The sequence below is a fragment of the Malus domestica genome, chromosome 14, assembly GCF_042453785.1.
Source record: "Malus domestica chromosome 14, GDT2T_hap1".
NCBI classification, from domain to species: Eukaryota; Viridiplantae; Streptophyta; class Magnoliopsida; order Rosales; family Rosaceae; genus Malus; species Malus domestica.
Genome location: NC_091674.1, coordinates 6,179,475 through 6,251,563, shown reverse-complemented (window position 1 = coordinate 6,251,563; position 72,089 = coordinate 6,179,475). Strand labels below are relative to the sequence as shown.

General features: G+C 38.0%; 4 protein-coding genes and 1 long non-coding RNA gene across 6 annotated transcripts; 2 read left to right on the top strand and 3 right to left on the bottom strand.

The window, feature by feature from the left end:
- Positions 1-19,718: 19,718 nt before the first annotated feature.
- On the bottom strand, positions 19,719-20,811 carry LOC139191080 (uncharacterized). The gene is made up of 2 exons (XR_011575217.1): positions 20,305-20,811; positions 19,719-20,072 (listed from the first exon to the last, which is right to left on the bottom strand). It is a non-coding gene; the product is annotated as an uncharacterized lncRNA (long non-coding RNA).
- A 10,287-nt stretch (positions 20,812-31,098) lies between these two features.
- LOC139191123 (uncharacterized) lies at positions 31,099-34,955 on the bottom strand. The gene is made up of 4 exons (XM_070811674.1): positions 34,761-34,955; positions 34,123-34,540; positions 33,342-33,689; positions 31,099-32,155 (listed from the first exon to the last, which is right to left on the bottom strand). Exons 1-4 carry the CDS (start codon positions 34,822-34,824, stop codon positions 31,189-31,191), a joined length of 1,797 nt encoding a protein of 598 aa, XP_070667775.1. The 5' UTR covers positions 34,825-34,955; the 3' UTR covers positions 31,099-31,188.
- A 14,163-nt stretch (positions 34,956-49,118) lies between these two features.
- LOC139191122 (uncharacterized) lies at positions 49,119-55,285 on the top strand. The gene is made up of 10 exons (XM_070811673.1): positions 49,119-49,284; positions 49,397-49,459; positions 50,537-50,605; positions 50,982-51,037; positions 51,162-51,201; positions 51,312-51,371; positions 51,717-51,764; positions 52,688-53,400; positions 55,041-55,151; positions 55,219-55,285. Exons 1-5 carry the CDS (start codon positions 49,119-49,121, stop codon positions 51,186-51,188), a joined length of 381 nt encoding a protein of 126 aa, XP_070667774.1. The 3' UTR covers positions 51,189-51,201; positions 51,312-51,371; positions 51,717-51,764; positions 52,688-53,400; positions 55,041-55,151; positions 55,219-55,285.
- A 12,925-nt stretch (positions 55,286-68,210) lies between these two features.
- Positions 68,211-68,837, top strand: LOC103454322 (blue copper protein-like). Its single transcript, XM_008393922.3, has one exon. The coding sequence runs from the start codon at positions 68,211-68,213 to the stop codon at positions 68,835-68,837; it is 627 nt and encodes a 208-aa protein (XP_008392144.3).
- A 184-nt stretch (positions 68,838-69,021) lies between these two features.
- On the bottom strand, positions 69,022-71,677 carry LOC103424317 (actin). Of its 2 annotated transcripts, none has more exons than XM_008362405.4 (5): positions 71,555-71,677; positions 71,009-71,081; positions 70,505-70,898; positions 69,532-70,145; positions 69,022-69,364 (listed from the first exon to the last, which is right to left on the bottom strand). In XM_008362405.4, the coding sequence occupies exons 2-5, from the start codon at positions 71,066-71,068 to the stop codon at positions 69,299-69,301; spliced, it is 1,134 nt and encodes a 377-aa protein (XP_008360627.1). In that variant the 5' UTR covers positions 71,069-71,081; positions 71,555-71,677; the 3' UTR covers positions 69,022-69,298. The 2 variants fall into 2 exon arrangements, with proteins under 2 accessions (XP_008360627.1, XP_070668465.1); XM_070812364.1 differs by lacking the exon at positions 71,555-71,677 and adding an exon at positions 71,367-71,525.
- Positions 71,678-72,089: the final 412 nt, after the last annotated feature.

Sequence of the window (72,089 nt, the reverse complement as noted above, 5' to 3'; positions counted from 1 at the left end):
TGTAAAACCTATAGACTAAGGAGAAAAGTGAGAAGTATGCATAATGTCTAAAACAAATGTCATACAGGACGAAAGTAGTGAACTCAACGGAGTATGATCATCCCAGGATGGATGCCACATCAAAACCTCGTTAGGTAGCAAAAATCAGTGGGAAAAATGCTCCTAATCGTAGGAAAAAGAGTACATAAAGATCAAGTGAGTATGCTTTAGGATACTCCCCTTAAGTTAGACATAACTTCCAAATAAGAGAATTACAAGCAATTTAACTCAAATAATTTACGCATACCGATTTCTTGGACAAGCTTATGAAAAGTAGACTTGGGCAATGACTTGGTAAAGAGATCGGCCAGGTTGTCCTGGGAACGGATTTGCTTGACTTCAATGTTTTGATGCTCTTGTTGCTTATGAGAATAAAAGAACTTCGGCGCTATGTGCTTCGTGTTGTCTCCCTTGATATATCATTTCTTTAACTGCTCGATACATGCTGCATTGTCTTCAAAGATCATCGTAGGAAGGTCAACGACGGTAGTAAGACCATTAGTGCTTCGAATATGTTCGATGACTGATTTCAACCAAAAGCACTCACGCAATGCTTCATGCAAGGCGAGAATCTCAACATGGTTCGAAGAAGTCACAACTAGCGTTTACTTGGTAGACCTCCAAGATATAATGGTGTCTCCAATTGTAAAGACATAACCCGTTTGAGAACGTGTCATATATGGGTCAGACAGATAACCAAAATCTATGTAAACAACAAGGCAGGAATCAACCTGAAGACCGAGGGGGTGGTGGCTCATTTCGAGGATTCATGGGTGTAGAACAAGCCCAAATCCGTCGTACCCTTGAGGTAGCGGAAAATGACTTTAACACCATTCCAGTGTCTGCGTGTAGGCAACATTGCTGTATCTAGCCAAAAGATTAACAGCGAAGGAGATGTCGGGTCTAGAGCATTGAACCAAGTACAATAAAGCACCAATTGCACTTAGGTATAGAACTTCAGGCTCCAAAATCTCATCCTCATCCTCCTTGGTATGGAAGGGATCCCGTTTAGCATCTAGAGTCTGAACGACCACAGGAGTACTCGAAGGCTTCGCTTTATCGTCATTAAAACATCGCAACACCTTTTAGGTGTAGTTCGATTGATGTACTAAGATTCCATTTGAACAATGTTCAATCTTCAGGCTGAGACAATATCGAGTCTTCCTAAGATCCTTCATCTCAAATTCCGATTTCAAGTGAACGGCAATTTCCTCAAGCTTGATGAGGTTCATGTCGTCGATATAAACTGCAAACGATCGCAAATCCAGTATGTGACTTCTTGATGAATACGAGTGGGCATAGTTCGTTGTTCACATAACCCTGACTTGTCAAATATTCACTCAGACGGTTATACCACATCCGCTCGGATTGTTTCAATCCATCGAGTGATCTCCTCAATTTTATCGAGATAGTGTTCCATGGTCTAGAACTATTTGAACCAGTCAATGGAAGTCATTCTGGAACTTTCATGTAGATTTCCGCATCTAGATCCCTATAGAGATACATGGTTACCACGTCCATAAGCTACAGATTCAATTTTTCGGAAACTACCAAACTGATAAGGTAGCAGAACATTATGACGTCCATTATGGGGGAATATGTCTCCTCTTAATCAATCACAGGGCATTGAGTGAAGCCTTGCGCTATGAGGCATGCTTTGTATTGTACTATTTCATTCTTCTCATTACACTTCCTTACGAAAACCCACTTGTAGCCCACAGGCTTCACATATGGTAAAGTATGAGCTATGGGCCTAAACACCCGTTTCGCAAACGAATCGAGTTCGACCTGGATTGTTTGTTTTAAGTTTGACCAATTTGTTCTACGTCGACATTCATCAATAGAATATGGTTCAATGTTATCACTAAGCATGATGTCAGTAGTTACTGTGTACACAAATGCATTGTCGATGATCATCTCATTCTGATTCTAAACCTCATTCAATACTGCATAGTGGACCGAAATCTTGCGACTCTCGTGAGCCTAGTATGTCTCGTCTAAGACATCACCATAATCTAGAATAACCTCATGCGTTGGAACAGATGAGTAAGCGATGGTCGGATTCAAACTAGGGTCACTAATTTATGTTGTTTTCCTCTTTCGGGGTTGTGAACCATTTGAACCAGGGGATCTGCCACGCTTTAGGGTAAGAGCAGATGATTGGCTAGCCCCCAATATACCGGGTCGCGTGGAAGGTGTAGCCGCCTCACCCTCAGGGACGGTTTGGCCTTCCTAGGCAGTATTACGGCGTACTCTAGGTACGTTATTCCTTGCAGGTGTGTTTGCAGTGGGTATATGTGATCTCGTCACCTTTACTAGATCAGTAAAAACATTTAGCATGCTTTGAGCAATACTCTGAAGATCTAGTATACGACGCACTTCAGTTTTAGACTGGGCAATGCAGGGATCTAAATGAGACATAGTGGGAGCATGCCACGACAATTCGCAACGTTCGATAGGAACGTTAGCGTTCTTATCTTCCCTTAATGACAGGAAAATTATATCTTTAAAGTGACAATCCGCAAAACGTGCGGTAAAGAAATATCCTGTTAAGGGCTCTAAGTAGCGAATAATTGATGGCGAATCATAATAGACATAGATTCTCATTCTTCTCTGAGGACCCATTTTGGTACGTAGTGGCAGCGCTATTGGCACATAGACTGCGCACCTAAACACACGTAAATGCGAGATGTCAGGCTCGTATCTAGTAACCAACTGTAATGGTGAATGAGGTTCGGTAGCGGTGGGTCTTAGGCGGATTTACATAGGTGCATGCAATGTTGCATAGCCCAAGGCAAATATAGGCAGTTTGGTTCCCATAACCAAAGTGCGAGTTATCAATTGAAGGCGCTTTATGAAAGCTTCTGCCAAGCCATTTTGTGTGTGAACATAGGGTACAGGATGTTCAACTTCAATCCTAATAGATTTGCAATAATCTTCAAAAGTCTATGATGTAAACTCTCCAGCATGATCCAGTCGAATAAACTTGATTGGATAATTAGGGTGGTGAGCCCTAAGCTTAACAATTTGTGCTAGGAGTTTGCAAATGCAACATTGCGTGTGGACAATAAGCAGACATGTGACCAAAGCATCGATGCATCAACCAACACCATAAAGTATCTAAATGGTCCGTATGTTGGCTGGATAGGTCCACAAATATCCCCTTGAATCCTCTAAAGAAACTTATGAGGGTTGTGAATAATCTTTGTAATTAAGGGTTGAGTATTCAACCTCCCCAAAGAACAAGCTTTGCATGGCGGAATCCAACATAGGGAGGTAAATGATGCCTATGTGATGATTTGAGGATACAGCTCATCATATCATGTCCGAGATGTCCATATGGTCATGCCAAAGCAGCAAAGTGCTCTAGAACCCAAGCTCAAGGCCGACCACATAGTGGGTCTCTATGCCTCGAATGGTTGTGATGTACAACCACTCGAGAGACGTTCCAGCTTCTCGTGAATACGCTTCTGGCCATACTTGTAAGAAGTGATACAAAGAAATTCAAAACCATTATCTTCAGTGGTTTCAACATGATACTAATTATCTCGAATATCTCTAAAACTCAACAACGTTCTTTTGGAACGTGGAGAATAAAGGTCCTCTTTAATGGTTAAGACAGTACCATTAGATATTATACGAGCCTTTATGTATCCTTCAATCAGGTTAGATGAACCTGATAGGGTTGTCAGATGTGCATTCTTAAGTACGAAGTTAGTTCAATAGTATCGCTCATGCAATATGGTGTGTGTGGTAGCATTATCAGCCAAACAACTATCTTCCCCACTAGTCATATCTAGAAATAAATTAATTGAATCAGTCACATGCATAAATATAATTCTATTCATTCAATTAATCAATCGAGAAATAATATCCAAAAATAATTATCCGTAATTCAAAACAAACCAAAACCAAACAAATTATTCCAAAGACTTAAAAAAATTGTCAAAAAAATTAAACCATAAACATAAAAAATATGGGGGTTTCGGCCACACCTAGTGGGTTCAGCCACTAGGGGTAAAAACACCCTAAAAAAAAAAATTCTAGAAGAATAAAACTTATTTTTCCATAGGAGCTGATGCCTCCTGAAAATCTGATATCTTCATGGATGTAGTAGCATCTTTGCGATGTTCCACATTGGCAAAGTTAGACTCACAAGAGAATAATACTTGGCAATGGCCTAGGGGGTAGCTCTGCATATGCGTGATCAATGATCCTTTGATCCATAGCAGTAGCACATGTTCATTTTAGTGGAAGCCGATTTAAAGGTGGCTTTTCCCATGTTCTTGAAGTTTTTAGCCTTAGGGGTAAGGGGTTGGCGCTTCTGGGTCAAATTTCCTCCCTTGGGTAGGCCTTGGCTCTGTTGACCTTGGGCCTGTGGGTGGGCTTGCCACCCATTACCACGGCCAGACGATGCTTTCATCGTTTGTGGCTGCTAGAATTAGTCACATGCGCTTCGGGCGGAGCGTTCGAGCTAGTGGATCGAGCTTGATGATTTCTCATCAAAAGCTGGTTCTGCTTTTCAGCGAGAAGTAAGATAGAGATCAAATCCAAAAATTTAGTGAACTTCTATGCCAATATTGTTGTTGTGGGACAATATTGGTGGCATTGAAGGTCAAATATGTCTTTTTCAGGAGATCATTATCTGTTAAGTCCACTTTACAGAACTTAAGTAGTGATTGAATTCTACAAACTTCATAGCTGTATTCATTCACAGACTTAAAGTCTTGGAAGCATAAATGTTGTCAGTCGTGTCTTGCTTGAGGTAAGTAAATGTCTTTATGGTGATCGAAACGATCGGCCAAAGCAAACCAGAGGTTGTGTGAGTCCTCCTCAATGAGGTACTCGGTCTGCAGTGCATCATGGACGTGTCTTCGAATGAAGATCATTGCAGTATATTTCTCAGCTTCATCGACGGGGTTGTTGTTAGTAGGTTCCTCGATGGTGGCTCTAATACCCTTTACGGTAAGATGAAACTTCATGTCTTGCACCCACTTCAGGTAGTTTCTTCTAGATACTTCCAGAGCAGTAAAATCGAGCTTTTCCAAGTTCGACATGTCCCTAAAACGGAGGGTACAATAAAAACATGGTTAGTCATATGGTAAGCCATAGACATACATCATAGAACATTTGGGTTCTATAGACATGTATTGGTTTAATTTAAACATAAAAGCTACAGGTTTCAAAGGTACTAAATATGAAACTACAGTTCAATTTAGTTTTATGAACGATTAGGTCATAAAAGAGAGGTTCCTACAAGAACACAGAATGCAATATGCTGATTTAAATGTAGTGGATTTGAGTTGCTTAGTGTGAGAGCTTGGGGACTACGAAAGGATGTCAACGTTTCAAAGTAGAAAAATAAATTATTGAATCGTTATTGTCCAAAAGTGATATTCAGGTCAATAAGTTTGGATTAATTATTAAATTAATAGACTGCAGGTCACTTTTAATTAATTCAATAGATCGGGACCAAGCGGGGTCAATCGTGGAAGCAAAAATAATTACAGACGAGTCATATTAGCTTCGGTTCGCGATAAACCAAGTGATAATTAAATTAGATTTAATTAGCGTAAACCGAAGTACCCCAAATAAAATATTTGGGTATGATTTACAACGCGAGGATGCCAAAAATTAACATTGGGTCGAAAAAAATAATGCGGCCCAACCTCATTGGACTAGTTGCAGTGCGTGTCTAAGTCCAACAGTATAACTGCAGGTTGTTGGGCCTCGGGGAAAGTTGTGAGCCTCTGGGTCATGTGGTCTGGGGTGAGCCCAACAACAAGGGCTACTGCTTTAGGCCAAAAACAGGGCACGGGCGCAGACCTAGCATGTGCTGGCCTACGAGTTAGTGTTGGGAAGCCCAGCTAAGGCTGGCTTCCAGGTTTTGGACCGGGGCAGTTCAAGCCCAGCAGCTCTAAGGCTGCTAGCAAGTTGGGTCGAGGGTTGGCAAAGCCCAACAAGCAACACGGGCTTGCTGTAGGCGAGCCTAGGGCACAAAGAAACCTAGCAAGCAACGGGCTTGCTGCAAGTTGGGCCATGGACACACAAGACAAAGCTCAGCAACTCAAAAGTTACTGGTATGGGCTACAGACACACGATAATCCTTACTAAGTCGAGGCCTGGTGTCCCTGTAGGCGCAACAAAGCCTAAAAGACTGTTGCCGTGGTCCAGAATTCAAAACAACGTCGTCCTGGTGGCGTGCTCGACGCAGCTGGACTGCAGGCCAACACGGTGCTCAGCGGTGGTGCCAGCGACGACACGGTAGAGAGTAGGGGTGGGTTCGGTACGGTTACCATACCAAAACCCTCATACCAATTACCGTACCAAACTTTCGGTTTGGTAAAATCTATTACCATTACCGTACCAAACTTTCGGTATACCAAACTTCGGTATTGCCAAAAGTTCGGTTGGCATGGTATGGTAATGGTAATTGCCATTTTGTTTTGGGACAAAAGATGTTTTTGTTTTTTTAACCCAATTCAAGGGCAAAACTTTTTTTTTGTACCTTTATCTCATACATTGTAGCTTAAATTCATCTATTATTCATCGTTCACAATTCACATACGCAATAATTCAAATGATGTATCAAGATGTATGATGAAAATTAATCTTACCATCCAAATAGAAGTTACGAACCAAAACAAATAGAAGTTAACAATCCAAATAGAAATTAAAGTTTCAAACCAAATGAAAATTGGAACTAAACTTCAAAAAGTAGAATTCATTGATCAATTATTCAAGCTTGAGATGTCGAAGCTTTTGGAGGAGACATTGAACTTGTAGAAAATTGAGTTTGTGTCAACCTACATTACAAACAAAGAAAAAATATTAATTAGTAGCAAGAAGAATTAAAGTTGAAAACCGTTTAATAAAAAATTTACTAAAAAAATTAAAGCATATATTTCTTGTTTCCTCTTCTTCCATTTCCTTGTAAAATTGAAGCATATTTTCCATTGATTCCTTGTAGAAGTTTACTTCATCTGCCCTAAGCCAACCACTAGTACACACTAGTGCCTCTACTATTTTAGGAGTCAAGGATACCCTAAAAGGGTCCACAACCCTCCTTCCTAGGCTAAATGTATTTTCACTAGTAACGGTAGAAGTGAAGGTTACAAAGATATCTTGGCTATTTGTGAAAGAATTAGGAACTCTTTTGTGTTCGATTTCCACCATTTCAAGACATTAAAGTCACCAACAACAATGCTAATATAAGTAGGGTTTTATTTTCAAATTATTGGAATATTATAAATATGTGTTATATAATTATCTATTATATAATTTATAATTTATAAATTATATATTATGTACGGTATGGTAATATCGTGGTAATGGTATCCATTACCAATATCGTACCATAAAATTTCGGTACGGTACAATACCGTACCATTACCGATTGGCACAAAAATTTTGGCACAAGATCGGTATGGCACAGTTGGCAATTCGGTTGGCACGGCAATTTGGCGAAAAAAATCCACCCCTAGTAGAGAGTCGCGACCTATGCAGCATAAAATTCCTTTTTTGCGTAATGCATGAAACGTTTATATATATATATATATATATATATATATATTAACAAATATATGAATCATAAACAATAAATATCAGAAGAAAAATATAAATATAGGGGATTCATGCATCATGGGGAATGTTTTCATGCTTCATGGATGTTTCAAATATTTTACTTTATTTTAAGCGTACATGATTGGTAGAAAACAAATGAAAGCCTTTGAATTTTGTACAAGAAAGCCTCCTCCTACGATCCTTCAGTTCCTTAGCTTCTGGCAAGAGCGTGCTAATAATGTGTTGTAGGCCTAATTAACTAAACTATTCTAGGGGAATAGACAGGGAGGAGGCTTGCGAGCAATAAGAGAGAAAAGAGAGAGATTTAATTGTGAGGTGTATGTTGTATCACCTCAATATGTCTTTATTTATACTTGTAGGATAGGTTAAATCCTTACCCTAATAGGATTACAACTCTAATATGATAATATCTACTAAAGGGAATATTCCAAGATATCTCTAGATACACTAGAATTTACACAATCACATTCCTATTTTAAATATAACTGCAACACTATGTGGTTTTTTGGGATATATGTATTTTTTGGAATCCCTTGTAATTGTTTAAGATAATAGTTAATTACACTTAGATCTCATTTGGTATTTTCAATAGTCGCGGAATCTGCTACATGCATAGATGCCATATTTTTTTTCTTTCACGCCCTTTTTTAATGTAAAATTGCCATTAGTTATCAGATTAATCAAGTCTCCTACGCACGCCCTTTTTTAATGTAAAATTGCCATTAGTTATCAGATTAATCAAGTCTCCTACGCAGCATTTACTAGGGAAAGGTACTATGGTCGTGGGGTATCCGGTCTGGATAACAGCATAAGAGCAAGTCCACCGTTGGACCTTGCTCGGGGGACAGGCGAGAGGAAAGGGCCCAAGGGCCAGTGGGTTCGGCTCTAGCGTTGGGTAGCCCGAGTGAGGGTGGGAGCCCGAGGCCCAGGCCCGTGAGTTCCTGCCAGCCCTTTAGCCCTAGGGGTGTGACGTCAGGCTGATGCTGTTGGAAATGTGCCCTAAAACCAATCATATGATGATACTTTACGGACATTTCAAATGTTAAACTAATCTAGTTTAACATATAAAGGGCAAAGATTATTGTTTGAGCCGTCTCATATAAATGTTATATGCTTAAACGATAAAGTCCAAGGAATATGTGATTGGGAGAATGCAATCTAATGAAGTTAGATTAATGAGACCATTCTTTCGTAGACACATCCTAAATGTTCCTGATCATAGGATTACCAATTGGGCATTGACAGTCCGTTAAGATCAGTACGTACTGTGTCTTCTCTCAGGGAGAGTGACTAGTCTCGAGTCATTGGTGTGTGTGACATCAAGACAAGTACGTAGGTGCTCAATAAGAGAATGAGTTCACTGAACGTGATCAACGAAGAGTTCTTATATTCCATGTCACATGAGAACTCATGGTTGGGATAATGCAAAGTAGTCCTTTGACCTGAGGCATCACAGTTGTCTTGTGGTTAAGTCCTTAATCTTTGATTATGTCTAATTCACCCCCTAGGGGTGTCACGGCATCGTTGGGGTTAAGCCACTTAGCTATGGAGACAAGTAAATGCGCAACAAGGGATCTCTAACCTTCAAACAGTTGAGGGAGAATACTCTATGATATGATTTGGAATCTCTGGCCAGAGTATGAATGAGATTAGGGAATGCGTTCCAAATCACATTCAAGGAAATCATATAAGCAAACGATTCACATTGGATAGTAGACATGAGTAAATAAACTATCATACCAAACAATGTGGTCAAGAGTATTAGATTAGAGAAGGACCGTATTGCATTTGTAATCCCGAACTGAATAGGTTCTCTATCCTCTTCTGATTAGCTTGGGTAACCATGACATGCTGCTAGGCGTCAACCATGGTTTGTGGAAGCCCTATACGTGTATAACCACTAAAGGGAGAATTGAAAATTGTTTCAATTCACAATCGATGTAAAATGGTTTTAATCGCCCACTGCCTCGCTAAAAGGAACCTAATGGATCGCACACCATAAAAGGTGGAGATTGAAGATTAAATGGAAATGAGTAAGAATGATTAAATGGTTTAATCATTTATTTATGGCAAGGATTAATTAATATGTTAATTAATCAAACGAATAAGTTCGTTAAAGACTTCGGGATAGTTTTGGACCTTAAGGCCCAATGGGCTTCGAACGTCAAGCCCATTAACTTAAGTTGTATGACAATTTAATGAATAAAGATTCATTAAGGCCCAAAAGCCCAAAACTCCCTAAATGGCCGGCCATATGTGTATGAATTAGGGTTTTGGTTGTTTAGGTCACTTAAAGAAGTGACTATATAAATGACTTTATAGCCAAATATTCATTAATGTGATTAAGGGTTTATTTTGGGTGAAAATGGGTGAGAATTGTCTCTCCATTTTCTCTCTAAAGAAGCTAACACCTTGGAGGGTACATCTAGCAATACTACTACTCCAAGGTCACTCATTTTCTTCTACAATCAAACCTTGGTGAAGAGACTTAGAGGTTCCCTATTTTGGGAACTTGGAGAAACCTATTCTTCCATCCAAATCCATGGATCTAAGAAGCAAGGAATGAAGGCCCCTATCTCTTTGGGTGATTAGCCTTTGCTTATGCAAAGAGGAATCTACAAAGGTATTAATTTCAACTCACTTTGTTTTGAGTTGATTATTGGTTCACCAATCTACTAGGCTTTGAATTTCATGGGTAATGTTTTGTTTTTGAATGCATACAAGCATGATTCCGCCTTTAATTTGTTAATTGCATGCCATATGATGTTATTCAAATGAACATGTTTTTCAAAATAAATCCTTCAAGTGGTATCAGAGCCTAGGTCTAGTAGTTGGTGAATCCTTTTGGGTTTTGTAGTTCATAAGTTTATGATTTAAAAGTTGTAATTGTTACAAGCTTTATTCTTGCTTCTTTGAATGTAAATTTTGTTTGAAAATTTGCCATCTCAAATGTTGTAGATGTAGTTCATATGAGGATGAATATTGGAGCTAAAATTTGGTGTCATGATTTTGGGGATTTTCGGCCAAATCCAAAGGGTGATTTTTTGGGTTCATGTTTGTCTTGTTAAAATTGTTTTAAGGTGACTTTTGGAACCCCTAAGTACCCTAGGATGTTAACACCATTTTGAATGGTGAAAATTTGAGTTTTATGGCTTGAAAACATTCATGGAGCTCTTATGGGTTTTCATGGATGTTCTTCATTGTTCTTGATGTTCTTGCCAAGAACAAAAAGGTTTTGTGTTTTGATTCAAAGTTTTGAATATTTCATAAAGTTTATGTTATATGTTTTTCAAATGATTTATCATGTATTTAAAGTGTTAAATATTTGTATAAATGATGATGGAAACATCAATCATCAAAACATATATTAATTTTATGAAAGTATTTAAAGTGTTAAATATTTGAATAAATGATGATGGAAACATCAATCATCAAAACATATATTAATTTTATGAAAGTATTTAAAGTGTTAAATATTTGTATAAATGATGATGGAAACATCAATCATCAAAACATATATTATTTTTATGAAAGGTGAAAGCACTACTTGATTGTTTTTGACAAAACTAATAAATCAAAACACCCATCACTCATTTTTATCCCTAAAAACCGGCCACCCTAATAAAATAGGGTATTTTTGGGGCTTTTATGCAATTACATAAAATTTTGATACTTTTGTGTATTTGTACTTTGACCCGAAAGTTTACGTTTTGACGTTAAGGCCTAAAAACGCTAAAGGACAAATTGTTTTGCTCCTTTAATGAAGTTTTTGAATTTATTTAAATTTTGGGTTCTAGTTGTATTTACATGAAGTAGTGACTTTTGTGTTTTTACAAAGTGACCCCAAAAGTTTATGTTTTTCGCAATATGGCCCAAAAAGTTGTGGTTAGTGCATGATGGCCCAAATAGGATGAGAACAAAATTGTTTTGTCTCTTTAAATGAGAATTGGATTTTCATTTTGTTTAGCTCCACTTAAATCAATTTTATGGATACAAAAACCAAATGAAAATGTTGCATTCAATTAATTAGTTAAAGCGTTAATTAATTAAAGGATGATTATGAACCTAAGCCTAATATAATTGAGCTATGTGAAAGGCGTTTCAAATTTGTTTGAACCATGGGAATGTGTAGATTAGATTTTGGTTGTAATTTGATTTGATCAAATGTTGTAAAAGGGCATAAGTCCTTCTTTACTTTAAGGTAATTTGTTTTATGCAAATGTTGTAATGAGCATAAGCTCATCCTTTACTTTGAAGTATTTCTTTCTTGCTTTATATGATATGCATGAAAATGAAGTAATTGGGTCCAACGCCCCTAAGACAACACGCCTTAATGTGATTAAACGCGTAACTAAAATCAATCTCCATCCCTAGACCGAGATTCAACACAAGGCTCGTGTTGAATCTAAACAAAGGTTCATAGTCATCCTAAGGCCCTAAGGCAACTATATAGTCCATTAAATGAATGCAAACCTTATGTTAGTAGTAACATATACTCTTGCTTTAAAAACCGTTTTAAAAGCATAGTGGGAGTATTATGTACAACTAAAACAATCATATGGACCAATAGTTGTAATAGGACCAAAATTGTTTTAATAGAGATTAAAATGTATATTGATATATGATGAGACCTAAAACCCTCAACCAACCCAATATTAAGTTGAAAGCGTGAGAGTGCTTTGAACACTCTTTCGTGGCCTTCCACCGTGGTAGGCTCCAATCGTTTATGACTTGTACACCGCCTTCACCCTATAATGGGGAAGTACAAAGTGCATGCTTATACTCAGGAGGTGTCTATACGCATATGATGAGGTGAGTGTAGGCAACGAGTTTAGCCAACATGATATAATTCTGAGGCTATGCTTGAACCCCTACATGAACTAAGCATGGTGGGAATGACTTAACTAAGTGCAATGGAGCCAACATGATATAATTCTGAGGCAATCATTCTCTAGAGGCCAAATAAGATGGGTACTTGCATTAGTTGCAAATGAGTAAGCGTACTCTCTCATTATCATTAACGCTAGCCAACATGATATAATTCTGAGGTGGGCTTGGTAATAGTGAGCCTCCCATAACCTACTAAGAGTTTCATCCAAAACTCTCGAATTCCAATGAGGGATATGGAATTTGCCAAAAATAGTGGGTGATGCTATTTGATTTAAAGACCCGAATCAAATGGCTTAAATTCAATCAATTTATATTCGTTATGTATTTGTTTACCAATATATTTGCAAACGCTATCCAACACTTGACAAATAAAAGCCGAACGTTTAGTTTACGGACTTGGTACTACAAAACCATAGATTGTCTTTAATGGCTTGTAAAAGTACCTAAGTAGTCTCATCCTCACAATCTTCCTATTGATAATGTATCATTAGAAGAATATGTTAGAAAAGGTCTATCATAGAGAGGACAACACTTTTAATGTCATAATTCTTCAATTACAAATTGTTGTATGAAGAAATAAGAGTTGCTTTGAACAACCCTTAGTCAATACAAACACTTAGTGCTTATTTCTTTGTTAATTGAACAAAGAACTTGAGAAGTAAGCACAAGGGCATGGACACTTTATGTGCCATGATTCTTCACTTACAAATTGTTGTATGAAGAAATGAGAGTTGCCTTGTACAACTCTTGAAAGTTTGTAATTATGTTTAGAACATAATGGTTGGTTGACAAAAATAGTCCATTAACATGGACTTATGATGATTTTGAATCATTGAGTGTTGAAGTGTTAAACCACTTAACGAGACGGAAACTAGGCAAGGACTTCACCTTTGTTTCCCTATCCTAATGGTTCACTAAGTTTATGGTAAACTATGTAGTGAACAATAACCACATACTCTCCAAATTGTTTGATGTGTATAACACAATTGAAAAAGGTTTCAAGAGAGATAGTGGGAGTTTAGGGACCATGACTAATGTAGTCAAAGGTGAAAGTCAAATAAAGAAGATAAATAACTCCAAGGGAACAAACTTTCTTTATGAAAGGATGGACATTGGAAGGGGTATTTGCAAGAAATGTCTTGCAAGTGTCAAGAACACACCTTTCGAAGGTGTTGTAAATTGTTCTTGAATAGTTCAAAACAGTTGGTTCTTCTACTTGAATGTATGATTCCGTATTAGTAACTATGTTTTACAAATCGTTGTAAAAGTGTGACTAATAAGAAGTAGAAGATATATGAGAGAAGAAAAGGTGCTTCACATACGGAACGTGAATAAGATATAGATCTCTGCGAAAGCAGATAGTACTTACTTCCTCATATGAACTACCAAAGAAATTGGATTCTAGTAATCTAATTGATTGTCTCTATAGTAGAGATGATATGGTAGTGTTAACTGTTTAGAATATAATGATGCTTAAAACCCAAAAGGTTGCAAGGTAGTGACTAATCCCAACTAAATTGTGATACCTCTAAAAACATAAATTACGAGTTGGTCATAGATGGACGCTTTGGATCGTTAGATCCGGATCCAATACCTTCTTGTTAAAATTGTATGGAGGCGAAATGTTCGAATCTTTATTCTTTTGGAAAGAAGAAAGAATCACAAAGTTGTTGAGGTTAATTCACTTAGATGTTAGTGGCACTTGTCCACAACATAATACTACTCATGTTATATGACATTCACCGAAGATCACTCTCGGTTGGACTATAGTTTATTTTGAATAAACACAAGTCCGAATACTTTGCAAAAGGTTTCAAAGAATTCAAGAAATGTAAATAGATGAGTAAGATATCTAAAGTATTTACCTCCTTAGATTTGATCCAAGGAAAGGTAACACTTTAGATGAGTTTCCTTGAAAGATATCAAGGAAAATAGCATCATAAGATAATGTATTTCTCCATTAGGAGAAGAACGAACTCGAATAAGATTTAGTTCGTTAAATGTTATCTATTACCCATATATAGGATATATACTTCTAAAACAATATGATTGTCAATGAGAAGATCTTCCAATATTTTCATGACTCCATAAGATGTAGTTGGAAAAGAAAGACAAATCTTAAGCATGTTAAAGATTTGGGGTTGTGTGCTAATAAGCAATATTCGTTTGATAACAATCTTGTAGGATATCCTTAAAATAACTTTTGGATATCGCTTCTATAAACCAACTAACAAATGTTGTTTTGTTGGGAAGTTCATTGTAATCCTACAATGTGATTTGCCTAAGAGCAAATGAACGAGAGATAGAACTCAAAGAATGGGTTCTTTGAGAGACAAGGAAGTAATCAACAAATATAACAACCTAGTTCCTATACCACAAGCTCCAAGGTAGTCGATAAGAATGAAAATCCTTATGACTACATTGAGTGCATATACGATATATACTCAAGGAAATGGTAAAGTACCATTTGACTCGAAATAATGAAACCTTCATAGCTAATTGGTAGCTTAAGGTAACTACAATCAAAGAGAATGGTTGACTTTGAAGAAACCATCTTTGAGATAGGCTTGGTTTCAATTAATTCGAAGATTGCTAGCTACAACTAAAATGGTGATTCAATGTTTTGACATAATATGGGTTTCCGAAACCATTATTAAGATAGTCTTGATAATATATGTCCAAAACTATAAATCACAAGACATGTAAGTTGTAGAGATCCATCCATCATGGATCTTAGCAAGTTAGTGGGAGCTATTTGCATTTTATGAGGAAAAAGGTTCAAATCGTTTGATTTCTCATCAAGATGTAAATAAATCTTTTGTTTACGAGTTTTACAAAAGATTAGTGGGAGTTAATCATGTTCCTAAAATTTAAGTATATATGATATATTAATTTTGGAAATGAAAAGAATACTTCTTCGTTAAAGTTATGACTTTAATACATTATATGAAGATAGAATGTATATGGGAGATATAGTCTATATACATGGGATGGAAATCTATAATGATATATTTCATGATATAATTGGATTATATCAATCCCTAATAATAGACAATGGATGCTAGGAAGTTTCTCATATGATGATAAACTTCAATAAGAAGGACGATTCTAGTGAGACTAGCAAGTTGCCCTTCTCAAAGGGAACGTACCCTTTGACTCCCATAGAAATAATGCGTAAATTGAATCCTTTATGCATAAGCAGAAAGGTGATTTATGTATTTCATATTGTATGAAAAACATTGATATGAGTTGTACCTAGAACGGTACAAGACGATATCAGTGCAAGCCCAGGATCAGAACCGTGGCAACTGTCAAGTGAGTCCTTAAGTATTTAAGAAATACTAAAGGATAGATTCCTCAAAGAATGAGGAAGAATTAGAGTAACGTAATGGAAGCGTAAATGTATTAGATTATGAATCTAATCCATCATTGGATGTTTCTTCATTATGAATGAAGAGATAAACAAATATCTCTTTATTATGACTAAAGAGATATTTGGATGGAAACATTAAAGTAATGACTTTAGTGTGTTCCATTATGAATGCAAGATATATTGCCATATAGAAGTTTACAACAATGTTGTTTGGATGGGAAAGTTCATTTATGAACTCTCTATTCGATTCCAACCAGAAAGTGTATGACACTAATGGGGCGATAGCTCAAGCCTGGGAATCAAGGTCTCATCAAGATCCGAACACAAATGAGAGACTGAACCACATGATTGAGAATCATGTATAATGGTGATGTCGTTATTCTCAAGGTTGCTTCTGTGGATAACACATATAGATATCCATTGTCTAGGCCTACTTTTCAGCCATTTATGAAATGACTACAGAAGAGGTATCATCACTGATGACCAATGCTGATTGGCTCTAGTGCAAGTGGGAGATTGTTGGAAATGTGCCCTAAAACCAATCATATGATGATACTTTACGGACATTTCAAATGTTAAACTAATCTAGTTTAACATATAAAGGGCAAAGATTATTGTTTGAGCCGTCTCATATAAATGTTATATGCTTAAACGATAAAGTCCAAGGAATATGTGATTGGGAGAATGCAATCTAATGAAGTTAGATTAATGAGACCATTCTTTCGTAGACACATCCTAAATGTTCCTGATCATAGGATTACCAATTGGGCATTGACAGTCCGTTAAGATCAGTACGTACTGTGTCTTCTCTCAGGGAGAGTGACTAGTCTCGAGTCATTGGTGTGTGTGACATCAAGACAAGTACGTAGGTGCTCAATAAGAGAATGAGTTCACTGAACGTGATCAACGAAGAGTTCTTATATTCCATGTCACATGAGAACTCATGGTTGGGATAATGCAAAGTAGTCCTTTGACCTGAGGCATCACAGTTGTCTTGTGGTTAAGTCCTTAATCTTTGATTATGTCTAATTCACCCCCTAGGGGTGTCACGGCATCGTTGGGGTTAAGCCACTTAGCTATGGAGACAAGTAAATGCGCAACAAGGGATCTCTAACCTTCAAACAGTTGAGGGAGAATACTCTATGATATGATTTGGAATCTCTGGCCAGAGTATGAATGAGATTGGGGAATGCGTTCCAAATCACATTCAAGGAAATCATATAAGCAAACGATTCACATTGGATAGTAGACATGAGTAAATAAACTATCATACCAAACAATGTGGTCAAGAGTATTAGATTAGAGAAGGACCGTATTGCATTTGTAATCCCGAACTGAATAGGTTCTCTATCCTCTTCTGATTAGCTTGGGTAACCATGACATGCTGCTAGGCGTCAACCATGGTTTGTGGAAGCCCTATACGTGTATAACCACTAAAGGGAGAATTGAAAATTGTTTCAATTCACAATCGATGTAAAATGGTTTTAATCGCCCACTGCCTCGCTAAAAGGAACCTAATGGATCGCACACCATAAAAGGTGGAGATTGAAGATTAAATGGAAATGAGTAAGAATGATTAAATGGTTTAATCATTTATTTATGGCAAGGATTAATTAATATGTTAATTAATCAAACGAATAAGTTCGTTAAAGACTTCGGGATAGTTTTGGACCTTAAGGCCCAATGGGCTTCGAACGTCAAGCCCATTAACTTAAGTTGTATGACAATTTAATGAATAAAGATTCATTAAGGCCCAAAAGCCCAAAACTCCCTAAATGGCCGGCCATATGTGTATGAATTAGGGTTTTGGTTGTTTAGGTCACTTAAAGAAGTGACTATATAAATGACTTTATAGCCAAATATTCATTAATGTGATTAAGGGTTTATTTTGGGTGAAAATGGGTGAGAATTGTCTCTCCATTTTCTCTCTAAAGAAGCTAACACCTTGGAGGGTACATCTAGCAATACTACTACTCCAAGGTCACTCATTTTCTTCTACAATCAAACCTTGGTGAAGAGACTTAGAGGTTCCCTATTTTGGGAACTTGGAGAAACCTATTCTTCCATCCAAATCCATGGATCTAAGAAGCAAGGAATGAAGGCCCCTATCTCTTTGGGTGATTAGCCTTTGCTTATGCAAAGAGGAATCTACAAAGGTATTAATTTCAACTCACTTTGTTTTGAGTTGATTATTGGTTCACCAATCTACTAGGCTTTGAATTTCATGGGTAATGTTTTGTTTTTGAATGCATACAAGCATGATTCCGCCTTTAATTTGTTAATTGCATGCCATATGATGTTATTCAAATGAACATGTTTTTCAAAATAAATCCTTCAGATGCTAGGCTTGGCGTCGATCCTTTTTTTTTTTTTGTCAGGCGCGTGCCCCTCACTCGCGAGTGGGGGCGCGTCAGCCGACAGCTTTACAGGGCACGGGGCCCGCGCGCCAGTTTCAGCAGGTGGGAAGCCACGTGGCTTCCCACGGTCCGTTCGATCTCAACGACTCTTTAATACGAGTCGTCCGATTTGCAACGGTAATAAAAAAAAAACTGATTAATATCAACCGTTCGATCTGAAATCAACGGTTGATATTAATCTGCTTTATAAATAAATAAATAAAGAAAAAATAGTTTTAAAATTAAGAAAAAAATAGTCTTAAAATTAAGAAAAATAGTTTTAAAAAAAAAGAAATAATTGTTTTTTTTATAAAATGACACGTGGCGCAACGAGAACGATTTAAAAATTCTTATGCGAAACTACAAATAATTTTATTTTGTATTATTTAAAAAAACAAGAAAAACTAATATTTTATTGCCTATTGCCAGGGGGAGGGCTCCAAGGGTGGAGATGCAAATGGCAATTACTGTTCATTAAGGACAGTTACTGTTCACTAGGTGGATTGAATAGTGGATTGCCTGGGGGGAAGGCTCCAAGAGTGGAGTTGCTCTAAGGATCATTTTGAGTTCGGTCATGTCTCAAATAATCACATCAACATGATATTTTAATGGTAAAAACATGTGTAAAATTAATTTGACACTATACTTATTTGATAATTGACATAGTAGTGGCAATTTTAGCTACATTGTTACAAATTATGGACAAATGTCTAACACATCTGATATTTAAAAAATAAAATAAAATAAAAAACTTGAAAAGAAAGATTGATAAGCTATAGCCTAAACCAAACTATGACTATATTTGAAAAAGTGAAGGACTAACTACATGTGTATATTTAAAACATGTAGTTGTCCTGAAGGACAACACGCAAAAGATTCAAAATCAATACCATTTCTTGCTCCAAGCTAGATACTGGTGTTGCAAGCATGAGTTGGTAGAGTCCGAGCAAGAGATTCAGCCACGGTTTCCCATTAATAGGGAGAAATTCTTCATGAAATCTTTCATCCCTCCTATATATATACGCTAGCGTATACGATGTTATCCATGTAAAGAGTGAATTTCACATTGTTAAAAACGGTGATAACTGAAACACGTGAAAGGTTTCATTAGCATAAAACTTACAAAGAGAAATAATATGCAATCACTTTAAGTTTACACTCTTACGGTTAATTTGAAACCCTCTGGCGGATTATCAAACCAAGTATTCCTCCACTTTTCAACCCACTCCTCTTGCCAATAATTTCCACTCTTCTTTTATTTTATTTTTTAATTGTTTCACTCAATCAAACCATCAAATAACATTTTCTCTCCAACCTTAGGCTAAAATCTAAAATTTTACGTAAATTACATTTTACTCCCCAATGCAATTGCAATACTTTATAATATTTTAAAAACATTTCACTCACATTCATTTACTATGATTTCATTTCATTTTAGTACAACTGTTAATCAATTGGTTAAATTGACTGTTAAATAATGATGTGAATAATATAAGGTCCACATTTTTAATGATGTGGATGCCACCTGCTCGCCATGTGTACAAAAAAAATTAGTTTAATAAAAATACCAATTTAAATATAAAACTAATATAAAACAAAACTAAAAAAACACAAGGGGCCCACATCTTCTTCTAATCATCTTCTGAGTCTCTTCTCCCCATCTTCTCCAGCGACGAAAAAAATAATGCAGAATCTTTAAATCGGCCCCAAATTGCAGTACTCAATCGAGCGCTCTCTCGCTCTCACAGGTCCCTCCTTCTTCTTCCTCCCTTGAACTCTCTCCATTATCCCTATCGATGAAACGCCGTCGTTTTCAAACATTTCATGTTTGTAATGAAATTTTACCCAACAAATATTCAACTTTCTAATGAAATTTCACCCAGATGATTGAAAAAACCAACTGGGTATATGAAATTTGACAGATTAGAGGAAACCCCAGATAGAATCAAGACATTATAGCAAAGAAATTTGGTAAAATTGTGAGTTGATTAAGGGAAGAAAAAGAGAAGCAAACGAACAAACCTTGCCGGAGTTGGGGCTGCCAAACCCTACATTCTCAATTCATGCATTTGAGATTGAAAGGTGTGAAGGAGAAAGCCAGGGGCCCCATCGATACGACGCCTCCAACATCCCCACCCCTTCATCTTCCCACTACGCCCAACCCCTGATTCACACTCCATCTACGGGTCCCTCCCTCTTGATTTGAGGAGGGATGCCACCGAGACTATGGAGTAATTCTTCATGACATCACCATAACGACCCTCCCAGACGATTTGTCTCTGTCGTTCGCGAATTCCAAGAGGGTTGCGGACCAAACGTCGTTCCTCTTTGCAAGGGTTTTGTGCGGACTCCAAATTGGATTTCACAGAGGACTAGGTGTGAATTTGTTGACCAACTCAGTCCTCTCGTTCTCTTGGACCTTGGCGCTGGTCGGTGAGGTCGTAGGTGGACGTCACGTTGGAGAGGACGTGGTCGGAGTCTCTTGGATCAACCCAGTCCTCTTGTTTTCCGGCAAAGGTGAGGCACTGCGGGGGAGAAGAAGGGTTAGATTAATTTTTGAAGATGATGTGGGCCCTTGTGTATTTTTTATTTTGTTTTATATTTAAATTGGCTTTTATTAAACAATATTTTTTTTGTTTACACATAGAGAACGGGTGACATTCACGTCACTAAAAATATACATTTTATATTTGTCACGCTATTACTTAACGATCAATATAATAGATTGATTAACTATTGCAATACAATGAAATGAAATTATAACTAATGCATGAAAATGAAATATTTTAAATATATTTATTAAAATTGCACTCAAATCTAAAGAGACAAAATGTAATTTATTTTAAATTTTTTAATTCAAAAAACTTGAGTTTTATCTCAGTAACCGTTTTTCTTCCTCATTTTTAGGAGAAATTTTTCCATGAGTCGGGTACATAGGACAACTGGTATTCCCTCCTATAAATATCTGACACCTAGGATATTATCTTCTTAAACTACTCAATCTTTAAATCTCAATGTCCAGAATATAATTAAAATTAAATTAATAAAAAGTTGATAAAGAAAACATGCAAATGACTCAAGTTACCCTTCTGAATCTGGAATCCTCTGCCCCACCCCCACCATTCCTCCCCGTCCCTCACCTCTGTTAACTTCTCTAATTTCTTTCTCCTTTCTCTCTCATTTTTTTTTTCTTTCTCCTCCTCTCTTACACTGGAGAAAAACACAGGAAGGCCGACCACTTCACCATCAGTTAGATCGGCGTTGGACGCGCCAGATTTGAGGTTGAGTTGCCGCCGAACATCCATCGGCTTCCATGTCAAATGAAGAGTGGAGAAATCGAGGGAAAATGAGAAAGAAAAATAGGAAGAGGGAGAAGATATGGGGTGCCCCGATAATCGCCCGTCGGTGATGGGGGTGGGTAGTTGTTGGGGTGCCCCGATAATCGCCCGTCGGCGATGGGGATGGATAGTTGCTGGTGATTTTTTTGGCGTGGACGAGATGGTGAATTGTTCACTGTGATAGGGGTAATTCAGAAATTTTGTTGATAAAAAATTTTAATTTGCATTTTTTCATTTTAAAAAATAAAAGAAACAGGTGGCAGCTTCTGATTAGTTGGGAACTCCAACCCAGCTAATATGCCCGGCTCCTGGAAAAATTTCTCCATTTTTAGCAGAAGATGCAGAGGACCGCACGCTTGGAAGGCTGGAGACTATTGGCGGTGAGGGCAGCGGAGAAGGATGGGTTCTAGTACAGTGAAGCACGATCTTCTTGTGGTCGCGTTGGGTGTTGGAGTGAGTTTTGTGAACTGCCGAAGCACGATCGTCGATGAAGGTTTATCTGGTTGCGAGAAAGATGGCAAGATTGGAAAGCGAGAAGAAAGCTAGGGTGGAGAAAAGCAGAAACTGAGAATGATGTACAAGTTCCCAAATAATGGTAAAGCAAGTTCACGGGACTGAGAGCTTTTGAGGTGGACTACTCGTTCATTAGTTATCACTGGCGGCTGATATGGATTTACTTCAGTTGTCTTCCGCTTATGGATAGCTTATATTTGTATTCTGTCAGACAAACTTTGGAGGTTGATAGGTTGAGTTCATTCAGCCACACAATGTAGTTTTTTATTTTTGGAGGTTCCGATAACAATGTTTGCTTGTTCCGTGCTTTTTGCTTCTGTTACTAGCCAGCAGCAGTGTTCTAAAAATCGGCCTAGGCGGCGCCTAGGTGCTACACGGTGGCCAGCCACTCCGATTAGCCCATAATCGGGAGAAAAATCGACAAAAGGATTAGGTGGGCGACTCGATAGCCTAGGCGGTCTGGGCGTTTTAGAGTTGTTCGGGTCGAATTTCACAACGGGTTTGGCTGTTTCGTGATACTTAATTACCGTTGCCTAGTGTTTCCGTTCATTTCCCTTTCCACTTATATATATTTGCATGATTAAATTAAGTACAGTCATTTGATATTTGAATGGGGTTTTTGAACTTTAATCCTTGAAGAAAATTAAAATTCAATAAAACTCTGATGTTAGATTGAATATAGATTTTAGTCCTCCATTGTTTACTTAATTCAAATTTATATTATATTTTTGTTTTAATTTTCAATAGATATCTTATTTAATGTCATTATATTAAAATTAAAATTATTTATTATTATACACATTTTAATTCATTATATTTATTTTACTTCCTCTAATTAATGTACATAAACGTCTGTATCATAATATATTTTACTAAGTTAGTGTACCAATATGTCCGTACCTAAATATATTATAGTGAATTAGTGGCATATAAGAGAATATGCAAAAACATAAGTGTACCAAAAAATTATGTACCTAAATATATGATATTAAACTAGTGTACAGAAATGTCGGTACCTAAATATATTATAATAAACTAGTGTACCGAAATGTTCGTACCTAAACATATTATACTAACCTAGTGTACCGAAATGTTTATATCTAAATATATTGTAATGAATTAGTGGCACATAAGAAAATATGCAAAAACATGTGTACCGAAAAATCTTTACGAAAATATTTTCTTATATAAGATAGTTACCATAACGAGAATTAAATTTATAATATTTTCATAAAATTTATTTTATGAACACCATAAAATTATAAAATAAAAAAAAAGACATTTAATATGCTGGCATTAAATAGAGTCCAGGCACTAAAATCAAATTTTAACCTTGTATAAGACATTTTTCTAAACTTCATCTTATCTAAGGATTAAAATCTAGTTTTCTATTTGAATTTATAGAAAACTTCATTTTAATCCTTAAAAAAGATGAGTTTTAGATTATAACCTTGTGTAAGATTAAAATCCAATTTGAGTCTCTAGTACATTTAATCCTCTCATTTATTAGTTATCTTTTGATGTTTTATTTATCTTTTTATACCTATTTTAATGTATTAATTACATTTAAATTTAATTTTCATTTCATTTATCATAATATTTTAATGTCTACATTTTAGAAACTAATTTTTTTTTATAATATATAGTCCGATAACAATTTTGTATGTTCTTCATTTAGGTACATTAATATATTTGAATATTTCGGTATATCTATCGATACAAACATATAAGTACATTAATTCATCGATACAAACATATACATGCATTTCAGTACATACATTTTGGTACACACATTTGAATTTCTTTTTTTTTAGTACAACGATATATTTTACACTAAGGCGAGGGGGGTTCGGCTAAATCACACAATGGACAACTTAATTTTGTATCGAATTCGCCATCCACGAGATTCAAACATAATATCTCTCATTTGAGTATTGACTTTCGGTACGTACATTTTAGTACATACATTTCGGTGTTGACATTTAGGTACATTAATTCAATATAATACATTTCAGTACGTATATTTCGGTATGTACATTTCGGTACACACATTTCAGTACATATATTTTAGTACGTACATTTTGGTACGTATATTTTGGTACGTACATTTCGGTACTATATTTCGGTACATATATTTTGGTACATATATTTCGGTACGTACATTTTGGGACATACATTTCGGTATTGATATTTAGGTACATTAATTCAATATAATATATTGAATTAATTAAGTTCATTATAATCTATTTCGGTACAATCATGTAGGTACAAAAAAGTCAATTATATATATTTCGGCATAGTACAATCATGTATTTATATATTTTGTATCACAAATTTCTTTTAATATTTTCTCATTTATGTTCATTTATAATTAAAGAACTAAATATGTGCATATTAATAAAATTAAAATTTAATGTGGAGAGATTAAATAAAAATGCACATTAAATAACAAAAATTGAATATAAATTTTGATAAAAGTACATTTTAAGGGATTAAATTGAATATGTAATCTAGCACCAGGTTATCGTAACAAGCACAAATGAGGTGCAGAAGCGTCGTCACAGTGCGGCAAAGGCACGGCACAAAATCATTTCGGCTTTTATGATCCTGCTAGCCAAGCTTCTCAAGCTTGAGATCGATGCCGAAATTACGCCTCTACCTGTAAGAGACAAAGTTACAGTACTGACTTTTATAGTTGGTGCAACGATTTACTACGCGTCATTGGCTGTCAAAAATGAAGATGGTGGTGATCCAAATTTGGCTAAGTTCATGCAGATGATCAGCCTCTTGTTCGGACCTCTTGCGTTGGTTTTAGACATGGTGATCATTTTTCTACATATATTTCGGTTACATATATTTCGGTACATACATTTTGGTACGTATATTTTGGTACATACATTTTGGTACATACATTTTGGTACATTAATTCAATATAATACATTTTGGTACGTACATTTCGATACATACATTTCAGTACATATATTTCGGTACGTACATTTTGGTACGTATATTTCGGTACGTACATTTCGGTACTATATTTCGGTACATACATTTCGGTACTATATTTCGGTACATACATTTTGGTACATAAATTTCGGTATTGACATTTAGGTACATTAATTCAATATAATACATTTTGGTACGTATATTTCGGTACATATATTTCGGTATGTACATTTTGGTACATACATTTCAGTATTGATATTTAGGTACATTAATTCAATATAATACATTTCGGTTACATATATTTAGGTTCATTATAATATATTTTGGTACAATCATGTAGGTACAAAAAACTCAATTATATATATATATATATATATATATATATATATATATATATATATATTTCGGCACTTACAATAATGTATTTATATATTTTGTATCACAAATTTATTTTAATATTTTTTCATTTATGTTCATTTATAATTAAAGAACTAAATATGTACATATTAATAAAATTAAAATTTAATGTGGAGAGATTAAATAAAAATGCACATTAAATAACAAAAATTGAATATAAATTTTGATAAAAGTACACTTTCAAGGGATTAAATTGAATATGTAATCTAGCACCAGATTTTTTTTTTTTTTTTTTATTTTATAAATTTTAATCTTTTACAAGGACTAATGTTAAAAAAACCCTTATTATAATCAGTACAAGGTTTAGGGTGCGGAAGCGTCATCACAGTTGTCTACCAAAAAAATCGTAACAAGCACAAATGAGGTGCAGAAGCGTCGTCACGGTGCGACAAAGGCACGACACAAAATCATTTCGGCTTTTATGATCCTGCTAGCCAGGCTTCTCAAGCTTGAGCAAGATGCCGAAATTACGCCTCTGCCTGTCAGAGACAAAGTTACAGTATTGACTTTTATAGTTGTTGCAACGATTTACTACGTGTCATTGGCTGTAAAAAATGAAGATGGTGGTGATCCAGATTTGGCTAAGTTCATGCAGATGATCAGCCTCCTGTCTGGACCTCTTGCGTTGGTTTTAGAGATGGTGATCATTTTTCTACACATATTTCGGTACATACATTTTGGTACTTATATTTTGGTACATAGATTTTGGTATTGACATTTAGGTACATTAATTCAATATAATACATTTCAGTACGTATATTTCGGTACATATATTTCAGTACATATATTTTGATACGTACATTTTGATACGTATATTTCGGTACATACATTTCGGTACATATATTTTGATTACATATATTTCGGTACATACATTTCGGTACATGCATTTTGGTACATACATTTCGGTATTGACATTTAGGTACATTAATTCAATATAATACATTTTGGTACGTATATTTTGGTACGTACATTTCGGTACATACATTTCAGTATATATATTTCGGTACGTACATTTTGGTACGTATATTTTGGTACGTACATTTCGGTACATATATTACGGTATGTACATTTTGGTACATACATTTCGGTATTGATATTTAGGTACATTAATTCAATATAATAAATTTCGGTTACATATATTTAGGTTCATTATAATATATTTCGGTACAATCATATAGGTACAAAAAAGTCAATTATATATATACATATATATAGGTACAAAAAAGTCAATTATATTTATAATGAACCTAAATATATAACTTTTTTGTACCTACATGACTTTTTTGTACCTACAGTGAAATTACGAAAAAGGGCATGGGATACGTGTTGCTCTTATATGATTGTGCGCTGTCGTTCCCTCAGGGCACGTTTGGTACGCGGGACGGGACGGGACGGGACGGAACAGAGTGGGACGAGGCGTTCCGTCCCACGTTTGGTGCGCTTAAAACGAGTGGAACACGCTGTTCGACGGGACAACTTTTGGATGATTTTTCGTTCCACCTCCCCTCGTGGAACACAAAATTATAACGTTTCCGTCTCTTTTTCTTCCTCCTCGCTTCCATCCGAGGGCATGGGGAGCTAACAGAAACTGCGGCCGTGTCTTTCTTCTTCCTCCTCACTTCCGTCTCCTTCTTTTTAAACTACTTCTGCACCTACGCCTTCCTGTACCACCAGAAGGCGAACCAGAGCCGCCCCGACGACGATGACGACGATGAACTAGGCGAACCAGAGCCGACGACGACGACGATCGGAGCAATGGCTTGGTGGTGCTGGCGTCCCTAACCGCCGTTGGATGAGTTGACTCGGAGATAGTGAGGGAGGAAGAGTCGCCGTGACCGTTGGAGGGATGAGAAGTTGGCGATCTGGGTAAACATGGGTTTTGTTTATTGATCAAAATTTGCGATAAGATCTGTTGGTTTTTGTTGAAGTGGCAGGTCTGGGTTTTGTTTATTGATCTGGGTTTTGTAGGAATGAGAAGTCGAAGTCGGCGATCTGGGTTTTATTGATCTGGGTTCGAGGATTTATGAAATGGGTTCTTGAATATACATTTAGATTCTTGAATCAGATGCATTAATCCTAGGAAATATGAATTGGGTTCTTGAATTTACATTTAGATTCTTGAATTTATCTGGTTCGTGGACTCGTTCCCGCAGCAGTCTCTGCAACTCTGGCTGTGGCTCCGCAGTCATTTGCGTACCAAACGCAGAACGGAACAACCAACATGTTCCGTCCTGCACATACCAAACATACACGGAACCTTCGTCCCGTCCCGTCCCGTCTCGTCCCGTCCAGTCTGCGTACCAAACGCTACCTCAACTCTTTCAAACACTAACGACAAAACCACCGCTTGCTTCTCCACCAGTTCACCCAGACCTCCGCCGCCACCACCACTTCACCCAAATCCGACGACGGGCGCCACAACACACGTGTAAATCTTTTTGCACCACCGGACGCAGCCGCATCAAAAGATCCGTATTCCAATACCCTCTCCATACAAGGTTTTGTTCTGGTCCAATTTTGTTATGGCCAGTTTCAATTTTGAGTTTTGTTTAGGTTTGATTAGCTTCTCCGCCCCCATTTCCCTGTTCTCTCGGAAGCCCACATACTCTTAACCCTCTCCCCTCTTCTCTGCCATTAGCTTTTAAACAATCTGTTCATATGAATTTTATTTTTTAAAATTTATGATTTTGGTCGGTGTTTATTCCCTCTAATGTCATCCACCCCGCATCCCCTCTTTGTCGTTGTCCACATTCTTCTTTGTGTGTGTCAATGTAAATGTTTAATTTTCACGGGCGGCTCAAACAAATTTTATGAAAATTTTGACAGATGAAATCTATGTATGTAAAAAAGGGGAGCTTTTTGGGTCTGATATATTGAGACCTGTATTAAAATGAATTTGATTTGAGAGTTGAGACAGAGAAGAGAAGATGGAGTGTAGGAAGATGTGCTCAATAGTTTATATGGAGGTTGTTTGTTCCCTTTAACTGAAGATTTATAGTTGGAGATAGACCTGTAGAACCGAAGTATTGACTAAGTTTTGGCCCTTGTAGTTGTTTACAAGTCTTGAAGGGATTTAGTTGCACATTCCTTAGCCTGTGAACTTCTAGGTAAGGCCCTTGTAATGGTTTTCCATGGTATCATCGTGAACTCTCTCTAGCAGCAAATGGATTACATCGTACTCCGACTTCTTATGAACGTGTTAACAGATGTTCAATGTTGACACTTGTCGCAAATGATAGCTGAGGATACTCAAATACTCAACAAGGGAAAATCAGGTGAGTTTCATGGTTAACAGATTTATTGTAATTTTATTAAGTCTCTGTAATTATATGTTCCCGTGTTAGAGTCATGGATGTCACTGCATGGTGTAATGGTTAATAACATAGTCATCTCTGTGTGAATATATGTTGCCCTTTTTTCTTATCATAGGAAAAAATTGAAGGTTGATAAAACATTTGTTTGTTTTCTTCCGCCATGCTTTATGGTCCTTGATAACGTGTGCTTATATTCACAAACGCGCAGGCGCGCGCACACTTTTACACATTGGCAAACAACAAAAAGCAACATTTTCAAAATAGAAATTTTATATGCTTCTCCTTTCTGGTTCCTATTTTAGAAAAGCATTAGTTGAGATGCCCAAATGAAATTGTTATCCACATTCCGTTCGATGTGATGGGAATGGTGATGATATTATACTCTCTGTACAGAGGAGGTAAACATGATATGTTAAAAATTCAAATCGTTGAAGCTTAAGCAACGAATAGAGTGTAGTCGGTATGATATGTTTATTGTGTTATGTTTATTTAAGTAATTTTTCAGCAAGCCAAGTTTGCCAACTGAGCACGTGCCTGTGATTGATATGAAGCAAAATTACTTTGTACTTGAACTATCACATGATTCAAATCTAGAACTTAGAAACATTTTATTCCTTCTTCCCAACTTTTGGCATACCATGGACATCTGCCCAACTTCTACATTGGCTGTGGCCTAGAGACCAATGAAAGATGGCCTTCAGGTTAGACCTGTAAACGGGTCGGGTTTATTGGGTTTGGGTCGGGTTGAACCCGACCCGTTAAGTTAACGGGTCACCCGAACCCAACCCGTTAAGCTAACGGATCATCCGAACCCGACCCGTTAAGCTAACGGGTCACCCGTTTCACCCGTTAACACCCGTTAACAATTATTATTATTTTTTTTTTGCATAAAGTTTATTTTTTGTTAGTAAGACTTTACTAAAATTACTAAAATATCCTCAACTAACGGGTGCTAACGGGTGTTAATGGGTCCTAACGGGTCTAACGGGTTGACCCAAAGTGACCCGTTATTTAACGGGTTGTTAACGGGTTCACCCGTTAGCGACCCAACCCGTTAAGCATCCACCCAAATACAAATATTAACGGGTCGGGTCGGGTCGGGTTAACGGGTTGGGTCCAAAATGCCAGGCCTACTTCAGGTAGGTGTCTGTAGTGAAAACCAGCATCATGGATGACATTTCTCTATATGCAGACGAGGGAATAAGTTTAAGATGAAAGTTTAGCACCGTTATATCACTTCTTTCTTAAATTTCATTTCTTTCCTAGACCAAATGCATTTCTCATTACTTTTGAAATGGATCATGGATTCTTCGTTACCACATCTTCGGCCTCGACCTCGTCCACTGTTGTTGGCACCACCACGTCGGGAATGCCCCCGACCACCTTTTGGTTTTCCAATATTTAGATTTGACTCCAAAGCTTGATCCAGTGGTGTGGAACACGCATTCTTCTGAATGCGTTTGTGAACTCAAAAAGGACCCTAGCAGGTCCTTCACACATATGGCGTCAGAAATCCCTTGATTCTTCAATTGCCACCACCCCATGCTCAAAGTTGGGAGTGAGGGATGGAAGGATCTTCTCCATGACATATCTTGAACTTTCTCACCATTACAAGCAATGGAGAATTATAGTCGAAGATATTTTCTCCTACATTAATGAGCATATTTTACTGATCAGTGCATTTTAAAATTGTCTAGAGTATCTAAATTTGTTTGCTTATTGTCGCTTTGCCAATCTTGTCAAACGATGAATCTTCAAATCCTTGATAGACAAGAAACAACACTTTGTTATGCTACTTTCTTCGTCTGAGAGTGCTCTTTTGCTCTGCAATGCAGGTGGCTCCTTTTTCTGTAGCGGGCGCAAAAGAAAAATTCTAGCTTCGGAACCAATTTATTTGTATCAATGAGTTTGCAAATCTGGGCGATATGTTTACAAACTTCTGAGTAACGATTTCAAAGAAACTGATCTCTTTATATAGGGTACTTACAAGAGAATAGTCATCATATAGTCTTCAATATGTGCACGGTATGTACCATGATTCGGGAATACAGGAGCTGACCGTGCGAGCTGATCTGACAATGTCTGAGAATATTTGTTGGGGTTGGTTTCTGCGTTGTTTACTGTGTTATGTTTAACTTAAGTAATCTGTCAACAAGCCAGGTTAGCCAACTGAACATGCGACTCTGATTGATATGAACAAAGTTACTTCTTACTTGAAAACAAGAAAAAGTTTGCATTGATGAGTTTGCAGATTAACATCAAATAATTTGGGTGATAAGTTTACAAGCTTATCAGTAACAATCAAACAAATTGGACCAATACGTAATACAAAACAAAAAGCATTTGAGAATGAAACACTCTTTGTAGAGTTGCAACTCTTAATGGCTAAACATTTCACTAGTGAATCGGATCGCCCCTCCAGTCGTGCGCTCGGTGAAAATTGATACCGGATAGCCCCACCGGTCGTGCGCTAGGTGCAAATTGATACCACACTCCAAACATTCACAAACCAATCCTTCGCAAATCCCAGAACACTTGGAACAAGCAAGTAAGCGCTCTCTCTTATCATTAGGAATCTCGCTTTTTCTCTTATAAACAAGGGCGACGTTGTGCTGGTGATCACTACGCTTGAAAGAGCCCCCTAACTTGACTTGCGGATACCTCCCTCGAATGCAATGAGGATGACATTCAAAGTCACAATCCGGGCAGGAGTAGAACCAATGTTTTGGATCTCGTTTTCCTTCGCATATGTCACAATAGTACTCATTGAGCTCATTTTTAACACTATCATAGTTGAGTTTGAGAGGATGATCATCGTATTTGTACCTGACCGTAAGAGGTAATTTAATACAAGGAATACATAGCTCGAAGTAGCATCTCTTACGGCTACATCTGAAGCAAAAATTCTTATCAAGAGCACCACAACCGCTGCAGGACACAAACTTTGTGCTGAACTGGAGGGTGTGAACATGAGCACCACCAAGGAGAGTCCTACGCTCATAAAGAAAACTGCAATAAAGGTCTAGGTCGAAGTTGCAATGTTCACAACGGTATGAGAAACCTTGGCTCAAGGACTCGCACACGTCACACTTAAACACGTCACAAATAGGTGCCGTTGGACGGAGTGTGAGCTCGTGTTCGTGAAGTGGGATAAGCATCTTTTGGGGTAATTTAGCACAATTTATATGGAGAGAGAAATTACATGGCTTGTCTATTTCTTGTTCTGTGCATGACCTATAAGACTCACCTCTGATGATGGGTAGCGTGCAACCGTTGCAAGTAATTCCTTCATCTTGGTCGTCTTGTCTAGCCACCTCATTTCTATTGATATGGAGCACGCACGCACTTCATTATTTCATCCTTGGCCTTGACCTCATCCACGGTTGTTGGCACCAAAGCGTCGGGATTTACTGTTTGGGACAAATGAAAATTAGGCCTGTTTAGGGCGAAAACAATTTCATTTCCGTTTAAGCTTGTGAATTGGGATACAAGGAGAATAACTAGTCCTAGGAATATTGGTGCCTTTTATTGAAGGGCGCCAATTTCCATTTCAGTCGACAAGGCTCTGTGCGCGTGCCCTTGTATGACTGCTAAACTGTCATTGCGTACAAATTTCCAGCGCTGGCGCAGCCTCTCAGAGCTGGTCAAGACAAAAGGTCCAGTTTACCTCACTCGCACTCTGGAAATTATCAAACCTGAGATGGCTTGATGTTGCCTTCTCCCATATTTCCTTCACATTTTAAGCCTACTTGTTTGAATTTACGTGCGCTTCTGTTAGAATCCTGAATTTCATTTTCTATTTCAAAGATTTGTACGCTTTCTCTCTATCACTAGAACCATTAAAACCAGTTTATTCATCTCTGTTCTATTTCATTCGAGCACGCATCAGGGGCACACTTGGATGCATCTCTCGCGTGTACCAAGTTGGATGCCATAGTTCGAAAACGAAGAAAAGTGGTTCAATACAGATTTGTTTGCATTGATGAGTTTGCAGATTAACATAAAATAATTTGGTTGACAAGTTTACAAACTTATCAGTAACACTCAAACAAATTGAACCAATACGTGGTACAAAACAAAGAGTATTTGATGGTGCGATGGGAAGACGTTTGGCCTTTGTGGCAGCGTCTGTTTATTGTTTTCCCTCGTACCCTTCTTGTTTTGGCTGTGCTTGCCCCTTGTGTGGGCTCTTTGTTCTGTTGGCTTTCGCCCTGGTTATGAAAGTTTCCAGTCTTAAAAAAAAACGAGTATTTGAGAATGAAACACTCTTTGTTGAGTTGCAACTCGTATTGGCTAAACATTTCAGTTTTGAATTGGCCAGCCCGTCTGGTTTCCGTGCCCTAGGTGCATATTAATACCACACTCCAAACATTCACAAACCAATCCTTCGCAAATCTCAAAACACTTGGAACAAGGAAGTAAGCGCTCTCTCTTATCATTAGGAATCTCGCTTTTTTTCTTATAAACAAGGGCGACGTTGTGCTGGTGATCACGATGCTTGTAAGAGCCCCCTAACTTGACTTGCGGATACCTCCCTCTAATGCAATAAGGATGACATTCAAAGTCACAATCCGGGCAGGAGTAGAACCAATGTTTTGAATCTCGTTTTCCTTCGCATATGTCACAAAAGTACTCATCGATCTCATTTTTAACACTAGCATAGTTGAGTTTGAGAGGATGATCGTCGTATTTGAACCTGACCGTAAGAGGTAATTTAATACAAGGAATACATAGCTCGAAGTCGCATCCCTTACGGCTACATCTGAAGCAAAAATTCTTATCACGAGCACCACAACCGCTGCAGGACACAAGCTTTGTGCTGAACTGGAGGGTGTGAACATGAGCACCACAACGGAGAGTCCTACGCTCATAAAGAAAACTGCAATAAAGGTCTAGGTCGAAGTCGCAATGTTCACAACGGTATGAGAAACCTTGGCTCAAGGACTTGCACACGTCACACATAAACACGCCACAAATAGGTGCCGTTGGAAGGAGTGTGAGCTCGTGTCCGTGAAGTGGGATAAGCATCTTTTGGGGTAATTTAGCACAATTTATATGGAGAGAGAAATTACATGGCTTGTCTATTTCTTGTTCTGTGCATGACCTATAAGACTCACCTCTGATGATGGGTAGCGTGCAACCGTTGCAAGTAATTCCTTCATCTTGGTCGTCTTGTCTAGCCACCTCTTGGCCATCGATGAGGGTTAACATGTGTGGATGACTGAAGTGCTTGATCTGCAGGGCTTTATCATCAGCGGTGGTCTCATTGGCTGGGGGAAGTGTGGATGTGGATGGTTCATCATCATCATTACCATCGACAGACATCGCAAGTGAATTCAATGGGCTTCCTAATATTGGTGAAGCTGTGCTCATGACCGTCGTTTTGCCACTTGGAAGCACATTTGAGGTCTATACAGAAGTTGCATTTATAACAATAGTAAGATAGAATGTATCCTATTCGATGACGCTGGTTACAGTTACAGACACCACATGTCCTGCTGTAGTTTTCCCCGAGAATAAGAGGGTGTTTGGGGTGGATCGGGTGGTGGATCTCAAGGGGTAACTCCGCACATGGTTTATGTATATTGAAATTACACGTGTCGCAAGCGTAGTGAGGCCCAAGCACTGGTTCCAGGCACCCCTTACAGAACTGCGGTGGACGATCATTCTCCTCCTCTTCCTTGAAAGTCAATGGATGCCGGTGAATTCTCAGGTGGACCATCTCTGTATCTGATGCATGCAGTTGCAGTACTACTTAATTCAGTAGATATTACCAACTAATATGATAACAACTATAAACTTGTAAACATGGATGCAAATTAATCATAAATAAAATATGTTTTTAAAATATTTAAAAGTTCAATTACAAATATGCTTCGACGCCGGAGTCGTACGCCTCATCAAGCGGGCAACTGAACCGCCGAGCCGAGCTCAGTTGCATAAAACTCACCAGTTTCTGCAGATTTTGTCGGAATTCTTCGCCGCTCGCCGCCGTGCGTGCTTTGACGTTCCATTGGAATACTGGGCTTTGCTCTCAAACTCGAGGCGAGTCCGATGGTGGTGGTCTCGAGCCTCGGTTGTTTGCCGTTTGGCCAGAAAGGCTCGCCGGAATTGGGTTTTGGCCGGTTTTCTGCACAATTTTCAAATCTTCTTAACTTCCTCAATACCAAGCTTCGATCTCGGCGGTCGGGAAGGAAGTTCGAGACGAGTAGGCTAGGTGTTTTGGACTCGTGAGGAGAGACGAAACTGGTGGTGCCCTTGGTTTGCGCGATGGTGGCCGGAAAAGTTGCGCACCGTCTGTGCACAGTGTGGGCGGAAGATGGACCGCGTGAGGGAGGAGAACGAGAGAGGAAGTCTTGGGTGTGGGGAGAGAAAGCAGGAGTGATTTTCGTTTGTGGGTGAGTGCCTGCCTCAACGGGAAAACCTTTATTTGAAGAAAATAAAACTCACCATTTCTCCAAAAAAAAAAGAAAAAAAAAAAGAAAAAGAAAAAAAAACTCACCAAAGACAAAACCAAAGTCAGACATTTCTTTTTCTAAATAGTAACCCACCGATAGTTTTCACTTGCACGGCGAGTTTCACACAAGCTCGTGTAAAAATTTATCAGTTATCATCCAATTTTAAATGAGTGTAGTTTTTTCGTTACAAATCTGATTTAGATCTAGTTTATACTTATGGGTTCGGATTGAGAAGCAATTTAAAAAAATAAAAATAAAATAGCCAGATGTACTTAAAGTAGAAGGCAAGGCAAACAAAAGGCAAATGTGTGATTCCAAAAAAAAAAAAGGCAAAAGGCAAAGGCAAAGGCAAAGGTGCTTAAAGCATAACCGAAGCCTTTTTTTTTACATTAGAGCACAACAGTCGGGTTTAGTTTATAGTCAGGACCCTTACGTTAAGAATTTAAGAATTCTTGATGACTAGGCCATGTTTATTTCTTTATCTCGTCGTGTATAATTTGATCGCTTGCATTTCACGAAAAATAAAAGATTCTAATAATTTGTTAACCTTTAATAATTATGGTTTAGATCATTGAATTTTCTTTTTCCTGTGACAAAATATTTAACTTCATTTATAAGATTATTTTACATAGATTATACAACGCAGTGTTCAAGCAATATTAAAAAAAATATGAAAATAATACAAGAATTTTAATGATAATAATCATAATGAAAATTACAACATAAATTTAAATTGTATACAAGATTAATATAAACAACAGAGAAAGTAAGAAATACTGACAAACTTATTGTTTGTTGTAAATTAATTTATAATATCTTTTTGTTTGAATGAAAATAAAGAGTCAAGTGTTATAATTGAATTCAAATTCATGAGTTGCATCGGTTAATTGGAACTTTAAGGAACAGTCAAATGTTTCAAAATTGATGGCTCGAATTCTATAAACTCAAGCATCCCACCTGTCTAATACATACAAAAAAAAAAGAGTAAATTAGTACTCTTGAGAAATAGGGTTTCCCCACTCTACTTCCACCAGAGTTCAAAGATTTGAAGCGTTCGACTTTGGATTATAGATTGTTAAATTCTGTGAGGTAAACGCCTACCGAACTACAAGCACAAGAGTAGGGGCGAAATTTTGTTTTAAGGACATTGCATTTATGCAAGCCTCAATCTCCAAGTTTGTGAGTATTTCTTACTTTCTCTGTTATTTATATTAATCTTGTATACAGTTTATGTTGTGATTTTCATTATGATTATTATCATTGAAATTCTTGTATTATTTTTGTTGTAAACATTCCTAGAATAAGTATGATTGTGTAAATCCTAGATTAGATTTGATTCTAATTATCATTTCCTATTACAACTTGTATTACTTGGAGGAGAAGGAATATCTTATCTCCCTTTACTACTATAAATAAAGGCACAATGTAGGAGGGATAACAACACATACATTCCCCTACAATTCTACAAACACACATCTCTCTCCTTTCTCTCTCTGCCGCCGGCCCTAGTCTTTCTGTCAGATAAAAATAGACCACAACACGTTATCAGCACGCTTCTACCGCTGCGCTTAGGAATCTGATGTTGGAGATTTTTTCTGCATCAAACCAATTCATCCATATCATCACGCAATCAGGTTCTTTCCAAACAACGGTTTTTAACTCGATATTTTGCAAGCCCTGATAGCATGAACATTCACCATGATGCATGACCCAACTTTACGTTTAACGTATTTTAGATTCTACATAAATTGTGTATGCTTCATAACCAAAATTGCTACAATTATGTGAATTTAATATTTGTCATGAATTGAATCTTACATATGTATATGCATTGAAACTATTATTTGCATATGCATCAATGTAAATATGTGATTCACTGAATTTTACATGCATATAATTATATTTGAATTGAAAAAATATTTTTTTTTGCGATTTGGGAATTAGGGTTCTAAGTTGAACCCGTGCACTTGCACCATGCAAGCCGCAAGCCACCAGGCCCGCAGCCTGCGATAGCCTAACCCAAAACCACGGCTGGAGTTTCTGCTCCTCGTCCAAACCCGTGACCCCCATTGGAAACCTGACGCCTATGGCGTCCCAAACCCAGAAAATCCGACATGGTGTCGTGATATTCAATCCAATCTCACTGAAATTCCTGAAGAATTTCATCTAATTTGTATGAAATTTCAGTTTAAATTTCATTAGGTTTTCCGCGATTTCGATTCGAAATCCACTATGGTTTTTCACACCCGCAAGCATTGGACACCAAGGTGCGTTTGAAGCACCTTGTCCCGACCTTGGAAACGTCGCCTGCAGCGATGCCGTCGACTGACTCCGGCCTTCTTCCTCTGCCACGCACACCCAGCACCGCTGGGCTTGTTTCGCCTGCAACGGCCCAGACCGAAAGAAAAAGAAAAAATCTTTTTGTTTTTGGGCCAGCCTGAAGCGGCCCGCAAAAAAAAAAAGTTTTTTTTTTGCTGCTTAACGCAGCCCAGTCCACCCCGTGGGCCTGCAGCCTACACCCGATACCCTCCCCAGTCCAATTTTTAAGCCTAGGTCTCACAGACCAAATTTTTCAAGCCACCCGTGGCTTCATATTTTCTTTTGGACCGCAAATTTATTCTTGGCCTATATTTTTAGGCCCCGAGATTTTATTATTTAATACTTTTAAATAATATGGGTTTTTATTTTTTCACCCACATTTTAATTTGGCCCCGAAGACCAAATAAATTAATTCAATTATAATTATACAATATTTTTGCATATATTTGTTGCATATTTGTTTGCATATATATTTGTGTTTGCCTGCAGGAATATATGAACCTGAAGTTCATAATTACTTTGAAACCCGAAGTTTCTTATAAACATGCCTTGTTTGAAAACCTGAAGTTTTCACTTAAACATATCACCCATGAAAACCCGAAGTTTTTCATGCGAAATTAAACCAATACATGTCTATTAGAACCTGTATGTTCTACTCCTATGTGAATGGATTGTTTTTTCTCCATTACACTAACCACATCTTGTCCATCTATTTTGTGATAGGAACATGTCGAATTTGAACAAACTCGACTTCACCGCTTTGGAGGTCTCTGGAAGGAACTACCTCAAGTGGGTTCAAGATGTGAAGCTCCACCTCACTGCAAAGAACTTGCGTCCTGCTATTGAAGAAGCAACAGATAAACCTGTTGGCGAAGCTGAAAAAGCCACTGCTATGATCTTCATCCGAAGACATATTCATGACGCTCTGCAAACTGAGTACCTTGCTGAGGAGGATCCACGTGCATTATGGGTCGCTTTGGCTGATCGTTTCAATCACCAAAATGACATATTCTTGCCTGAAGCAAGACACGACTGGCAGCACTTGCTCTTCCAAGACTTTAAGTCTGTGAATGAATATAATTCTGAAGTTTGTCGAATCCGATCACTTCTCAAGTTTAGCAATGAAACTTTGACTGAAAATGATCTCCTGGAGAAGACCTACTCGACCTTCTCTGCTTCTAATATTGTCATGCAGCAACAATATAGAGCTCAGAAGTTCACTAAGTTCTCGGATTTGATCTCTGTTTTACTTCTTGCTGAAAAGCAGAACCAGCTGTTGATGAAGAATCATCAAGCTCGACCTACTGGGGCTACTGCTGTGCCTGAAGCACATTATAGCACTCATCAGCACCCAAAACGCCAAAAGAGGCGTGGTAAGGGTGGCCAGAAGCCATCCCACCAAGGTCAACAGAGCCAAGGCCCATCCAAGGGAGGAAACAAAGCCCAGAAGCGCCCAAACCTCGCTCCCAAGGCCCCGAACTTCAAGAATAAGGGCAAAGCACCTGCCACAATGAATGACGATATGTGCTATCGTTGTGGTTCAAAGGACCATTGGTCGCGTATTTGCCATGCTCCCAAGAAGGTTGTAGATGAATATCATTCTCGTTGTACGAAGTTTAAATCAAACTTCATGCAAGTGGACGAATCGAAGACTACAAAGATGGAGGTTTCTGACTTTCAGGAGGATACCACTCCTATGGAAGATTAGAATCTTAGACATAGACTTATTTTTCAGTTAAAATAAGACAACTGGGGCCGAATTCCACCTAGTGGCCGAACCCCACCATGTTTTTTGGTTAATTTTGAACAATTTTCCTTTATGTTTTGGATTATTAGTTGGCGATTTATTTTGGATATTAAGTTTTTTTATCCTTGAATAAATGAAATTATTTTGAATTGATACTTGTTTTTATAAACTTTTATGCATGTGACCGATTCAAATTAATTTTTCATTCTAGGTATGACTAGTGGGAAAGTTAGTTGTCTGGCAGATAGTGCAACCACGCATACTGTTTTGCGTGAACGCATCTATTTCACTAACTTCGTACCTAAGAATGCACCTCTGACAACCCTCTCAGGCCCATCCAACCTGATCGAAGGATACGGTAAGGCACGTATAATGTTGTCCAATGGTACAATCTTGACCATTACTGAGGCACTCTATTCTCCACGTTCCGGAAGAACGTTACCAAGTTTCAAGGACATTAGAGATAACAATTACCACGCTGAAACCCACGTAGAAAACAGAGTTGAATTTCTGTGCGTAACTTCCTACAAATATGGCCAGAAGCGTATTCTAGAGAAGATGGAGCGTAACCCGAGTGGTCTGTATACTATGACCATACGCCCCATAGAATGCCACTATGTGGCCGGCCCTACCACAGGGACCGCACACGAAATTAAACTTTGGCATGATCGTTTGGGACATCCTGGACGAATAGCGATGCGCCGTATCCTCAAAACTTCACACGGGCATCCACTAACCCGAAGCTTAGGTTCGATCCATGAAATTGCATGTCAAACATGTTCTATGGGAAAGCTTATTACTAAGCCTTCTTATGACAAGATTCGTTCGAATCCTCCCATTTTTCTACAACGGATTCAGGGGGACATTTGTGGACCGATTCAACCTCCCTGCGGACCATTTAGATATTTTATGGTTTTGGTTGACGCTTCTACACGTTGGTCACACGTGTGCTTGTTGTCCACAAGGAACGCTGCATTCTCCAAACTGTTGGCTCAGGTTATCAAGCTCAGGGCTCACCACCCTGATTATCCGATCAAATCTATTCGATTGGATAATGCTGGAGAATTCACATCTAAAACTTTTGATGACTATTGCATGTCGGTTGGGGTTGAAGTTGAACATCCTGTACCCCATGTTCACACCCAGAATGGCCTGGCAGAGGCTTTCATTAAGCGTTTACAAATGATTGCTCGATCGTTGGTCATACGTACCAAGCTCCCGATCGCTGCTTGGGGCCATGCAATATTGCACGCAGCAAAGTTGGTCCGCCTAAGGCCTGTTGCGACACAACCATTTAGTGCCCTTCAGTTGGTCATCGGATATGAACCCGACATATCGCATCTGCGCATTTTTTGTTGTGCGGTCTATGTGCCGATCTCGCCGCCCTTACGTACAAAAATGGGGCCTCAGCGAATGATGGGAATCTATGTTGGATATGATTCTCCTTCGATTATTCGTTACTTAGAATCTTTGACAGGCGATCTGTTTACCGCTCATTTCACGGATTGTCACTTCTATGAGACAATTTTCCCGTCGTTAGGGGGAGATAAGAACGTCAACGTTCCTAATGAACGACGCGAATTATCGTGGACGACTCCCACTTTGTCTCATTTAGATCCCCGCACCGCTCAGTCTGAAGCTGAAGTGCAGCGCATATTAGATCTTCAGAGCATAGCTCAGAGCATGCCAGATGCTTTCACCGATCTAGCACGCGTGACAAGATCACATATTCCAGCTGCGAATACGCCTGCAAAGATAGATGTACCAAATGTACGACGGACTACCCTCCTGGAAGCCCGGGACGCCAATTCTGGTGATCCACGTACATTAGCGGCTAGCCAATCCTCTGCCCCTACACAAAAGCGTGGCAGACCCCTTGGTTCAAATGATTCACACCCCCGGAAGAGGAAAACCACGGCACAAGGTCCTGAAGAGCCTACCGTGAATCCGACTATCGCTTACTCATTTTACCCAACTCATGAGGAAATTCTAGATTATGGAAGCGTCCTTAAAGAGACGAATCCTCCTCCCGAGAATCGTGAGATTTCGGTCTATTATGCTAGCTTAGATGATGTGTGGCGTAGAAATGAGATGATTGTCGACGATGCATTAGCATTTGCAGTAGCTATTGAGATCATGTTGAGCGATGACATTGAACCGCGTTTCGTTGATGAATGTCGACGTAGAGCTTATTGGTCAAATTGGAAACAAGCAATCCAAGTCGAACTTGATTCACTTGCGAAACATAAGGTGTTTGGACCTGTAGTTCCTACTCCTCCACATGTGAAGCCCGTTGGCTACAAGTGGGTTTTCGTTCGGAAGCGTAATGAGAAGAACGAAATTGTGCGTTACAAAGCTCGTCTTGTAGCACAAAGTTTCTCACAACGCCCCAAGATTGACTATGACGAAACTTACTCACCCGTTATGGATGTGATTACTTTTTCGATACCTTATCAGTTTGGTAGTTTCCGAAAAACTGGATATGCAGCTGATGAACGTAGTAACCGCGTATCTCTATGGGGATCTTGATACGGAAATTTATATGAAAGTTCCCGAAGGACTTACATTGACTGGTTCAAATATTTCCAAACCCCGGAACATGCTCTCAATTCAGCTGAGGCGTTCACTCTACGGTTTGAAACAATCCGGAAGAATGTGGTATAACCGTCTGAATGAGTATTTGACTAGTCAGGGATATATGAAGAACGAACTATGCCCTTGTGTGTTCATTAAGAAGTCACATTCCGGATTTGCGATTGTTGCAGTATATGTCGATGACATGAATCTCATCAGAACTCTTGAAGAGCTCGCAAGAACTGCTTCGCACCTAAAGTCGGAATTTGAGATGAAAAATCTAGGTAAGACTCGATACTGTCTCGGTCTCGAGATAGAGCATTGTTTGGATGGAATCTTAGTATATCAATCGAACTACACCCAGAAGGTGCTGCGCCGTTTTAATGAGGATAAAGCGAAGTTTTCGAGTACTCATATGGTCGTTCGTACGCTAGATGCAAAGAGATATCCCTTCCGTCCGAATGAGGATGATGAAGAGATTTTGGAACCTGAAGTTCCTTATCTAAGTGCGATAGACGCTTTATTGTACTTAGCTCAATGCACTAGACCCGACATCTCCTTCACTGTTAATCTTTTGGCAAGATACAGCAATACACCAACACGCAGACATTAGACTGGCGTGAAAGACATCTTCCGTTACCTTAAGGGTACTATGGATTTGGGCTTATTCTATCCCTACGAAACCTCGAGTGATGCCGCACCCTATGCTCATCGGGTTGATTCTCGCCTTGTTGGTTATGCCGACGCTGGATACTTATCTGATCCGCACAAGGTGCGTTCTCAAACGGGTTATGTCTTTCCCATTGGAGGCACCGCAATATCTTAAAGGTCAACTAAACAGACCTTAGTTGCCACTTCGTCTAACCATGCTGAAATTCTCGCCTTACATGAAGCAACTCGGGAATGCTTTTGGTTGAGAGCAGTAATGGGCCATATTCGAAGCTCATGTGATCTTCATCCTGCCGTTAATGCCTCGACGACGATTTTTGAAGACAACGCAGCTTGCATCGAACAGCTCAAGAAGGGTTACATCAAAGGAGACAACACCAAGAATATTGCGCCGAAGTTCTTCTTTACACATCAACAACAAGAGCATCAGAAGATTGAAGTCAAGCAAATCCGATCACAAGACAATCTGGCCGACCTCTTCACCAAATCACTACCGAAGGCGACGTTTCAGAAGCTTGTTCAAGGAATTGGTATGCGTAAACTTTCTGAGTTGTAACTTTGTTATTTCTCTTTGGAATTATGTCAAACTCAGGGGGAGTATCTTCTGGATACTTGCTTGATCTTAATGTACTCTTTTTCCCTACGATCAGGAGCATTTTTCCCACTGGGTTTTTGCTACCTAACTAGGTTTTAACGAGGCACCCACCTTGGGCTGGTCATATCCCTGATGACGTCCTGTAGACGTTTCTTTTGACTTTGCATTTCTCACGCATTTTTCCTTAGACTATGGATTTTGTCCCTACTCGGGTTTTTGCCATAGCCTTAGGGTTTTTTAGTGAGACTTACTACTTATGCAAGTTCCTACCTTATTGAGAATAAGCGTTGTTCCTTGGAATCAATGCCGACGAGTCGACTTCCTCAGCTTCTACATGATGCTGAATCTACCTTAAGTATTTGCACTCTCAAGGGGGAGTGTTGTAAACATTCCTAGAATAAGTATGATTGTGTAAATCCTAGATTAGATTTGATTCTAGTTATCCTTTCCTATTACAACTTGTATTACTTGGAGGAGAAGGAATATCTTCTCTCCCTTTACTACTATAAATAAAAACACAATGTAGGAGGGATAACAACACATACATTCCCCTACAATTCTACAAACACACATCTCTCTCCTCTCTCTCTCTGCCGCCGGCCCTAGTCTCTCTGTCAGATAAAAATAAACCACAACAATTTTCATATTTTCAAATATTATCATTGTGATTTTCAACAAAGTTATTTATGAATTTTACTTTTGGTAGAAATACAACCGGGTACGTTCGTATTGAGGAGCAATTTTAAAAAATAAAAAATAAAACTCACCAAAGACAAAACCAAAGTCAGACATTTCTTTTTCTAAATAGTAACCCACCGACAGTTTTCACTTGCACGACATGTGCGAGTTTCACACAAGCCCGTGTAAAAATTTGTTATCATCCAACTTTAAACGAGTGTAGTTTTTTCGTTACAAATCTAATTTAGGTCTAGTTTATGCTTATGGGTTCGTATTGAGGAGCAATTTAAATAAAAAAAAAATAATAAAAAAAAAAGCCAGATGTGCTTAAAGTAGAAGGCAAGGGAAACAAAAGGCAAATGTGTGATTCCAAAAATAAATTAAAAAAAAGGGCAAAAGGCAAAGGCAAGGGTGCTTAAAGCATATGGAAAACTAACCAAAACACCCTCAAAATTTTACTTTTAATCATCAGGACAGATTTTTTCAAAAATGCCGATCCTACCCTTCAGACATATGTACAAGATTGGGTCAGTATTCTGCAAAGTTCATGTGGATACATCCAAAAGAAGAAAAAGGAGATTGACATCATTTTCAGAAAACATTTGCATGCAAAAGATTATGTGGCAAACATTGCAACAACCAAGACAATATGAATTCACATGCAAAAGAAAATGTGGCAAACATTGCAGCAACCAAGACAACATAAATTCACATGACATTCAAGCAAAGACAAAACAGACAGCTTTCAAAAACAGTGCTGACAGTTTTCAGAAATAGTGTAAATAGACGAAATGTTATTTTGTCTTTAGAGAATTAGATTTTGTATATAAGGGAGTCTTTCCTCCCATACAGAACACACCTGAGATACACACCTCTAAACATTTCACCCTACTCTCATACCCACACCATCTTCAAGCATCCGTAGCCTCTATAGTATCCTTGTAAACACTTCCTTGTAAACACTTTCTTGTAAACAATTATCTTTGTAAACATTCTATATATCAATAAAAGTTCAAGTATACATATTCAAGCAATCTCTAAGTCTTAAGTAAGCTTTCTTTTCTTTCTTTACTATGTTTGTTTATTTAGACTTCTAGTCCAAAACAGGGAAACACTATTGTAGTTATATTATTAACCTGCTAAACTGACGATCATACTTTGTTCGAGCACTCTGTTATAGTCGAATGCTTGCCATACAAATAACTAGACATTAACCAGGGTACCTCTGAGTTCTTTGTACCTCTGAGTTCAGGGCCTTATACTTGTACTGTGAGTGGCCGTCATGCTGAAACATGTCGAGTTCCATGTACAAGGTTTTATGTCTAGTTGTTATAATAGTCATCCGACTATTTAACAGGGTCTGCTTTGCGAATTTGGTATCAGAGCCAAGTTTAGCATTTTAATAGTATAATTATAATAGTAAAGTACCTTGAGGACAGAAGTCATTAATACAACTGATATCATAATTGTTTGTTTTGAATGAACAACAGATATTATTGTCCCTGTAGACCTTGTCAACCACAACCACCAGGTATTTATTGTCCCAGACATCCAACTATAACTAGCATAAAGAGAAGATTAGCATATATATCCAAAAGAATTAGCAAGACTTTGAAGAAGCAAAAATTTTATCTTGGTTATCTTGAACATCCTTCATTTATTAGTAAATATAATAATACAGAAGTGCAGCATAAAGTTTTAGAAGCAAAAAGAGCAACAGAGCAAACTTTAGAGACCCTGAGAGAAGAAAGAGAATTTCTAATAAACCAGTTAGTCGTAACTTTGGAGAAAGTAGATTGTAGTTTATGATTGATTATCTTAATTTAGAAATTAGTGAACCTCAAAAAAGAAAAATAACTTTAGACCAAAACAGCTCATAGATAGTAAGCCTAAGCAAGTAGAACTTAGATCATTAGAAATAGTTGAGCAGTTAAAATTAGAAGTTCAAAAAATTCAATTAGTGCAAAAAGATTTGAGTGAACAAGTAGATAAGTTACATAATAAAATAGATAAATTATTAGTTTAATGACCGATTCTAGAACTAGCAGAAAATATATCCAAGCCTTGAAAGAGATTAGTAAGTTAGATAAAGAACCAGTAGGTTTAACAGATTTTTCAACACAAGTAGCTAGTAGTAATATTCTCATTAGGCAAAATAATTTAATTATTCAAATAGTTTTAAGTTTGGCTGAGAAATTAGACCAAGTTGAAGAACAAACAACATAAATAAATCAAGTTTTACATAACGCATTTTCATCACTTCCACCATCTTTACTGGAAAAGTTAGAAAATTTAACTTTAGGTACAAATAATCATATTAGAAGACCTAAGATAAATCCTTTTGATAACAGAAAATGGAACTCATTAGGAGAAAAGGAAAAGAAATAGTTAGAGCTGAAGATATTTATCCAAATGAAGAAGAAGCACAAGAATTTATTAGAAGAGGATTTGAAAGAACACAGAAAAATAAATATAATTTGTATCAATTAGGTTTATTTGAAAATAGAAGCAGAATTTTAAGTAGCATCAGTCAACATGAAGTTAGTTGTATTGATAATGAAGTTACACTTAATTTAATTAGTAAAGAAGCAGTTACTCATTTGAGAAAATCACAGTTTAGTCAGATTCATATAGGAACAATATTAATTGGAATAGCAGGATTAACCAGAGCACAAGTAGGCACAAAAGCATTAGTATACATATATAATGATAGATGGGATAATCACCAACAAGCAGCAATAGCAACAGCTGAAGTAGACTTAAGTTCAAACTTAGCAGTCATAGGTTGTATTTCAAATTATGTTATGACAATTAATGAATTTAGTAAATATATTAAAGTAAGCATAAGAACAAAAAATTATAATATGAAAGAAGAGTATAAAAATTTGTGTATTAGCTTAATGTATATTGGTAAGGTGTCTGATAAATATAATCATAAGTTTAACTTAGAATTTCAAATTTTAGTTCAAACATTTGGAAGTAAACATGTAAATATGATAGAAGCAAAACCTGTAGATAATAGCTTTTTAGAATGGACTCAGTGGATATTACCTAATTTACAAGTAGCAAAAAATAAAAAACCAGATAAAGTACAAATATATGAAACTAGTACGGGTAAAGCAACAATTAGGTTTAGTAATTACAAGACACTAGAAAATATAGAAGAGGATGAGAGTGAGATAAAAAATGAGAGTATTCATATGGCCTTTGATAACTTAGATATTAATTTAGTTAAGCAAAATTTTGACCATATTGTAGATAAGCTTATAGAAGATATTGATCATTTAGATGAAGAAGAGTACTTAGAAAAATATAAGACATATGATTTAGGACTACATAAAATTTCAGATGAAGAGATTAAAAAATTAATTTTAGAAATAGGAGTATAACATATTTTAGGATCAAAAGAATATAATAATTTATTAGAGTTAAAAGCAGAATGCAAAATAGAATGTAATCCAGCAAAAGAAAGTAGTACATCAGGAGTAGAAAATCCAGGACATGCAAGTAGAACTGATCAACAATTTTTGAGACCAACAAATGAACACTATAATGAAGGAGCAAGAGTAGACCACATAGAAGAAAGCATGATAAAACCTAGAAAAAATAGGATTCCATATTTGAAAGGATTAGAACAAATTAATATAGCTGGTAATATATTAAACTTAGATAATGTAGATCCATAAAATTGGGAACGAACTATTGAGAGATGGGAAAAAGGTTGCGTACATGCAGCATTAATGTTGGATTTTAGTAATTCACAAAATATGTTAGATTACTTCGAACATACTTTAGATGGTTTAGTTTTTGATTATTTCCAGTCATGGAAAGTTCAAAATCCAGAACAGCATTATGCAGCTAAAACGCATTTTAATATTGATGGTTTAGTTACTTTGATTAAACAAGAATTTTTAGATCATAATAGGTTAGATGGCAGAAGCGAACAAGAGCAGAAAAGAGCAATTAGAAATTTAGAACAATTACAAATTTGTGATTTACAATATATAGCTGAGTATACAACAGATTTCTTTAAATATTTAGGACGAACAGATAGAATAAGTGATATTAATTTATTAGATACTTATATGACAAAAATAAAAGGACCAATAGGTGAAAAAATTTGGAATGAATGGCAAAAGCATCCAAAGAAAAATGATATTGCAATAGGACCTAGAATTCAACATGTATATGATATACTTAGACAAGAGTGTAGTCAAATAAAAGCTAAGAGACAAATTAGGAAGCAATTTTATATGAGCTGCAAAAATATAGATTTACCAAAACAATGTGGTTGTCATAAGAAGAATAAGCATAAGAAAATATACAAAAAGAAATATAAGTCATATAAACCCTACAAACATCATAAGAATTTCAGCATAAGACCTTCAAGAACATATAGAAAAAGAAAATATATTCCAAAACAATTTAGAAAAAGAAGTGGTAGACCTTGGATTAGAAAATATAAAGCACCAAAAGATAAGAGTAGTTGTAAATGTTATTCATGTGGAGAAGCTTGACACATTAGACCTAAATGTCCAAAGTTAGGTAAACAACCGAGAGATAAAGTACATTTAACGGAGTTGTTTAAGTTAGAAGAAGATGAAGATATACAGTCAATATATAGTTTAGATAATTTAAGTGATAATGAGAGTATTTACAGTATAGAGAGTATTAATATGATAGATTCAGACTCTAAAGATTCAAGTAGCACAAATAGTGATTTAGAAGAATATATGTGCACATTCATAGAAGAACAACATGAAGAAGAATACAAATACATTAATTTAGGTTGGCCAGAAAAATGTCATAATGGTAGTAAATTAGTTGCAAATTATCTATTCTAAAATTGAAGGGGGGCGGCACTGTAGCTTCCTCATTCTTTGCCACTCGATTTCACCCTATTTACAACAATACCGGCCGAATTGCATGGGTTGGGAGGGTAATTCTCAAAATTTTAGAAGGTAATTTTGTCCATATAGTTTAGTAGGGAGCCACTTGATTTCACGCTATTTACAACAAAACCGTGATGTTTGGGCTGGTATTGGGGCTGGGTTGGAAGGGCAATTTTGTCATGTGCGTTTGAGACAGATTGGGGTGGGTTTCGGTTTGCTGTCATTCAGTGAGGGTTTCGGGGATGGGAGGCCATGCCTTCGATAGAGAGAGAGAGAGAGAGAGAGAGAGTGAGAGAGAGAGCGACAGAGAAAGGGAGAGGGAGGAGTGGGGTCTCAGCGCCATTGCTGCAGATCCTCGATTTCATGAGTGGGAGAGATGTTTGGAGATTTTTTTTCCCACTTTTTGAGGGACGAATGGACAGGGAGAGAGAGAGAGGGCAGAGAGCATGCTGTGCGTTTTTTGTACGTTTTCTGTGTGAATGTGAAGCTATTGTTATCATCTTTTCTCAAACAGGCAAGCTCTTTGATTTCTCAAGCTCCAGGTACCAACCCTGTACTCGATTTTTCCCAACTTGAACAAATATAACCAAGTACAGGACTTGATAACTTCTGTCTTTCTAAGAGAGAGAGTCTGATTTTGTATTTGGTTTGCAGGAAGCATCCTTCTTCGAGTTTTAGGGTTTCATTATGTGAGCTTCCAAGCTTTTTCTGGGTCAGGTATATAATTTATCTCTTTGGTGTTAATTTCTTTTTGTTTGGGTTTTTTGATTGTTTGTGCTTCCATTTTTCCCTGAAACTTAAAAAAAAAAAAAACAAAAAGTAATAGTGATGATTAAATTTTGGGCTTTGGTTTGCATGTTTGGGTTTTTTACTGTGGGTGAGCAATTTTTTATTTTAGTGTTTTAATTAAAGGGCTAAACATTTGTCAGGAATACATATGTATGATCATGATTAATTTTTGGGTTTAATTTAGCTGTTTCGATTTTTACTGTGGATGAATAATTTTTTTTATTTTTATTAAAACGCCAGAGATTAGTTTCTTCTTTCTTATGGCTGTGAATATATATATGTGAACATATAATATCTTCGTTTGGAGTGAATCAAAAAGCTTACTACGGTAAAATTATATTTTGTGGTACTTGAATATTAGCCCATGGTATAATCAGTTTCTACTCAAAGTTTAGAAATCAAAGGACCCCAAATTTGCCAGAAAACAAGTAGAGGTTGGTTGCTAAGCTAAAAGAACAAGTGGTATTTTTTGGTTCATTGGTTGGGTTTTCGGATGGCTCTTCTGGGTCGTTGTTAATCGTACGTTTTCTGATTGAATTTGGCATCTATTTATCCAACGGATTAGTGAGCTAAAACTACAAGTGGGGTTGTTTTGATTGTTGGGTAGTTTAATTTTCTGTTATTTTATTGAATTGGATTTTATTCAATGGGGTTAGTGAACTAAAAGTGTAATTGGGTTTGTTTTGGTTTTGAATATCAGAGTCTTACATATTTGATTGTTTATTGTATATCTCCATCTAATGCATATGTGAAAATCATGAAGTTAGAAGATCTTGGCTTAATTCACTTTATAACTTACAGTGCATGCATGCTTCCAAGGTTAGAGGTAGAACACTGGAATGTCAACTTAAATTTATATATTGCTTAATTTGATTCCTCTGTTCTGTTAAAGCTCACAGAGATGGTGGGGATGATGAATTACTTTATTTTTATTGTATTATAAATAGTCTGTTTTTTTTTTATTTCCCCTGAAAGTCTGCTTTGCTATTTAATCCTTCTTTGCAGGCAAGGATTTTAGGTTTGAATGCAAAATGTTTCCTCAAAATAGGAGGTTGTTGTTTGATGTCAATCAAGGTTTGTGTTGCCCTTATTATTGTTCTCAAAACTGCTAATATACTGTTTCAACTTATCTTTTTAGGCTATTCTGCCAGTTTTCACCCTTGAACATATAGCCCATTACCTATAATTTCCCAGTGACTAAACTTTAGACGAAAACTTTTATAAATGGCCACTTTAACTAAATGTCGTACAACTTTTTGTTAAAAATTGTCACATTTTAGTAAGCTAATAAATTATTGGTATGCACGTATGGACCGAAAATTAGATGGAATGTGGTTGATTATGACGATTGGGGGAAATTATGCATTTTGGTGTTTTCATTTTGTTTGTCGCATTTTGTTGTTCTTGCCTAATTGTGATTTAATTAGTTTTGTTTTTTAACTTTGGATAGGTGTTGTTTCACATTTTGTGCTCATTTTGGAAGTGATTCATAGGTGCTCTGTAAGGGTTAGTCTTATACTCATTTTTTTAAAACTGTGCATAGTAGTAGGTAAATATTGTGGCGTTTTAAAATCCTTGCTTTTGTGGAGTCTCTTTTTTTTTTCTTCAGATTTTGGGCTTTTATTTGCAGGCTTCGAAGCTCTTTGTACTCAAGTAACATTGCCCTTGAGGTGAAATCTATGAATTTTACATATTGTTACTTAAATTTAATGAAAAGAATATTATGCTTGGTCCCAATTACGATGAGGAAATTAACATGACTGTGGTTTTCCTTTATTAGCTTTTTGTTGAAAGGTTGAGTTCGATGAAGAAATATGTATTTGGATTAGGCTCTGTTCAGGTGATTTTTTTTTTCATATTCGTTTCGGCCTGGCCATTAGTAAGATTTTCTATATTATTAGTAGGGAGAAACAAATTTCTATCAGTTTGTTAATATGGATTTTCTTTGTCATTTCAGTGTAGTCATAAGCTAGGTTTAAGCCTTGAATTGGTTTCTTTGTAGTTGGATGTGCATTTAACTGCTTAAAATCTGTTTGTTTCATGTTGAGGACTAACTAGGTTCGCTAGATGCAAGAGTTTTATTTTTTTACATTAGAAATTTAACCTCTGTTGCATACCTAAGGTGAGAATTTTGCTTTTATAATTTTTATTTACTACATCTAATGATCTTATTTACGAATTGCAGGAAAAAGTTGTCATGTTAAGCAAACAATTGAGCCATTTAAAAAGTTTGGTGAGTATCTTATGTCTTGGTTTGTGTTCAAGCTTGGGTTTCTTAGTTAAGCATCAGTCAATATATTGTCATTCATTTATTTAAGATGTGGTGGTACTGTTGATGACATGGCTATTTAAGAAATTTAAATTGAACCAATTTTTGGTTTTTGTGGTTGTGGATGTGGTGTATTGTTATAGCTTAAGAAGAAATTAAGAAAGTTTGGTCATTTGCTTCTCGACTTAAATTGGATTGGTTTTTTTTAATTTTTATTACATGGTGTTTTTAGTGATGTTGTTGCAGCTTTGAAAAAACAAATTTGAGGTTTTTATTTAGTGAGACAAATGAATTTTTATTTGGTTAAAGAGGGGGTGAGGAAGAATAGAGAGGGAGGTAAATTGTGCTAATAGCTGCTCGAATAGGTTGTTAGTATATGGATGGTTAGATTAGGAATTTTTTTATTGCATTTTGTGATTGGGATCTAATTGCAGGTTTCATGTTGTATATCTCAATCTTTAGATATAAATTATTTGATTAATACATGGTGTTGGCTGATTTAAGAGCGCACACACTTATAATCTCTTTTAATACCATGTTAGAATACGAACGTCCACCTCAAAACCAGCAACAATAATAAGTTGACAGTTGATCGTTTAAACTTATCTGCAAGGCTTTTTACTTTACAAATTTGTAGTTCATGCTCTTAACAGTTAGCAATGTATTTAGCAGTTTTTAAACATGAAGTAAATCTGTGTGTTTGAAATCTCACACTTGACCTGATTGGAGTCTAAGGTTTACAACTATATTATTTAATTGTTGAATTTTTCTTCATGGAATACCCTGCATTTTTCTGCCTTTTCTTTTTAGTGATTTTTTAACCCTTTTTTTTTTCTTCATGGAATACTCACATTTTTCTGCCTCTTCTTTTGCTTCGGTGGCTGAAGCACCACCTTAATGGCCACATCAAAAGCAGCTTTCACATTCAATATTATTCTCCCAAAAGCTACAAACGTAGCTCCAATGATGGGTCGAGTAAGGTCTCTCAGTCCATGATTCACTCTCGATCGTCCGTTCCCTTTTGCATGTCGGATGAGTGGCTGGATTTCGAAAGCGAAGTTCAATTTTTAATTCGATTCTTTACTGTTAGCATAGATTGTCATCATTTCTGCCTTTTTGCTGTGAATTATTTCCAGATTTTGTTGCACTGTTAGGTCAGGTTTTGAGGGTTCCTTTATTTGGTTTTGGGGGTTCCTTTATTTGTTTCGTTTTCTCTCATTTTGCGGATGCATCTCTCTGTTCTATGTATTGTTCTTAAGTAAGGTCAGTTTCCTTTATTTTTTTTGGGTTTTCAGTTCGTTAATCTGTGACTCTGTGTTTAGATTTTTCGTTCGTGTATGATTAAATGGGTATTGGGTTTTGGTTGTTGAAAATATGATTTTTTTCCTGCTTAAGCTTCTTGCTCATTTTTCTGGAAATGGGAAAAATTGAGGAAATTGATAAAATGGAAATGGGAAAGATTGGTTTTTTAATTTTTGGTTTTGTGTTTCTGCAGGTGAAGTTTCTTTGCCGGGTGGGAAAACAGAGGAGGGGGACAAGGACGATGGGGACACGGCGACGAGGGAGGCGAAAGAGGAGATTGGTTTGGATCCTAAGCTAGGTATAAATGTTTGATCTTTCATCACTATTTGTTTCAAATTTAAGTTTGATTGAGCTCAAATATGTGCATTTGAGTGGACACAGAACTTGGTTAGTTGAATTATATGTTTGCGAAATTGCAGATTGATGCGTTAGTTTCTTTGTATTGGAAGGTGAAGGTTGGGAACTTGAGTTGAGTTGAGGCTAGAAAGAAAGGCTCGGGACTTATCATTTACTTTTCGTTTGCATTCGAAATGAGTTTGAATGTAAGGTTTAGGGTATTAATTAATTAATTTTTTTTTTTTTTTTTTTGAGAAGAGGTTTAGGGTATTAATTTAAAAACCAAAAACTGAGTAATCATACTGGTAGATTGGAGGTGTTCTTTAAGAAGTATCTAGCTGACACGGTCATTTAGTTTGTAATGTACTCATTCGTTCTTCGTGTTGTTCTGTTAAGTACACGTCCTTAATATCTACTAATTTTAATCATGTGCATCTGAGTTTTCAAGATACATCCTCGGAATCCATAATTTGTTGACGGGTTGGAGGGAGAGGATCGTTGGGATTTTTGACTCGGGTGCGGGTGGGTGTGGCTGTAGGTGATGCATCAGTCAAAGGGTCGTTGGGGGGAGGAGAAGAGGGGGACAGAGGGACTGACAGATTGGAGAGAAATGGTAGCTACGGGTTTCGACTGAGTGGGAGAGAGATTTAGCTAGGTCCTCTGCCAAGAGCTATGGGATTTTGTCCACTTTTAGACAAAGGCCGGCAATGGTTGGCTTGGTGTTTGTGTGCACCGAGCGCAATGTCAAGAAAGAAAGGTGAGAGATATAGTGAGTGGTGGAGAGGGGATGGGACATGACGGTGTGGCGGGTTGGTGGGTTGCCAAAGTAGCGGGTTAGGTGCTAATAGCTGCTCGAATGGGCTATTAGTATAGTGATGGTTAGATTAGGATTTTTTTTGGCATTTTGTGATTGGGATCTAATTGCAGGTTTCGTGTTTCATGTCTCCATCTTTAGATGTTAATTATTTGATTAATACATGGTGTTGGGTGGTTTAAGAGCACACATGCTTATAATCTCTTTTAATACCATATTAGAATGTGAACTTCCAGCTAAAAAACAGTAACAATCATAAGTTGAATGTTGATCGTTTAAACTTATCTGCAAGTCATTTTACTTTATAGATTTGTAGTTCATGTTCTTAACAGTTGGCAATGTATTTGGCAGTTTTTAAACATGGAGTAAATCTCCGTGTTTGAAATCTCACACTTGACCTGATTGGAGCCTAAGGTTTACAACTATGTTATGTTTTCTTCGTTTGTGTTGTCTCAAGCCTAAAAAACCCAATATATGCAGCAGGGCTGTTAAAATTGAGCGGATTTTTTTTCAAATTTCAATTTTAGTTCGTTTCTGTAAAGATTGTAATGGTTTCCTGTTTTTAAACTCTGAAAATTTTACTTGGTTTGTTTTTAATTTTTAGTTAGGTTCTCTAAAAAAATATGTCTTTCAGTGTCTGTCCTCTGTGTGTGTTGTTAGTTTGGGCTGTTTCTGGATTCTTAAATTGTGGTCGTTAATGTCGTTTTTAGCTTTGAATTAAGTTGGAACTACTAATTTAACTAGAGTGTTATATGCTTACGTTACAAACCAGTTTATCATTTTCATAGAAAATAACTTCAATGAGGAGCGAACTTGAAGCTGAGCTGACAGGTTTGCAACTTCAGCATGAAGATGAGTGTGAGAAGATGCAGGATGAATTGGATCTTCAAAAGTCTAAAGTACATATCTACCATTAAATAATTGATATTTTTGTACCTTTTACTTACAGAATGATAATTATCGCAGGAGGAGAAGCAGAGGGCATTACTGCAAATGCAGTGGAGAGTTTTGGCAATAAGCCACAAGAGGACCAAGAAGTGAATTCAAAGAAGGTTGGCTTTATAATAGATAACTCTCTCTCTCTCACACATCCACAAACACAGATTCAATTACTATAAGTTGTTTAGTTGCAGTTGATTGGATGTATTAGTTAATCTTAATTTTAGTCCACATAAATTACTATGGCTGTGGAAATTGAACTAAAAAGTACATTTCTTTTTTAAAATTGAATTTTTTATTTTATGCTACCAGGAAATAGGTGGTTGCAAATTATTTACTCCACTAATGAAGAATTTGTTAAATTACTATAAGTTATTTAAATGTTTCATTTCCATTTGAAAACTTAACTCCGCCTATGTCTTACATGGCCGGTCCCAAGCCCGGATAAAGGAGGAGGGGGAGGGTGTCAGGTAGTCGACAGCTGGCACTCCATGATCACGTCGAATCCTTATGAAAATGAATCCAGAACAAAATCGCGCTAAAGCTAGGGCGTCACCCGTAAGTGGCGCGCTGTGTGGCCCGAGCACAGTGATAAGTGAGCAAGGGTCGCTGTATCTCCATCGGCACCCGGATGCAGTGTTAAATGAGCAAGGGGGCCATAGAAACTTCTTTTCGAACGACTCCACTCAAAGTTGTTTGGGAGCATATGCTCCTATCAACTTTACCCGGGACACACAAAAGAAGTACTTTGATCCTATTAGACGGGGGAGGGTGAAGAAGCTAGGACAGAAGGGTAGAGTTCAAGAGAGCAAAATGCGTTTAGGAACGTGGAATATAGGAACCTTAACGGGAAAATCTATGGAAGTAGTGGAAGTTATGGTGAGGAGAAGGATAAATATTATGTGCCTACAAGAAACTAAGTGGGTTGGTAGTAAGGCAAAGGATCTAGAAAACTCAGGGTTTAAACTTTGGTATTCGGGCACAAATAGAACGAGAAACGGTGTTGGCATCATCGTGGACAAGACCTTGGTACAAGATGTTGTAGATGTCAAGAGGGTAGGAGATAGAATCATGGCAATCAAGATTGTAATAGGATAAGAACTTATCAATGTGATTAGTGCGTACGCACCTCAAGTAGGGTTGGATACGAGTTCGAAGGAGAAATTTTGGGAAGATCTTGGAGACTTGGTGCAAGGAATTGCTCAGACGGAGAAGTTATTTAGAGGAGGAGATTTAAATGGACACGTGGGCAGGGAGACAAGCAACTATGGAGGTTTTCATGGTGGCCATGGTTTTGGGGAGAGAAACGAGGATGGGGAAGCTATCTTGGATTTTGCAATGACATATGATCTCTTCTTAGCCAACACCTTCTTTAAAAAGAGAGAAGAACATGTGATCACCTACAAGAGTGGGTCGTCAAAAACACAAATAGATTTTCTTCTAATGAGGAAAGGGGATCGTATAACTTGTAAGGATTGCAAAGTTATACCAGGAGAGAGTGTGGCTAATAAACATCGCTTGTTGGTGATGGATGTACATATCAAAAGAGTAAGACAAAAGAACAAGACTTGGAAGTGCCCAAGGACTAGATGGTGGAATCTAAAAGAAGAAAAACAAGCCATTTTCAAAGAGAAGGTAATCACCCAATGTGTGTGGGATAGAGAGGGGGAAGCTAGCCAAATGTGGGATTCCATGGCTAGTTATATCCGAAAAGTAGCAAAAGAGGTATTAGGAGAGTCCAAGGGCTTTGCCCCACACCAAAAGGAATCTTGGTGGTGGAATGAGGAGGTACAAACAAAGGTGAAGGCTAAGAAGGAATGTTGTAAAGCCTTATACAAGGAGATGACCGATGAAAATGGTGAAAGGTATAGAAAAGCGAAGCAAGAGGCGAAGAAAGCTGTCAGAGAAGCTAAGTTAGCGGCTTACGACGATATGTATAAACGACTAGATACCAAAGAAGGAGAGTTGGATATCTATAAACTATCTAGAGCAAGGGAAAAGAAGACAAGGGATCTAAACCAAGTGAGGTGCATCAAGGATGAGGATGGAAAGGTTCTTGCTACAGAGAACGCGGTTAAAGACAGATGGAGAGGTTATTTTCATAATCTTTTCAATGAAGGACATGAAATGAGTGCTTCTTTAGGGGAGTTGAGTAACTCAGAAGAGTGTAGAAACTACTCTTTTTATCGTCGAATCCGGAAGGAAGAAGTGGTTGTAGCTTTGAAGAAGATGAAGCATAAAAAAGCAATAGGCCCAGACGATATACCAATCGAAGTGTGGAAACTTTTGGGAGAGACAGGTATAACATGGCTCACTGACCTTTTCAATAGGATTTTGAAAACGAAGAAGATGCCAAATGAGTGGCGAACGAGCACTTTGGTGCCTATCTACAAGAATAAGGGCGACGTACAAAATTGCATGAACTATAGGGGTATTAAGCTAATGAGTCATACAATGAAGCTCTGGGAGAGAGTCATTGAGCATAGATTGAGGCAAGAGACACGGGTTTCGGACAACCAATTCGGGTTCATGCCAGGGCGCTCAACCATGGAAGCAATCTATCTCTTACGAAGATTGATGGAAAGATATAGAGATGGGAAAAAGGATTTACACATGGTCTTTATAGATTTGGAAAAAGCGTATGATAGGGTCCCAAGAGACATTCTTTGGAGGATTTTAGAGAAGAAAGGAGTACGAGTAGCATATATCCAAGCTATAAAGGATATGTATGAAGGAGCAAAGACTGCCGTAAGAACTCATGAAGGACAAACCGAAAGCTTTCCCATAACTGTAGGATTACATCAAGGCTCATCCTTAAGTCCTTACCTTTTTGCGTTGGTAATGGATGAGTTAACAGGACATATTCAAGATGATATTCCTTGGTGTATGCTTTTCGCAGACGATATAGTGTTGATAGATGAAACTCAGGAAGGGGTAAATGCAAAGCTTAACCTTTGGAGAGAAGTGTTGGAATCTAAAGGTCTTCGCCTAAGCCGATCAAAGACAGAATATATGGAGTGCAAGTTCAGTGCAAATGGAGGCCAAAACGAGTTAGGGGTGAGGATCGGAGATCAAGAAATACCAAAGAGCGACCGTTTTCGTTACCTAGGATCTATCTTGCAAAATAACGGAGAATTAGATGGAGATCTCAACCATAGAATACAAGCTGGATGGATGAAGTGGAAGAGTGCATCCGGCGTGTTATGTGACCGCCGTATGCCATTGAAGCTCAAGGGAAAATTTTATAGGACGGCAATAAGGCCGGCGATGCTGTATGGCACAGAATGTTGGGCGGTGAAACATCAACACGTACACAAAATGGGTGTAGCGGAGATGAGGATGCTTCGTTGGATGTGTGGGCACACGAGAAAGGATAAGATTAGGAATGAGGATATCCGGGGTAAAGTAGGAGTAGCCGAAATTGAAGGAAAGATGAGAGAAAATCGGTTACGGTGGTTTGGACATGTGCAAAGAAGGCCTACTGACGCTCCGATTAGAAGATGCGACTATGGGACAGAGGTTCAGGGCCGAAGGGGTAGAGGAAGACCTAGGAAAACTTTGGAAGAGACTCTAAGAAAAGACTTAGAGTACTTGGATCTAACGAAGGACATGACACAGGATCGAGCACAATGGCGTTCTAAGATTCATATAGCCGATCCCACTCAGTGACTTGGATTTTCCAAGTCTCCAACCGAGAAGTTTTCCTCACTCGGAAAATTAAGGGAACACTACCCCAACCTACATGCTCCACTCAGAAAGCTTCAACATACAAGCTTCAACAAAAGAAAATTCAAAGAACTTAGCGAAGAAGGCTTTGGTGTATTTAACACAATACGTTGAAATGAAGGAAAGCTTATTTATTGATATCCCCGATAAGCTACAAATATGTACATATACATGAGTCAAAATAAACACACAAGAGGGAGCCTTCACAAAGGTTGCTTAGGAGAAGCCTCAGCAGTCGGTAGAGCCCCAGAAAGAGAAGGAACCGGAGGGGGATCATTTGGAGCCTCAGTACTGGACATAACCCTAGAAGGAGGAGGCATCAGAGGTTGATCATTTGGAGCTTCATTACGCGGTACAGCCCCAGAAGACGAAGGCAATAAATGCCTTTGGAACAAACCCACAAATCTCTGATGATCAAGTAAAACCTGACCATCAGTTTCCTTCATCTGGTCAAGCTTCCTCTTCATGTTTGTAGCATAGTCATGTGCGAGCCGGTGCAACTGTTTATTCTCATGCTTGAGCCCTCTAATCTCCTGTTTGAGACTCATCACTTCAGCCGCCAATGATTCAACTTGGCGGGTTCGAGCAAATAGGCGTTGGGCCATATTAGACACAGAACCTGCACACTGAACACTGAGAGCCAGCGAATCCTTAACAGCTAACTCATCAGACCGTTTGGAAAGTAGTCTGTTATCTTTGGGAGTGAGAAGGTTCCTGGCCACCACCGCAGCGGTCATATCATTCTTCATCACGGAATCCCCAACGGTAAGAGGACCAGTAGGGGAGACGAAGGATGGGCGCCATATGTTGTCTGGAGAAGGCGGGGCTGCCTCTTCAACAAGGTTCAAGTCAAAACGACGGTCGGAGGGGCCAGACATTTTCAAAGGTGTTGAAGAGAGAAGAGGTCGGACAAATCAAGATCTTAGAAGTGCAAGAATGAAGCTTCTACTGGTGGAGATTCAAGTGTGCTTTGGAACTTAATGCCAGCCCCTATAAAAATCTGCACTCGACGAAGCTTCAGAAATCGAAGAGGCGTCTGCTCAGAAATCGAAGAGGCGTTTGCTTTCTCAAAAGCTGGGCTGCTTAGAGATCACGAGGGTTGATCTCAGAAATCGAAGAGGCGTTTGCTTTCTCAAAAGTTGGGCTGCTCAAAGACCACGAAGGCCGATCTCAGAAATCGAAGAGGCGCTCGCTTTCTCAAAAGCTGGGCTCCCCAGAGACCACGAGGGCCGATCTCAGAAATCGAAGAGGCACCTACTTTTCCAGCCTTGTCAGCACCTGTCACACGCACACTCAGCTTTGCGGAAATTATGGGCATTCTGTCGAAGACTTCTGGGGAAGTAGAAAACACATGAATCTTACTGTTCAATCACTCACTTCCCACACGCAACAATAGCTCATGGGTACCACAGATAACTTTGCCAAAGTTCTCTGCAAAGTTGAGCACGTGAAGCTTGCAGCTCCTACTACATCGCTCTGACCAAGAAGGGTAAAAGAATAGGCAAAGAAACAGCACTAACAAAGTTTAGACCCATAAATTTTGAAGGTCTAGCTACCATATTATTACCCACAAGGGTAAAGGAACAGTACCACTGCTGGATAATTGGAAAGTCCCTGTGTGTCAACCTCTGTGCTTCGTGGCAAGGTAGACTAGCAAACATGCCCAACCTTTACTCACATTCGAGAAAACACTCCCAATAAGATTGCTTGCTCCAAAATCGAAGAGGCACCGTCCTCCGAATCTCGAGAGCCAGACTCCCAACATGACTACTTTCTTAAAAATCGAAGAGAGGGTAAAGGAACAGTACCATTGCTGGATAATTGGAAAGTCCTTGTGTGTCAACCTCTGTGCTTCGTGGCAAGGTAGACTAGCAAACATGCCCAACCTTTACTCACATTCGAGAAAACACTCCCAACAAGATTGCTTGCTCCAAAATCGAAGAGGCACCGCCCTCCGAATCTCGAGAGCCAGACTCCCAACATGATTACTTTCTCAAAAATCGAAGAGACACTGCTCCCCGAATCTTCGAGAGCAGACCCCCAGCATGATTGCTTTCTCAAAAATCGAAGAGGCATCGTTCTCCGAATCTCGAGAGCCAGATACCACAGACCACTTTTTCAAAGTGCTCTGACAGAGTTAAAACATGTGAAACTGACAGCTCCCACTACCGTGCTATGACCAAGCAGGGTAAAGGAATAGCATTACTACTTGTTGTTAGGGAGACTCCTATATATGTCGACCTCCATCCCCAACGGACAGGCAGACCTGCAAAAATGCTCAACCCTTCATCATATCTGAGAGGGCACTCCCAACGAAGCCTTTCGAAATATTCAGCTTTCTTTCCCCCCGATAATACCTCTACAAACAAGCTATACTAGAGCAAGAATATCTCATATCATCAGGGTTAAAAGCAAGAGTATCCCATATCATGCTTTTTCCCTGTCTTTTCCTTTGGCCTTGTTTTTACCTGCAAGACAAGGAGAAAGAGAGCAATCAGTCAGCACTTGGAATCAAGCTTCCATCCAGGAACTGACTGCCTGGAACCCCTTACCTGATTACTTACCTGGCATTGCTCTCGAGTACTCATCTTCAACATCTTATGTTTCCAGGGAAGATTCTGCATCTGCTTGAGGAACAGATAGGGCAAGTGCGAAGGATACAAGGAAGCATGTGGAGACAAGCGTAACAGCACACGTGCCAATACATCCATTACTCTGTCAAAAGCAAAAGTATCACATATCAGCAGGGTGGAACGTACTCTAGATTTGATGGACTTGTTTTGACCCTCAAATTCTTCAGTCGGCCTTATACTCTGGAGGAAACCAGAAAACCCTCCAGCTCAGTTCAAGAATAAGCCTGTGGAAAGTTACTTCTTCAAAAGTAAAAGTATCTCATATCATCTCTTCTCATTTTTCTTCTCTTTATCCTTCCTGCTGCTGCAAGATGGGGAAAAGGTGAACAATCAGTCGGAGCTCTGATTGCTTACCTTGTCTGTCACCTCTTTCAGCATACCCCCTAGCTCGGCGACTTAGGGGACTCCTACTACATGGTTTGTATCGCGCTTGACCAAGCCTGAAACTACAAGTAAGCTTCAAGTGAAATTGATACATTACCTTGTGCATCTCCACCAGTTAAAGATACCACCCCTGGATGGAGGAAGAGTACTTCCAGAGAAGATGCCACATCTACCTATGAGACAGATAAGGCAAGTCAAGACGACACCACACTCCGATACTTAGAAGTTTCGTGATTACGAGATCATTCTCCCACAATATTTCCTAATGTCATTTGTACTAAATCATTCACTTGTACTCACTAAAGGAGAGCTTGAACCTATGTACTTGTGTAAACCCTTCACAATTAATGAGAACTCTTCTATTCCGTGGACGTAGCCAATCTGGGTGAACCACGTACATCTTGTGTTTGCTTTCCTATCTCTATCCATTTATATACTTATCCACACTAATGACCGGAGCAATCTAGCGAAGATCACAAAAAGCGACCGTTTTCGCTACCTAGGATCTATCTTGCAAGAGAACGGAGAATTAGATGGAGATCTCAACCATAGAATACGAGCTGGATGGATGAAGTGTAAGAGTGCATCCGGCGTGTTGTGTGACCGTCGTAGGCCACTGAAGCTCAAGGGAAAATTTTATAGGACGGCAATAAGGCCAGCGATGTTGTATGGCACAGAATGTTGGGCGGTGAAGCATCAACACGTACACAAAATGGGTGTAGCGGAGATGAGGATGCTTCGTGGGATGTGTGGGCACACGAGAAAGGATAAGATTGGGAATGAGGATATCCGAGGTAAAGTAGGAGTAGCCGAAATTGTAGGAAAGATGAGAGAAAATCGGCTCCGGTGATTTGGACATGTGCAAAGAAGGCCGACTGACGCTCCGGTTCGAAGATGTGACTACGGGACAGAGGTCCAGGGCCGAAGGGGTAGAGGAAGACCTAGGAAAACTTTGGAAGAGACTCTAAGAAAAGACTTAGAGTACTTGGATCTAACGGAGGACATGACACAAAACCGAGCGCAATGGCATTCTAGGATTCATATAGCCGACCCCACTTAGTGGGAAAAGGCTTTGTTGTTGTTGTTGTTGTATTTCCATTTGAAAACTTGGGGAGTTCTGGGTATGTTGTTTATGGAAGAAGCTCAGTCTCAAATCCCTCAAACAATCTCTCAGTTGCCACTTTGTTTTCGTAGGTTGTGGAACTTGATTTTCTCTATCCGTGTGAATTTGTGCCTTAGGTTATGTTTATCTGCTAAGTCTGTATTTTGGAAATGCTTATTTGATGAATGCACTGGTATAATTGATCAATAAATTACTATGATCGGTGTGTTTCTGTGGAAGTGATTCATGAAGGTTCTGGATAACAGTTTTCGGGGTTAGATTTCTGAATCTATGGGATTTGCTGACAAAGAGTCTCCGATTTTAGGGAGGGGAAGTGAGACAGAGAGAGGGAGTTCATGGTAATGGTAGAGGATGCGCAAGATAGCGAGAGCCCTCTGAAGGAGGCGCACGATATCCAGTCCCAGATTAAGAGTGCTATGCAGTCACGCGTCCCTTGCTTCAAAGAACTATCCGAGTAATCTCTCTCTCTCTCTCCCTCTCTCTCTCATTCTCTTCTCACTGAATTTGTGTGCTTTTCATGAATTTAATTTCAAATATTAGTTCTGATTTTTCTTTTCTTTTATGCCAGAATGTGTGGTATAAATTCATGCTGGATTGATTTGTACTCAAAGTTTGTAACTTTGATTTTTGTTTTTTAGGGGTCGCACTTGGTGCGATGGCAAGTGCCTTCGCCCATGAGCGGTAGGTCTCGGGTTCGAGACTTGGGGGCAGCCTCTCCATAAAATGGGGGTAAGGCTAGCCGACATTCACCTCTCCCAGACCCTGCGTAAAGCGGGAGCCTTGTGCACTGGTACGACCTTTTTAGGGTTTACTCATGCTTATTATAAATTAATTAAGGGCCACTGTGTAGACACAATTGTGTTTATGTGTGGTTAACTGTTTTTGATATGGTTTGTGTTCTTAGGATTGGCATGTTTAGTTGTTTTGTTTGGGGTTCGTGGGGATTTTTTGGGTCAATATATTCTGACGTTGCATATAAAAGCTTAATTGCAGAGAACCAGTAGTAAATAACTCATAGTATAATGATTTAATAGTATATGAATTATATGTCATTCTGCTTCGTAAATCAAATTGCTAATGCAGTGTGTTTGATTTGTTTCCTCTTGAGGTACTTCTGAGGCTGGCAGCCAGACCAATGCCACTGCAGAGATTATCACTTCCCTCCCCAACTTTTTACTAATCTCCATCTACTTCGTCTAATTATTTAAATGCCTTAATCTCTCTTTTTTTGCTTTTTTGTTTAGTTGTTAAAACACGTGCCTTGCCTACAGGGCATATATTTTGCTATCTTAACTTGAAGGGCAATATAAGTGTTAAATGCATGTTGCTTCTGTTTCTCAGGAAACAGAGCATTTTTTTGCAACTGTATCTTTTGTAATCAGCTCGGTTGAATGTATATAAAAACCGAACTGCTCATCTTACCGACACCCTTCACTCATATATCCCTTTTGTTCATTCATGATTATGTTGAATTCTTTTTTCAAGTTAACTGTCTTATTCATGTGGTTAAGGCTGGTGCATTCAAGTTCCGCAGCAACGCGCGGGCATTTTTGCTAGTACTAGCTAATGTTCAAGAAACATTTATAACACTTGTAATAAACAAAGCATAATGACAATAACATGAAAATAAATGACAAATACAATCCATCGGGCAAGTTTTCAACCTATTCGGGCAAGTTTCCAATCCTATCGGGCAAGTTCGTGCAATGCGGGCAATGTGCTATTGAAGGGGTTCTACAAAGGGAATCGATACTACAAAGAGGAAGTAGTAGAGGTATATACACAAAGGAATGTTTGAGATAAAACAAGGAATAATTGAAATGTAAGCTGTAGAGCTTTTAGAAGTCTTTTTGGCTTGAGTTGATCAATGTCCCTTTCTCTAATCCTTCTGCTGCCTTTTATAGAAGTTTTCTTCTTCTAGAATTAAGATTTCCTAACTCGGTTCATTTTCTTTCATCCAAGTTGGAGATGTGGCGTTCGTCAAAGGATGAGCCCTTTCTTGAATACTCGAGCTTTGATCCTCTCGAACTTACAGATCTTGAAGCATTTTTCTCTAAGAAACTTGGCTGAGTAAACTTTTTTCGTTTGTGTGAACGAGGGTGAGCTCGCTACCCAAACCTGCCATGTCAAAAGTACTTTTGAATCTTTGGTCAGCCACTGTTTATTTTTGTTAAAATAAATACCCAAAATAACAAGTATGAGTTAAAAAGGACGTTGGGCCTTTGCCAGGCCCAATTTGTTTAATTATGGTCCAAACATAGACAGTTACATACAGTTAAAAAAATGAAAGAGAAATTAATGAAAATGACTTCAAAACTTTGAATTTCAACTAAAAACCATCTAATAACTTTATTTAATGATAAAAACAAGAGAAAGAGAAGGGAAAAAAAACCTAATGAAAGCGCTTACGTCTCACTCCCGTTTTCTACATGCCTATTTATATTGTGGGCACATACTGTAGTGCTCATTGGGCGTATAAACTGGGTATTGGTAGTGGTAATGAATTTGAACCACATTATTACTAGCCATTGTGAGGCTTAGCGCATTCTCCCACTCTCTTAATGTAGATAATATCATTTATTCTATAAAAAAAATTATTGTCTAATAAATTTGAACAAGTTATTAAGTCTTTTGCAACAATTAGTACAAACAGATTGGATAAATTCCTCTTCTTTTTCTCAAATGCTAATGAGAAATTGGAATCTTTTTATGCACTAAATTTGCAACATGCAACTCAAAGGCCCGAGTTCGATTCTCGCTTATTTACTGTGATTTATAATAAAATAAAGAAAAAATTAGTATCCGGTCCCTAATTACTAATGTTCATTGACTGAAACCTTATTAGTTTTCAGATTTTGATCCAAGTCCCTAGCATTAATGTAATGATGAATTTACATGTCAGTTACATATTTTTTTTTAAATAAAAATTAATAATTGATTTAAGATTTTAATACTCACACCTTTATTAAACTCCTAATTAATTTCAATTTAAAACATTTCCAAAATAAATAAAAAATTAGAATAAGTTTGTGCCCATTAGCTTTTTATAAAATGTTTTCAATTTTTAAATCTTATATGCACCTGTTGACCCTAAAAACTACCAAACCTACGTGGCGCGCAGGCCGAGTAATCTATGAGCTAACTACGTCCTTCGGTGATGTGCGGGGCATGCCAACTCGTCTGCCGAGGAGTAAAATTTGTTGATGTTGTGTTGGTCGCGTTGCTGACTTCTGCGTCTTGCGATTGCGGCCGAGGAAGGAACACGTCTCGGCCTCTTGGGTTCTAGAGCATGAAGACAAGGCTACTAACTTTACGAAGTTCACGAACTGTCGTCGTTGGATTCGGCTACAGTGATGGTATTCGTCAGAGTAAACTCTCGCCAAATTGACACCAAAGTATAAGGACACAAGTATTCAACCCGAATATAAGTCTTGACAATAAACGTCGTTCAGCCGTTTGAATGCCGAACTCTGAATCCTACTTGAGAATATCCAATCATAAACAACTCGGCGTTCGAAGTGCCGAGCCCAGTAACTGTAACACCTCACTTCGCCGAGAAGACTTAGTGAGATGACATCTGTCAATAAAGACCCGAAAATCCTTCTCGACCGAGACTTGGATAGGTAACCAGTCGGCTTCGACGCAGTGCTGTTTATCCAAACTGAAGGTGCTCCGTGGTTGTCTGATTCTACGGCGATAATGCTGTTTATCCAAACTGAAGATATCACCGGTTGCCTTCATAGTGCTGTTTATCCAAACTGAAGATGTGTCGGCGAAAAGAGAAGAAAAAAATGTCAATGTTGTTGAGAGAGTTTGCGCAGGGCAGATTTGTGTGTGTTTGTGGGAGGTTTGAATGATGCACACCCCCTTCTATTTATAGCAGCAGGTCCTCTTATCTTGAGTTAATATCATACTTGGATTAGGATTCCTCATCCTGATCCAACTTTATCTCGACCACTCCTACTTCAATCAGGACTTTGAACTTAGCCTTTTATCAAGCCGCCTTCACCCCCTTATCTTATCAGTCTTACCTTTGCCGAGACTTCTTGTCGTATCAGGATTCCTACTATCTGCAGGACTTCACCTATCTTTCCCTTATCTAAGCTACTCCTTTTCTAAGTAGGACTTGATGACACTCGGCCGGTCTCGGCCCACGACCAAGACGACCCATAATAACTTCTTAAACATGGGCCAAGCATAATTCCTCACTCGGCCCAAACCAATATTTTGGGACCAAACAGCATCCATTCATGTATTTTTTTTTCAAATTTTTAATCTTAAAATGTACTCATTCTTAAATAAACTAATTTGTTATATGTAAAATGTACCATTTTTTTTATATAAAATCTATTCAATTTTTCTCTAATCCATTTTTAAACTTATATGGGTACATTCTTTTCTTTTGATTTGAGAATGTATCCATGTCAAGTTTAATCGAAAAAATTTACTAATGTTATTAAGTCTAATAACTATTACTTGTTTTTGTGTGGTTTTGAAGAATGTACTCATGTTTTGGTACAATAATTTTTTTGTTAATTTTGATGAATGTACCCATGTTTATATATATATATATATATATATATATATATAGACACACACACACAATAGTATAATTTATATTTTAATATTTTTAATCCCATAAATTATTTGTTTTTATTTAAAATCTCATTAATATAAACAACTATAAATTTTAATTTTTAATTAGAAAAATATAGTAACATACATAGAAATAAATTATCACATTAATTTTAGAGACTTCGATCAAAAATTGAAAACCAACAAAACTTCAGTAAAAAAATATTGATAGTTATGAATCATATCCAAAGTCTCTCATTTTAATGTTTCATCATGCATGGAAACAAGCAAAAGTTGGAAGCAAAAGCAGCCGGCAAAACGGCAGAAAATTGGAAGTCGATTAATAATTAAGCTTGGGCAATATTATTCCTAAATAGAATTCCTACTACTTGTCTGATTTTATAAACCGTTTTCCAACTGGATTTGGGAAACATTTTCCTTTTGGGACACTGACTATATCTATCTATCTATATATACGCATGCTCACGCATTATTGCCTTTCATCTAAATTTCATTCGTTCACTCTCTCTTTGCTTTCTGCTTTCCTAATTGCTTGTTTATTGTTTACTGTTTTAGTCATGGCTCTAAGAAACACTGTTGCCGTGAGTTTCATCATCAAGATGATTTTCTTTGGTGCTTGTTCCGCTACCGTTTATACGGTTGGCGGCGATTTGGAAGGGTGGACCGACAGTGGCGCGGTTGATTACAACGAGTGGGCTTCATCGAAAAAATTCTATGTGGGCGACGAGTTCATATTTAATTACAAACATGAATATGATTTTGTGATGATAGTCACTCAAGCAGATTATGACTATTGTATTCCATCACTTCCCCTATCTCATTACGGTACCTTTACCGCCTTAACTTTTGATATACCCGGCACCTACTATGTTATTTGCGGTGAACCTGGTCACTGCAGAGCCGGCCAAAAGATTAAAATCAAGATCAATGCCCTCGAAATAGAAGATCCAGTAGTCAGTCCAAGCCCCTCTCCTTCTCCATCCTTGCCATCAGGTTCTCCTTCTAATGCTAAAGCAATGTCACCAAGTTCAAAAATCACACGACCGCTCCCGGTTCTTAATCTTGTGATGGTCGGTGGGGCTGCTACCGCGCTTCTTATGTTGGTGGCTTGGGTTTCGCATTTTATCTACCGCCGTTTAAATGAATCCATGTTCGAAGCCGAGAAGAGCTCCCAAGTAGTTTAAATGTATTCTTTATTTTATTCGGATTGATTGTATACGAATTCGTACTTTCATTAGTTTTAGTTGTTTTCAACATACACTGGTTCAACTTACATATATGAAAAGATTATTTAGATTACATATATATTTATTTGATTTTTATCAGGAGAAAAGCTATAAGATGAGAGATATAGAACAACGAAAAGAGTTGTGAAGGGGATTTTTGACTTCAACCAAACCAAATCAGTAACAATACATAATTTCTCTACAACAAAGCACTAGTAATGAAAAAATTGAATCTTAATCATAATTTGCTCGCCTCCATGCTCATGTCCCGTCATAACAAACACAGAGAAATCGACATGAATGAAATTCGAAAATGAATACAAAAAGAAATTCCGCAACCGCTTGAATAGAAGAAGCCTTTCTGTAATACAAAATCTGTTGTGTAGATTCTTTGTTCCCCGCTTGCTTTGTTTGCGCGATTAGAAGCATTTCCTGTGAACAATTGAGGGGCCAGACTCATCGTACTCTGCCTTTGCAATCCACATCTGCACTCAGAAATAGAAATAGCTTTGAGCATGAATACGTTAAGTTACCTCCCAAATGAATTGTCACATCAGCATTTTGACAAACAAGAAAATGAACAAAGAAGAGGTGTTTTAGCTGTTTTCAATTGAAAAGACGCGCACGCACACACACGCGTGCAACAAATTACCTGTTGGAAGGTGCTGAGGGATGCTAAAATGGAGCCTCCAATCCAGACACTGTATTTCCTCTCAGGTGGTGCTACGACCTTAATCTTCATGCTACTTGGAGCCAAGGCTGTAATCTCTTTGCTCATCCTGTCAGCAATTCCAGGGAACATAGTGGAGCCTCCACTGAGGACAATATTTCCATACAGATCCTTCCTAATATCAACATCACACTTCATGATAGAGTTGTATGTGGTTTCATGGATACCGGCAGCTTCCATTCCAATCATGGATGGCTGGAAGAGGACTTCAGGGCACCGGAATCTCTCAGCTCCGATAGTGATTACCTGTCCATCAGGTAGCTCGTAACTCTTCTCCACGGACGAGCTGGTCTTCGATGTCTCTAGCTCTTGTTCATAGTCAAGAGCAATATAGGCTAACTTCTCCTTCATGTCCCTCACAATTTCCCGCTCAGCAGTAGTGGTGAAAGAGTAACCACGTTCAGTCAAGATTTTCATGAGAGCATCTGTAAGATCACGACCTGCCAGGTCCAAACGAAGGATGGCATGTGGGAGGGCATACCCTTCATAAATTGGAACTGTGTGGCTCACACCATCCCCTGAGTCGAGAACAATACCTAAACACCAAAACATACATGACCAAAAAGCATTAGAATGCAAGTTTTGTCACTACCACAGAGACTCGAAAAATAAACATTTTATTTCTTCCAAGCATTCTAGAGCAGTACTTTGACAAATATCATCCGTTACTCCACTTAAACAATGAACCCAATAGGTGGTACAAAAAGATGTTCTTCCCTAAGCTAAACCATGAATGCATTCGTGCAATAGGCCGAATAAAGATGATCTCACGTGTATTCTTATCCTATGAGATCCATTGGAACTATTTTTGGTTCCGAAACATTTCTGATAACAATAATAATACATGATGCATCATACAGAGAAAACAAATCAATTACTCAATTGAATTGCTTACCAGTTGTACGTCCACTAGCATATAGGGAAAGGACAGCCTGGATTGCAACGTACATAGCCGGGGTGTTGAATGTCTCAAACATAATTTGAGTCATTTTTTCACGATTGGCCTTGGGGTTAAGGGGTGCTTCTGTCAGGAGAACTGGATGCTCTTCCGGCGCCACACGGAGCTCATTGTAGAATGTGTGATGCCAGATCTTCTCCATGTCATCCCAATTGCTTACAATACCGTGCTCAATTGGATATTTCAAGGTCAAAATACCTCTCTTCGATTGAGCCTCATCCCCTACGTAGGCATCCTTCTGACCCATACCAACCATCACACCAGTGTGACGAGGACGACCTACAATGCTGGGAAATACAGCCCTTGGAGCATCATCTCCAGCAAATCCAGCCTGCATTATCAGCTCAAATATTCAGTACTTGAAACAAAACAAAAAACCCAATAAATTCGGAAAAATAAAGACATTGTAGGATCGCAAAAGAATGGTCACGGGACACGTACCTTGACCATTCCAGTACCATTGTCACAAACAAGGGGCTGGATATCTTCAGATTCTGCCATTTTCTATTGCTTTCTGCAGAAAGAAACCAAACAACTCAATCAAATTATCGCAAACAATCACATTCATTTGCATCTAGACATGCTGACAATTTATAAATGATGAGAAATCAACATACGGAAATCATCTGAAAAGGATGACACATCAAAATGAAAAGCAATCAATCCAATGCCTAACCAAGTTTATGAACACAAACCCACCATAGAGACCAAACTACAAACACATGCATTCCCAAATCACAAATATAGGTAATATTTCAGATGATCAAGAAAAACCCATCAATGTTTTCAAGAATCATACACAACTTGCAAGCTGGGCATAGCCAAATTCACCCTCTCCACCGAAATTCAAATTCCACTTCCCCGTAATTTAGACTAGATTAGAATATCGCTGGAATAAATCGATAATCAAGCAAAACCCAGATAAAAATACATCGAACAAAACGAAATCAATGCAAAAAACAAAGGGAAAATGGAAAAAGTTTGTACCTTTGAATGGAATGGAAGAAACTATTTGGGGTTGTGTGTTTCTTTTCTCCCTTTGTTAAGAGAATGGCTGAGGTACCCGCCCTCTCGTTTTAAAAACAGGAAGCTCTCCCAAATGAAATTCACCTTAAATGAACCCCAAATTCGCCATCTTCAGATCCTGACCGTCGGTTGGGAATATCTGATCAACGGACCCCATGACGAGTCACGTTGATGGTGGAAACAGCTGGATTCGCTTTCGGTCTTTGTGCTTGTCAGGACGGATTTGCCCCTGACATGACTGCTAATGGCCTACCTGTCCTTCTGATTGTGACCGAGGGTATATTGGGAAACATGGTCGTTTCATCTTGCATCTAGCATGGAAATGTAACCCCATTTTCCTAAATTAATTTTCTTTTCAAAGTTTGAATCACCAACGGGTAGATCATATTCTGATTTCATTTGCGGAATTAATATGACTTAAATTGAAATAAGTTTGGAACAAACAAGTTTTGTATAAATTTTTTATTTTAGTACAACGATATTTTTACACTAATAA

Bases quoted from the DNA above. Each gene is read 5' to 3' on its own strand.
- LOC139191123 (XM_070811674.1), bottom strand. From the start codon at position 34,824: ATGGAACGTCAAAGCACGCACGGCGGCGAGCGGCGAAGAATTCCGACA. The intron at 34,541-34,760 runs GTGAGTTTTATG...TGCATGCATCAG, and splicing joins GACAAAATCTGCAGAAACTG to ATACAGAGATGGTCCACCTG. The intron at 32,156-33,341 runs GTATCCGCAAGT...GAAATAATGAAG, and splicing joins CCTTATTGCATTAGAGGGAG to TGCGTGCGTGCTCCATATCA.
- LOC139191122 (XM_070811673.1), top strand. From the start codon at position 49,119: ATGTTTGGAGATTTTTTTTCCCACTTTTTGAGGGACGAATGGACAGGG. The intron at 49,460-50,536 runs GTATATAATTTA...CCTTCTTTGCAG, and splicing joins CCAAGCTTTTTCTGGGTCAG to GCAAGGATTTTAGGTTTGAA. The intron at 51,038-51,161 runs GTTAGTCTTATA...TTTTATTTGCAG, and splicing joins TTCATAGGTGCTCTGTAAGG to GCTTCGAAGCTCTTTGTACT.
- LOC103454322 (XM_008393922.3), top strand. From the start codon at position 68,211: ATGGCTCTAAGAAACACTGTTGCCGTGAGTTTCATCATCAAGATGATT.
- LOC103424317 (XM_008362405.4), bottom strand. From the start codon at position 71,068: ATGGCAGAATCTGAAGATATCCAGCCCCTTGTTTGTGACAATGGTACT. The intron at 70,146-70,504 runs GTAAGCAATTCA...TTTGGTGTTTAG, and splicing joins TGCTAGTGGACGTACAACTG to GTATTGTTCTCGACTCAGGG. The intron at 69,365-69,531 runs GTAATTTGTTGC...TTCTGAGTGCAG, and splicing joins CCCTCAGCACCTTCCAACAG to ATGTGGATTGCAAAGGCAGA.